General features: G+C 35.7%; 1 protein-coding gene across 3 annotated transcripts; it reads left to right on the top strand.

Moving 5' to 3' along the window:
- Window positions 1–30168: 30168 nt before the first annotated feature.
- LOC114193848 lies at window positions 30169–50506 on the top strand. Of its 3 annotated transcripts, none has more exons than XM_028083798.1 (19): window positions 30169–30265; window positions 31800–31887; window positions 31972–32199; window positions 32545–32631; window positions 32756–32845; window positions 32932–33058; window positions 34475–34575; window positions 34966–35134; window positions 35292–35413; window positions 36498–36626; window positions 36723–36821; window positions 36922–36979; window positions 37061–37136; window positions 37218–37347; window positions 40196–40353; window positions 42108–42180; window positions 46594–46788; window positions 48963–49056; window positions 49436–50319. In XM_028083798.1, exons 2-19 carry the CDS (start codon window positions 31813–31815, stop codon window positions 50317–50319), a joined length of 2895 nt encoding a protein of 964 aa, XP_027939599.1. In that variant the 5' UTR covers window positions 30169–30265; window positions 31800–31812. The 3 variants fall into 3 exon arrangements, with proteins under 3 accessions (XP_027939599.1, XP_027939598.1, XP_027939600.1); XM_028083797.1 differs by lacking the exon at window positions 30169–30265 and adding an exon at window positions 30274–30501 and having other exon boundaries at window positions 49436–50506; XM_028083799.1 differs by lacking the exon at window positions 30169–30265 and adding an exon at window positions 31412–31432.
- The last annotated feature ends 21583 nt before the right edge of the window (window positions 50507–72089 follow it).

The raw sequence follows: 72089 nt of genomic DNA, 5'->3' as shown, positions 1-72089 counted from the left end.
GACGGAGCAAGCGCGAGTTACAGTGATGACCGTGGAGGGTAGCGGTTGCGGCATGGTGATGGTGAGAGAGAAGAAAAATTAGGCTTAGGGTTTCTGAGTGTGTGGAGAAGAGAAGGTGATGAGGTGTCATTCTATGATTGGATATTTTAGTGAGTGAAGGATTGATGACGTGGCAAGTTTTAAGTGGTTATTTTAGTAAGTGGAGGATTGAGGACGTGGCAAGCTTTAATTAGTTATTTTAGTGAGTGAAGGATTGCCTCGTGGTGTAATCTGGTGGAGTGGAGTTTAAGTGATATTAGGGGTGCAAATTAGTAAAAAGAAGGAGTGCAGAACAGAGTTAGAAGACCCAATTTCAGGAGGGGTGTAGAAAATAAAAATTGGAGGTACATTTAGCTCCAGAAATATTCCTTTTCAGAATTAGAAGGCCAATTGCAGAACGGGGGTGTAAAAATGAAAATTGGGGGTGCATTTAGCTCCTGAATGATTCCTCTCTGGAATTCTGATTTTTTGGACTCATTTTATGACTTGAAATATTCCCAATTTACACTCTTAAGGACCTAAATTAAATTCCAGTTACATTATTAAACTTAAGAATATCCAATAATATACTATGCAACTAAAATCAATTCTTAAGAGCAAAAAGAATATTAAATCCCTAAAAATTTAAACACTTAATCAGGGCAAAGGTTCGAACTCATCATAACTATGAGGCGGTCTAGAGTGGAAAGTGCTTGGTGCGTCGTGAGCAGCACCAGGCGATATTGCTGCAGCAAAATTATATTTTGCTCGTTTGATTTTCGTGGTTTACAAGGCTTCTAGGATATCTTAAAGGTCGGCTTGCTAGTGTTCCTTGAGTTGTGGCTCGAAATGTATCCCTTGAGTTGTGGCTTGGGATAGGGGTTAAGCACGTGGTATTCCTTGAGTTGTGGCTCAGTATGACGGATGAACACGAGGAACTCTTGAGTTGTGGCTCGAGTTGGCGAGTGTTGCCGGTGTGAGTGTGCACGTAGCGGCGTGTACGGATGGGTCCAGCTAGATTGTCCTCCTTAGTAATTAACTGACGAGTTTGATAGTCTTGGGACGTTACGAATGTAATTCGTATTGGGAACTCCACTTGGCGTTACGGTGTGTGATCCGTACCATGGTTTCCCACACGTGCTCTATCAGTTGTGGCTGATAGGTGTGGCAGCAAGACATCTTGAGGTACTTACCAGAAGATGTAGAACACCTTTGACATGGTAGTGGCCATGTGTGTGAAATCAAAGGATGGATTTCCTTTGGTTTGGTTGTGATATATGTATCTGTTGTATATATATGTTATTATATTAGCTCACCCTATCTGCTTGTGTTTGTCGATGATCGTGTACGCGGTACATGGGACAAATGATATTACACGTGAATCTGGTGAGGCCTAGAGATGGAGCGGGGCTAGTATTGCGAGAAGATTTTATCAGAGTTTTACTAATTATGTATTTTAAGGATTTTGTAAACATTTGGAGTATTTGAGTATGGTTTTTCTATATTTTGGAATTTTATGAATTATGAAATGTGAGTTACATTATATCGTAATAAAGTTTTAATTTTCCCGTGTTTTTGGGAATCTAAGTTATAATAAATGAAGTTTTATTATTTATTTCTTTATTATATTAATTAAATCTGTAACATTTGGTTGGGATGTTACACCTTTAATTATCTGGTCCACCTATATTTATAGAGCATTAATTATATTTTACTGTGCTTATGGGTTGGGTTCTTATTGGGCTCATATGGGCCTAACCTAAGCCCATGCTTCATGTTTGTTATTTGACTCGAGGATTCAACATGTTATATTCTAAGTTTTGGATAAGCGGCTTTTACCGATATGTCTTTATCGGCTATGTACACCTTGTTCTTTTGTAAAGTTTTCTGTCTAAGCTTGTTCATAGTAATGATATAAGTTAGTGTTAGGTCCTAAGTTAGTGGTTAGGTCCAAGTGTTTTGCCTTAGCGGCTAAGGCTGGGTACTGAGTTCATGTCGGTCTTATCCGCCTTATAGTACAACTATAGTTATCGTCAAAGGTGTGGTACTTAGTTTTGATTGATAACAAAGGATTAAAACAAATTCACGACACAAGCAAAACTAAAATTGTGGTGACTTAGAGTTACACTTATAACCCAAATAGTTAGATTTGTGAAAACAAAGGCAACAATGACATAATAAACAGTACAAGTCTGACAAGTTACAATGTGCCATTTAATTGAAATGAGTACAACCCAAAATAGACATATTGAACCGTATGCACATATACACAACAAAATGAAATGAGTATCAAGGTATCCCAACCAGTCAAATATAGCCTACTTCATTGTAATTTAGCAAGGAACACGTTACTCACTTGTGCAAAACCATCTTGACCTCACCAGAAAGTGTATACATTCATCCACTTGATATTAAACTGCACTTCCATAGGCTTGTAAATTCTCTAACATCCACTAATTCACCTTGAACAGTTTTAGAATCAATAGGTCTTGAAATTAAACTTGTAATGTGGCTGGGCTAAGGATGGGACAAAAGTGGTTGCAAATTTTGAGTCCATGAACAATGAAACAATGGTGAACTAGATGTGTGACTCAAGTCTGGTTTGGCCTTTTAACAATACACCATCATCACTAGCTTTATTGCTTTCCTTTTCCAAATTTTCACTTTTTCTTAACACGTATCTTTTTATGATTCTTTTCTCTTTTCACAATTTCCAGCACCTATTTCTTTTTTTTTTGCTTTTGTTTGATGTTATAGCTTTTACACATCAAATTACCACTTTGAAACACCTTAGCACCCCGACACTTGAATCACACACCCTTTCTCACTTTAGGTCATTGTTTTCACAACTCTTAGAAGGGTATTTTTCTTGTTTTTCTCTTTGGTCAGGGTGGTTCAATAGGTTAGTATATTCAAGAATGGGTAAAAGGCTCAAATTTGGGTTCAATGGTGTATAGATGTGCAAATTGGTTGTATGTGGTTAGTGGCTGAGTTCATAAGATGGCCTATATCATATTCCAAGTATGCTTAAGCAATTGGCATCAACAAGAATATCCACAAGTTTTAAAGTGCAATATATACAAGTGAATCACACATGAATCAACATTTAGGCTCAAACCTCTCAAGGTGTAAAATGTGTCAAACTAGTGCACAAAGTTTCTAGCATGTTCACTACTTAATAATCAATGAAAAAAATGCATCAACCAGCTAGAAAGCCAATCTACATAAATAAGAAATTTCTACATGTTTACACATCATAAAATTGACCATAATGAGTGAGTGGAAAATGAAAATCTATGAAAAACACTTAAAAAAAAACCTAAATTGTCTACACAAGTTCTAATGGATTAAGAATGACCAAAACTTTATTCAAAAATTAACTCCTAACAAGACTTTTAAAATTCACCAGTTAAACCACGAAAACTCTACTAGAATGGCTAAGAAATTGCAATTGCACAAAACTAACCTAAGAAACTGTAAAGAGACTATCCTAACAAGTTTAAATAGTAAAATCTAGCTAAGAAACAACTCAATTTACAAAAACTACCTAAAACTCAAAATATGACTTCCTAAGATTTAAAATAAGCAACTAAAATGGGATAGAAATGCCAAAACTAAAAATTGCACCAATCTAGTATTTAAAATTGCTAAGAGACTATCCATACAACTTTTGAATGATAAAAGAAACATAAAAACCAAACCACAATTCAAAAATAATAAGAAAATCAAAATGTAACAGAGAACTCATGTTCTAAAATGCTAATACTATGGTATAATGACTAAAATTGAGTGCCTAATCTATCTAAACAGAGAACTCGTGTTCTAAACAGTTTCTAAAAGATGAAAGAATGTTAAAAACTAGTCTAACTACTACCAATAACAAGAAATGAAAAAAATCACTTATACAAACCTAAGAAATGCATGTTAGACTAAGTAAAAACTATGAACTGCATTAAACAGAAAATAAAACTAGAAAGTAACAGTCAAAGCAAGTACTAAATACTAAAAGATTAACCAAAACTGAACTGAACCACAATCTGAGCCTAAGCTTGAGCCATAACAACATAATTCAAATAGCAACACCAATATTGATGCTAGTGGATAAGAGAATGTGGAAGGCAGCAAGGTGAGCATCAAAAGAAAACCTCCATGACAGGGAAACCTCTATTGCTGATTATCAAGGTGGTTACCCAAGCTTTGGAGAAAACCCACTCATGAAGGAAACCTCCATGGCTAATCTTTAAGAATGGAAGCTAGAGCAACACTTAATTTTCTATAAATATAGGACATGTCCCTATGATTCATATGTTGATTTTGTAAATCAATTTTCGACAGAGAAACTCACTAGTTAGCTTTAGACATTAATGTATATCTTTATAAAGCTATGGAAGGAGGAAAGCTACTCCATATTCTCATTATATGGAAGGAGAAACTATTTCCTTCCTAGTTGGGATTGCATGTAACTTCTAAACGCTCTCTGTACTATACTTGATTATATATTTGTTATGTTCCTGTTTTACGTGTTGGTTACTTTATTTGTATTGATTGCTTTGGTGACTTGGCCAATCATCATACCTCATCAACATTAGATGTAGAAACATCTGGTCTAGTGTTTATATCCAACCAAGTCTCCTAATGCTTGGCATATACCAGACATGTATATGTGGTTTTAGTTGTTTTAAAGAGTCTTGTTCTCTATGCAAGGGTTCCTCTACCTGGATGGGAATATCATGCGTCTAACACACTTAGGTTCTAACTCTCAAACATGAGGTTAGATCTACAAGTGAAGCATACTTCCAGGAACACTAAAATAAAGAACATAATTTATGCATAATTAAGGGTAGTGTAGTAGAGTTAAGAACCCAAGTTCAATCCCAACACCTTAATCAACACCACCTCTCTCAAACTTAGTTTTAATCTATTTTTAAAAATACCAAACCCTTGATTACTATTTTATTGCCAAACTTGGCTTAGATTATAAATTACTAATTTAGTTACCAAATCCATGTGGATAAGACCTTGTTGTACTACAGCTGACCCATTGCACTTGCTAGAAAAGTTATACCCTCAACTGGGGATACACCACATACCACCCCCCAATCTTCTTTCTTCTCCTCTTGTACACACCACCAACTCCAACTACGTAACCTTCACACCACCATCAAAACCCAATAATTATTCCTTTCTTTCTTTGTGATTTTGTTCATCAGAAACCCCTCAACCCCAAATAAGGATTTTGTAGGTAGAAATGTTAAGTTTGAGCAACTAATTAGCATTACAATTATAGTTTTTATGACAATTTAGAACTCAAAGATCATTTGTTTAATACTTGATTTTACAATGTGTTAGAAAATACTTGTTTCTCCTATTTTAATACAATAATTATGCCATTTTCACCTAACATAAAATACATTTGTTCCTTAAATTAAAGGTTCAACGAGCTACTTGCTACAACTTTAGGAAGCCTCGATGAAAATTGCAACAATCGAAGCTAGGGGTGTGTGAGTGTAAACAAAGTGAGAGATTAGAGGTTTTGACTATGATGATGGGTGAACGAATTGTGAAATTAAGAGGGGAAGGAAGATATTTGGAAATGGAAGAGAGATATTTAGGAATGATATTTCTTAGGGGTTGTTTGATGAAGATGAATGATACTGAAACTATTCAAAAATAAAAATTCAAAACATTAAAAAAAAACTTAGAAAAAAAAATAATCAAGATACTGGCACGTGGCATACAACAAACGTGTCTAGTGGATTTTTTTTCACAACCTATGAATTTGGCTTCGAAGATGAAAGAGTAAAAATAAGAACTAAAATTCACCCAAGTATTGACACAACTCATGAATTCTTAGTAAATACATAGAATTTTACTCCACCTGAACCCAAATTAATAGTACACATTGGAACCATACTCACTCCACTAACTTTATCAAATACTCCAAATTTAACCAAATCATACTACTCGAACACAAACCATAATTTCATCATCACAAGGAAACATCTCTAATTGTTATTACACCATGTATTTCCCATATACTCAAGAACAACAACAAAAGAAACAATTTTATTCCATACAACATTTCACCTCAACTTTTCTAAACGACAAATTCAGTCCATTATATACTTTAAACGAAATTTTCAATCAACTTGCCTCTAAACGCCTTGCACTTCACAAAAAGTAATTGTGTCAAGATTCAATGAATCTAGGCAATGTTAAAAATAACAAAAATGATTTTCTACCCACATAATTCACCTTAATCTAGGGAAGGTTCGAACTCACCACCTCCAAGCTCCAACCCAACACTCCAAACCATGTCAATTATCCCATTTTTCTTATCAACCACACGCACAACAACATATGATAACATCCACACCTTTAATGCATTCAACAAAATAAAATTATAAGCATTTCAATTGTATCATGAATAATTTATAAAAATACAAATTACACCAAAGCACACTCAACACCTTCAAAACAAATATATAAAAACAAAATTTACATATAAACACACCAAATGCACATCATCAAGAATCAAACTCTTGACCACTAATCCATGACAAGCTCTAACCAATTGTGCTGCAATTCACTTTTGTCAAATTATTTATTAATTAATTTAAATGATACTCCTCACGTCCAATTACCACCTTAGAAATATATTATTTTTCTTGGGTCTTACATTCTCCCAAACCTGAAAATTTTTCGTCTTCAAAAATTGTACCTACCAAGAAACATATACAAATATGACTTCTTCATATTCTCTTCCAGCTCCCAAGTTGCTTCTTGCGTTCCTTCATCCCAAAGCACCTTCACAATACGAAACTCTTTTTCTCGGAGTTTTTTGACTTGAAAATCTAACACTTGTACTAGGCCAAAATATAAAGACAAATCTTCTCTTATCTAAACCACATTCTCTTTTAGCACATTATGATACCACAAATGTTACACTCTTTCCGAAATGACATGTGTAATTTCATAATTGCCCAAAATTTCAAAATATAAAACTCTAATACCACTTATTAAATAAAAAACTTCACATTTTTTTTTTCAAACAACCACTTGAAAAAAAAAACATCTAAACCAAACTTTATTATTCAAAATAAAGCATTACGAAAATAAACCAAAATGATTTAAATCGTCAAAACCAAAACTTATTACAAGTCATTTCAAGTTCAAAACTTAGTCAAACTAATACATTTTCCTTATGCAAAAGTAAACACTTCCAAATTTTTTTCATAAAACACCTAGAAAGCTTTCCCACGAGCTCTTCACGACTATGCTTCTCCACTAGCATCTGCATCTACATCTGCTCCCATATATGACACACGTCATACGATCATCGCACAAACACAAATAACACACAAAAGTAAGGGTGAGTTAACCAATTAAAACATCATACAACAGTATATAACTATCATGTAACTCATATTGCATTGTCACAACATATGCATAACTTAACCAAGTTAACTACCCATCACATGTTGCCACAACCAAAACATGCAATCAACACATATTATCAGCAAGTAATAACAACAATGCCTTTTGGAAAGGGCCTTTTTCCCTTGCTTTCCATAGACTTACAAGCAATAACTCTACCTGCTTACCAAAGCCTTGGGTAAGAGCACTCTTACTAAGCTCATGCCAAAGACTTATAGTTGAAAGAAAAACTTTTTACCTTGACTCAACAAAGTCCTCTAGGTAAAAGAACCATCCTGGCTTTATAGTTATTAGAGAACTCATATTGTCACCTCACATATGTACACCTATTCATATCACACCTTATCACAAGATCAAACATACATCAACTTATCATGCAATTACATCATAATAAGATTAATCATACAACATCGTCATATCATAACCCAGGCATTATTTACTTACACTTAAGGATTTTAACATACAACTCACTAAAAAATTCTCTACCAAAGAACATAGAAGTAACCACATTTTCAGACCTATAACAGCACCATGTAAAGAAAACCCGCAACAATAAAACAACAAGATCCATAGGTGCCAAGTGAATTTTTCCACAAGTTGTGGATTTAGCTATAGAATACGAAAATGTGAACCAACGAGTTCCACAAATGACTTGTGGATTCTTCCATAATCTGTGGATTTAGTTCTAGAATACATAGAATGCAACTCAACAAGTTCCTCAAATGACCGATGAATTTTTCCACAACTTGTCGATTTAGCTTTGAACATAAAAGAGTAAAAATAAGAAGTTGCACAGATGACTAGTGGATTTTTTTCATAACCTGTGGATTTGGCTTCAAAGATGCAAGAGTCAAAACAAGAACTAAAATTCACCAAGCATTGACACAACTCATGAATTCTTAATAAACACATAGAATTTTACTACACTTGAACCCAAATAAAACAATACACATTGAAACCATACTCACTCCACTAACTTTATCAAAGACCCCAAATTTAACCAAATCATCTACTCCAACACAAACCATAATTTCATCATCACAAGGAAACATCTCTAAGTGCTATTACACCATGGATTTCCCATATGCTCAAGAACAACAACAAAAAAATTTTATTCCATACAACATTTCACCTCAACTTTTTTAAACAAAAAATTATGTCCATCAAATACGTTAAACGAAATTTCCAATCAACTTACCTCCAAACACCCTCAACTTCACGAAAATTTTGCAGCCACAACCAAAACTCCATTATCAAATCATGCTTACTTCAACCATAATTAACATCTTAAAGGAAAAGAAATTCTACTTACAACCATTGCTTTAATATCAAATAAATTCACATGGTAACAAGAAAAAAAAATCACAATCCCTAATTTCCCCATTGGTTCATCGAAACTAAAAATTAAAGTAATTGAATTAAATATCTTAACCCCACCATCAAAACAATTTTTCCATCCATCTCATGTCATATTCACCACAAAAAATGGCAGTAATCATAGACACAAAAATATCTTTCCTTACCCCATACTTAATCCCAAATGATATATTTCACACTACCACCATGAATTCAACCATTAAAGAAACATGTTATCATATCCCATCTCTAAGAACGAAATTTGTAACATCCCTAAGGAATATTACTTAAAATAAATAATAAAAGAAATAAATTATATGAAAAGACGCATTAATAATAATCCCAACGCGGGAAAATTTAAATTTATGAAAAACACGCGCCAAAACTTATAACATAAATAATTAAGCGTTACAAGTTCCCAATATTCGTGTTCATAAATAAAAACATAATGAAATACATGTGAGAAAAATCCTAGCTCTAATCCCAAGCTAGCCCTCACTTCGTCGCCTGGACATCTTCAACACCACCTGTATCAACATCTGCTCCCGTGTAACGAATCACACGATCATCGCCATACACAAACAGAAAGGGTGAGCTGAGAAAAATAAAATAACAGGTATATAAAACACAAGATAAATCATATACCCATCTTATTCATCCTACATAGTTCTTGGCCAAGACCTTAACCCCAAGGCTTTATAGCCTTCAAATCACACAAATGGTTAGCCTTGGACTCGGGAACATGATGCTTACACGAACCTACCCGCTCGTGGTCCTGCCTCTACGAACCTCCCCGCTCGTAGTTCTGCTCTACGAACCTCCCTGCTCGTAGTCCTACTCTACGGACCTGCCCGCCCGTAGTCCAACACATGTGATCCACCAGTCCCGTACCTCCCCGCACGTGGCATCTCTCAACGTGAACACGGAACATACGAACCTACCTCGCTCGTATCCCCACGTAAGAGTAACTGGATATGAACCTCCCCGCTCATATCATCACATGTCAAACACCATCCATGAACCTACCCGCTCATGGCACAACATCTCCCGATCCAAGCAAAACATCATTGTCAGTTAAAAACAACACACACAACTTGTAAGCTGATGCATAGCCGCCTGGCGCATTAATCAGCACCGCTTGGCGAAACAGGCTTAGACCGCCTGGCGGTATCTGCCCGCCGCCAGGCGCCAGTGCTCTTCCAGCGCCACTGTTTTTCCAACACCGCCTGGCGGAGCACTCCCTTGTCGCCAGGCGCCATGCGGTGCAGTGATCCTCCCTGTTGTTCCTATCGCCTGGCGGAATCAGCGATCCGCTAGGCGCCATACCAGAAGCTTTATGCTACAGGTTTTGGCATACAGTTGGGTTGACTTTATGATACAGGTTACTCTATGGTACATTGTTCACTCATGTGTCAGTACCTGATTCTGATTCCCCATCAAATTCAACTGGATTTGGTCTCTCTATAACCCATCACTATCATTTTACCCTTTCCATTGGGGTTCACCTTCACTTATGTAAATTACCTCATGTCTTAGTTTAACAATAGTGAAACCCAATTCCATTCATTTCTGTTACCCAATTAAGCTTATCAATATCAATCCTATATTTACCCAATAATTCGAGCACTCTTCCATTACTCAACAACTCCTTCCAATTTCCATTTGTACAAGCCATTGAAATTCATAATTCCAACTTATCTATCATTCCTGTCTAACACTATTGATCAATACTATCAGTCTTTTCTAACATCAGATTATGAGTTTACCAATACGTTTATTACTTGTTAGACCACCTTGCACCCCATTTGCACACACCCAATACCTTACCCGAGATACAGACATAATCTCCTTCTATTCCCCTGTATTACCCTTATTCAAGCTAACTTCTCTCCGAAACCATCTCACCTATAACTCCTCTCACCGCCACTGCCCCAAACTTCTCACTGTGAAGCCTTCCAGTGGCCATCGCCTGGCGGCCAATAAGATGCCGCCAGGCGACACGTCAGTGTCTGGTAGAATCCCAGAATCCTTGCTCCTGCGAACTCACTTCTTCTTTTCTACTGTTCCATCCATCATCATCCATTACTCTCGCGAAACCCGATCATTTTATACCACCAAACCAACCCATAATCCCATACCAATCAAATAAACGCATCATCGATATCAAACTCTTGATAATTCAAAACCTTTCTCACACTTACTGGAACCCCTAGATCTCGCAATCGCAACCTAAATTCTAACCACTCACAGAGACATCGTATCAGTATAATCGATCATCAAATAAGGCAAACATATCAAATGGAAACACAACCCATGATGAAATTTCCGACAGCACAGCAAAAGGTCAATAAACCTAGTACACCGCCCGACGGAATTCAACTCACCGCCAGGCAACTCGAAATAAAAACCCAGAACTGGCTATACTGATGTGCCGCCTAGCGGCACCTTTATGCCCGCTAGGCGATTTCTGGGCGAGAACCCAGAAATGTTAAACAGATTGCATAATCAGGCAAAGAAACTCATCCAATTCGATTCATTCAATCACAGCACAGTTAGCACGAGTCAAAACAAATAAAAACAACTCCCCTTACCTGGATTCCTTGCTAAATTTGGATTGGTATGCTTATCCCTTCACCAAAAACCTTCCTAGCCTTTGCCTTCCACTCCAACCTTTGTGATTTCAGCCTCACCACTTCTCTCTATCAGCCCCAATACTCTGGAAACCCTTGTCTATGATGAACACAACCCACAATGCTCTTTTTTCTCCTCTTATGACCTTCTCTCTCACGATCACTCTCACTTAATTACTCTTTTAGTGCCTTACACGAATTTTAATAAAAAATTCCACTAAGGCTAGTCCAATGTTTAATTATCCCTCTGTTTTCCTGCTCTTAAGTTACCTCTCCATTGGCTGCTAGGTTTCTAACCCTTTCACATTCATGCCAAAGGAAAATTTGGCAAAAAGAAATTATTTAGTTCTCAACAAGGTTTGAACCCACACTCATGCACATACCAAACCAAGGCCAAACCATTCAACCAACCAGATTTCATGATAACTCCTACAATTCTAGGAATTTATCATCACACCACGCATTCAATATATAAGTACACAAAAACGCATAATTTAAATAACATCCAAGTGACACACATAGGACTCAAACCCAAGTCCTCACACACAATAAAGTTCAGATTGCTAATTAGATCTTAGCAATGTCTTAGAGTCAATTTCCATTGTGTTTCATTGTGTTTCATGATCTTCTTTTGATTCCTTTAAGTTTCCTTCTCCTTTGTACTTTTTGATTCCATTAAAATGCAAATGATCAAGCATAGTGTGGTGGTGATTATGTTTTGTGGTGGAAACTAGCCGTTGTAAGAGCTATAAAAAGAAAGAAAAAAAGCACAAAAAGAATACAAGCAAGTGCCAAAAAGAATCAAAAGAAAAGATCAAAAGAAAGTGGCAAAAGAAGTACACTAGAATCACTACCATCACTTGAGTTTGAGAGCATTATTTTGTTGCATTTTACTACTGTTCCAGTTTCTGTCTGACTGCACATTGTTTGTATTTGATTTATCATAAAACATTTGCCGGTGCAAATCCAAATCTAATTTTTGCCTCTTTTAGCTAAGACATAGACGAAAAAGTGAAAAAAAGAATCATTGAAAAATGTTGAGAAATGAAAAAATGAAAAATATCTGAAGCAGAGGCCTGAATTCACGTTTTTTGGACTGGCAGAGAGTGAAAAATCAAATTTCAGTGCAGTTTTCTAGCTTATTTTGGTTGTTTTTCATCCATTCTAGTGCCATTCATTAGGTAATTCATTGGAGTGCTTATCTTGTTTCTTTACCTTATTTCTAGTTTGTCATTTCTTTGGTGATCCTTTGAGTTTGTCATGGCATTATTCACTTTTGGTTTAGCAATTATAATTTTGTGCTTTTCTTGCTTTATTTTGTGACCTCTTTTGGTTTGGTTTCGATATTTGGTGCATACTTCTTTTTGGAGGTGATCTAATTTTCCTAAGGTAGCATCCTAGGAGGTGGAGTACCTAGTCCCGAAAGAGAATCCTCTTTGGTGAGATCAAGAGGAAGTGCAAGAGTGAAATACTTGTGAGGACCAAGCCAAGAAGACAAAGCCAAGAAGACCTTTTACATTTTGTGCACTTTGATTGTATTCAAATTTAGTTGTAAAATTGTAATGTTTTCCTTCTTGTGTTCATGGCCTAGTTAGGTGTCTTGGGGGAGTCTTAGGTACTCAATCTCATCTCCTAACTAGAACCTCTTCTATACATTAGTGAAGCGCTTTTAGTGGTGAAGTTTGAAGGTTCCAAGTGCCTTCTACTTCTACCAAAACTTAGGCCGCATATAGCTTATAATCTTTCTTGTTTTTAATTTTCTTGTTTGATAGTTTAGTGTGTGTCAACTTAGTCTTTGAATTAATTTCATTTAAGAAGTTTTGTACAAAAGTTTCAAGTTCCCTTGGCTAGGAAAGACTTGGTATGAAAGCAATCCAAGTGATTCACCTCTCTTTCCTGGAGGAGAACTAAAAGCTTTTGCTATCTACTTCTTCTTTGAAATTTTCATTTAAAGACCAAAGTCTTCTAAAAAAAATATCTCAACCTCCTTCTCAATGTATGAGTGCTTCAAATGAAGAAGAAATAAGTTTGAAACAAATTGCCTTTGATTTGAGAGCACTACTACGTTGGAAAGAAGATGAAATAATTGCAAGGGAAAGGGAAAAACAAGAAAGAGATAGGTTTCATCAACTTTTAGATGAAGAGAGGAGGGGAACAAGAAATATGGAAAGGTTGCATGAGAGGATGAGTAATAGGAGTCAACATTTGTACTCCCACACTCCAACACTAGTCACACACTATGAAAAAGATAGTAGAGTAGTTGACAACTTCTATCAACCTCCTCCTCCTCTAAGAAGAGAAAGAAGAGAGCCTAGGGAACCAAGAGCCATTAGAATAGACCTCCCTCACTTTTATGGGAAAGATGATGTTGAAGCTTATCTTGATTAGGAAATGAAGGTTGAGCAACTCTTTGCTTGCCATCAAATAAGTGAGGAGAGGAAAGTACCCTTAGCTACCCTTAGCTTCCAGGGCAATGCTATGTATTGGTGGACTGCCCTCGAAAGAGATAGGAGAATCAATCAAAGTCCCGAGGTCAAATATTGGAATGACCTCAAAGGAGCCCTTAGGAGAAGACATATTCCCTCCTATTATCATAGAGAGCTAATGGATAAGCTCCAAAGACTCCATCAAAATAAAATGAAAGTGGAAGAATATAGACAAAAGATGGAGTTATATATGATGAGGGCTGGGATTAGGGAGTCTGAGGATACCACCATTGCAAGGTTTCTTAGTGGTTTAAGTCTTGAGATAAGAGATAGAGTAGAATTGTTGCCCTACCAAGACTTAAATGACTTGGTTCAACTTTGCATAAAGGTAGAGCAACAAATTCTAAGGAAAAATTTTCGAAATGACTACTCTAACTCTTATACCAAGAAAGAATTCAAGAGGGAGGGTAAACAAGTCAAAGAGGAACCCTCCAAAAGTTTCAAGGAAAAGGAGAAACCAAGGGAAGGCACATCTTCACACACTCGCACTAGTGAATTCAAATGTTTCAAGTGTCTTGGTAGAGGTCATGTTGCATCTCAATGCCCTACCAAAAAGACCATGATCTTAAGGGGTGTTGACCACTATAGTAGCCAAGATGAGCAAGAAAGTGAGAGTGAGACTTCTAGTGAGGAGTCTAATGATGAGGCTAAGGAAATTGCCTATCCTTGTGAAGGAGACCTTCTAATGATTAGAAGACTTCTTAGCAACCAACCCATTCCAAAAGAGCCAACATAAAGAGAGAACATCTTTCATACAAGATGTAAAATTTTAGAAAACACTTGTTCTCTCATTGTTGATAGTGGTTCATGTTGCAATTGTTGTAGTACAAGGTTGGTTGATAAGTTGGCTTTGACTATCATTCCCCATCCAAAACCTTACAAATTGCATTGGCTTAATGAAAGTGGGGATTTGATAGTCCAACATCAAGTGAAGGTCAAGTTATCCATAGGGAAATATGAAGATAGTGTGTTATGTGATGTAGTACCTATGGAAGCTTGCCATGTTTTATTGGGAAGACCTTGGCAATTTGACAAGAAAACCATGTATAATGGTCTTACCAATGAAATCACCTTCACTCACAAGGATAGAAAATTTGTCTTGCATCCTTTATCACCACCATCCCAAGTGGTAGAGGATCAAATCCAAATGAGAAAGAAGTTGGAAAAGGAGAGAAAAGAGGATAAAAAAAAAGTCCTCCCTCTCTCCCAAAAAAGTAACTAAAGATGAATCTGAGGTGGGAGAGATTGGTGTTCCTTCTCCCAAGGTCATTCAACATGAGAACATTTTGACTATAAAATCTTTGAACCAAGTTCTCAATGATGAACAACCTTCATGCCTCTTGTTGTGTAAAGGAACACTCACATGTACTGCCACAGCTCTTGAACTTAAGAATTTACCTCCTAAAATTGAAAAATCTTTTGAAAGAGTTTGAGGATATATTCCCCAAGGAAGGGCCTATTGGGCTTCCTCCCTTTAGAGGAATTGAACATCAAATAGATTTAGTGCCTGGGGCTAGTCTACCAAATAAACCAGCCTATAGGACAAATCCTTAAGAAACAAAGGAGATAGAGTCTCAAGTCCAAGAGTTGTTGGAGAAGGGTTGGGTTCAAAAGAGCCTTAGCCCTTGTGCTGTGCCTGTTTTGTTAGTACCTAAAAAGGATGGGAAATGGAGAATGTGCTGTGATTGTAGAGCCATAAATAACATGACCATTAAATATAGGCATCCAATCCCTAGGCTTGATGACATGCTTGATGAGTTGCATGGGTCCCTCATGTTTTCTAAAATTGATCTAAAGAGTGGTTATCACCAAATAAGAATCAAAGAAGGTGATGAGTGGAAAACCGCTTTTAAGACCAAATTTGGACTATATGAGTGGTTGGTGATGCCCTTTGGGCTTACTAATGCACCTAGCACATTCATGAGGCTAATGAACCATGTCCTTAGAGAGTGCATAGGAAAGTTTGTGGTTGTCTATTTTGATGATATCTTGATTTATAGCAAAAGCTTGCATGAGCACATAGACCATCTAAGGTCTGTCCTTACCATCCTTAGGGTAAATAGTTTGTTTGCTAATAAAGAGAAATGCACTTTCTGTGTAGATAGTGTAGTTTTCTTAGGTTTTGTTGTGAACAAAAATGGGGTCCATGTTGACCCTACAAAAATAAAGGCCATCCAAGAATGGCCTACTCCTAAAAATGTTGGAGAGGTTAGGAGCTTCCATGGTTTGGCAAGCTTTTATAGGAGGTTTGTCCCTAACTTCTCTACTTTGGCTTCACCCCTCAATGAACTTGTCAAAAAAGATGTATCTTTTAATTGGGGTGAAAAACAAGAGTCTGCTTTTCAACAACTCAAGGAAAATCTCACCAATGCACCCATTCTAGCTTTACCAAACTTTTCAAAAACCTTTGAGCTAGAGTGTGATGCATCCGGTGTAGGAATAGGTGCCGTGTTGTTGCAAGGAGGGCACCCAATTGCTTATTTCAGTGAAAAACTTCATGGTGCCTCCCTCAACTATCCCACCTATGATAAGGAATTGCATGCCTTAGTTAGGGCCCTTCAAACTTGGGAACACTACCTTGTGTCCAAAGAGTTTGTCATTCATAGTGACCATGAGTCGCTAAAATATTTGAAGGGCCAACATAAGCTGAATAAAAGACATGCTAAGTGGATGGAATTCTTGGAACAATTTCCTTATGTGATAAAGTACAAGAAGGGCAAAAGTAATATGGTGGCTGATGCCTTGTCTAGAAGGCACACCTTGTTTTCAAAATTGGGAGCCTAAATTCTTGGATTTGATCACATTCCAGAAATGTATAATCAAGATTCTGAGTTTTCCTCTACTTATGCTGAATGTATGGAAAGACCTCAAGGAGGTTTCTATGTGAATGAGGGGTATTTGTTTAAAGAAGGAAAAATTTGTATTCCCCAAGGTTCACAAAGAAAACTCCTTGTTCAAGAAACACATGAAGGGGGATTAATGGGTCATTTTGGGGTAGAAAAAACCCTAGGTCTTTTAAAAGAGAAATTCTTTTGGCCCCATATGAGGAAGGATGTCCAAAGGCATTGTAATAGATGTATTTCATGCTTACAATCTAAGTCTAAAACAATGCCTCATGGATTATACACCCCCTTGCCTGTTGCTTCAGCCCCTTGGGAAGATATAAATATGGATTTTGTCTTAGGACTCCCAAGAACACAAAGGGGTTTTGATTCCATTTTTCTGGTGGTAGATCGTTTTAGCAAAATGACACACTTTATACCCTGCCACAAAGTGGATGATGCTAGCAACATTGCTAGGCTTTTCTTTAGAGATGTGGTCAAGCTTCATGGTATACCCCGCACCATAGTTTCTGATAGAGACACCAAGTTCCTTAGCCACTTTTGGAAAACACTTTGGTCAAGGTTAGGAACTAAGCTTAATTTCTCTACTTCATGTCACCCACAAACTGATGGGCAAACTGAAGTTGTTAATAGGTCTTTGTCTACTATGTTAAGGGCAATTTTGAAAGGGAACCACAAATCTTGGGATGAATGCCTTCCCCATATTGAGTTTGCCTACAATAGAGTAGTTCATAGGACTACTAAAATCTCTCCATTTGAAGTTGTTTATGGCTTTAATCCTCTCACTCCCATGGACTTGCTACCACTTCCTACATCTTTTGATTTTATTCATAAAGAAGGGGTGGCAAAATCTGATTTTGTTAAAAAAATGCATGAAAAGATTAAAAGCCAAATCCAGCAACAAACAGAGAGGTATGCTAAGTACAACAATAAGGGGAAGAGGGAAATGATTTTTGAAGAAGGGGATTGGGTGTGGCTACACCTTAGAAAAGATAGATTTCCTAAGCAAAGGAAGTCTAAACTTAGTCCTCGAGGTGATGGTCCCTTTAAAGTGCTGAAAAGAGTAAATGATAATGCGTATAGGCTAGAGTTGCCTGAAGGCTATGATGTGCATGCCACCTTTAATGTTGCTGACTTAATACCTTTTGCAGGTGGTACAGATGATGAGGCAGAGACTATAGATTTGAGGACAAATCCTTCTCAAGAGGGAGGGGATGATGAGATGCCTCGAGCCAAGGGACCTACAACAAGAGCCATGGCTAGGAGAATACAAGAGGAATGGGCCTTAAATGCGCATGCAAGGCCCAAGATGAACTTCACATGGGCCAAGGAAGATGTGAAGACCTAGCCTAGGACATTTTGCTTGTAAATACTAGATTAGGATTTTATTTTAAGCTTTGTATTTTAGGCCCAGTAGAATAGGGTTTTCTTTGGGCCATTTATTGGGCCTTAGAGGAAATTGGGCTTCAGAAGTAATTTTGGACCGAAAAGGGGAATTGGGCCAAATGGGCCAAGAGTAGTGTGTCTACTCTAGAAAAGCCTAGAAGCTTCTCAAACTTGCTCTCCAAGGATGAGAGTTAGCTTCCCATGGCAAGACAAGTGTGACTTGCTTAGGTGGCAAGTCACACCTCCCACATGCTCCTTTTTGGCTCCAAAATTCAACTTTCTAGACTCCTTTTTCCCTCCACTTTTTGGAGACCCCTTGGTCTCATTTTAGCCTATAAATAGAAGGCTTAGGAGATGTATTTTTCAGCTTGAAATTGAGTAATGAATTGCTACCCAAATTTGTGCACAAATCTCTTTTGAGCTCACCTTAGAGTAAACTCTTCTCTAGTTTACTCTAGTCTTCTTCCTTAGGAGTTGGCCTCACCTCTCTTAAGAATCCTTTCACCTACACCAAACCAAACACCTTAAGCTTATTTCCTTCATGCTTTCGCATCCAACACCATCCATGGAGCCTCCATTCTTCATGCAAGCTTCAATGGAGACAAGAAGAAGCCATCATTAACTCACCCTTCCTTTAATTCTTTCTACATTTTTCTCTTTCATGCAATCCTTTTATAAGCAAACCATGTGCTACTTCATTAATGCAAAGATTCTCTTCATTAATGAAGAGATAAGCTTCATGATTTCCTTAGTTCTTTTACGTAATCACCCTTTCATCATTTCATTTTTCTCTTTCCTATATCATTCACACATACTTAGGTTCAAAGTAATAATTGCATGCATTAAATGCAATCTTATCACTTCTTATCTTCTTCTTTTTACTTAATTTAATTTTTTATTTCTTTCTTATCTCTTAGATTTAACATTAGAAGATTCATTTATTATTATTTTTATTTTACTTATTCTTAATTTTTTTTAAAAACTACTTAATTTCTTTCTTAATGTTCAAGCAATATCTAGATATAATACAAAACACTAATAAAAACGCAGGATTTTCTAACTCTTATATTTAGAGTAAAGATAAAGTAAATAATATAATTTATTAAAGGTAGGGATGTTACATTTCTCCCCTCCTTTTAGGAATTTTGTCCCCGAAATTCACGTGGTTGTAAAAAGATAGGGATACATCTCTCTCATATTACTTTCTAATTCCCAAGTTGCATCACCTTCATCTTGTTGATTCCACAATACTTTTACCAAAGGTATGCCCTTTCCCCTGAGTTGTTTAATCCTTCGATCTCAAATCCTTACAAGAAGCACATCATAGGTAAGGTTTTCTCGTATTTGTACTATATCAGGTTTTATCACATGAAAATGGTCATGAATATATTTACGAAGTTGAGACACATGAAAAACATTGTGAAGTTTCGAAAGGTTTGGGGGTAAAGCAATTTGGTATCGACAAAACCAATTCTTTTAAGGATTTGATAAGGACCTATGAATTTGGGTGTAAGTTTTCTAGATTTGAGAGCTCTACCAACCCCAGTTATAGGTGTAACTTTCAAGAAAACATGATCTCCTTCTTCAAACTCAAGGGGTTTCCTTCGTTTGTCATAATAACTTTTCTGCCTATCTTGAGAAGTTTTCATCTTTTCCCTGATCATTTTAATCTTCTCAGTTGCTTGTTGAATTACCTCTGGACCCAAAACTAAGGAATTTCCATTCTCATACCAACACAACGGGGTTCTACATCTTCTCCCATATAAAGCCTCATATGGAGTCATTCCTATGCTTGAGTGGAAATTGTTGTTATAAGTGAACTCTATAAGTGGTAGAAATTGCTCCCAACTTTCAGTTTGTTCTAAAACACAAGCTCTCAACAAGTCTTCTAAAGATTGGATAGTCCTTTCCGATTGCCCATCAGTTTGGGGGTGATAAGTTGAATTGAGCCTAACTTTTGTTCCCAAGGCTTTTTGTAAGCTATCCCAAAATCTAGATGTGAAACGAGGGTCTCTATCAGAAATTATACTAGAAGGTACTCCATATAGCTTGATAATTTCTTTTATGTACAGATGAGCTAACTTTTCTAAGGAAAATCCAATGTTAATAGGTAGAAAGTGAACAAATTTTGTTAATCTATCCACAATTACCCAAATTACATCATAACCAAACACAGTCTTTGGTAAACCTGTCACAAAATCCATGGATATGCTTTTCCATTTCCATTCTAGAACATCTAAGGATTGTAATTCCCCATAAGGCTTTCTATGTTCAACTTTTGTTTTCTGACACACTAGACAACGTGCGACGAACCCCATCACTTCTTTCATCCCAGACCACCAAAACATTTTCTTCGAGTCTTGATACATCTTTGTAGCACTCGAATGAATACTTAAGCTACTCTTATGAGCTTCCTCTATTATCATATTTCTCAACTCTTCTTTTGCAGGTATGCAAATTCTATCTCTAAACTTGATGATTCTGTTTGAATCCTTGTGGAATTCATATTCCTTTCCTTCAACTTTTGCTATCAACTTTTCTTGCAAAAATTGATCTCTTTCTTGAGCTCTCTTTATTTCTTCTAAGAATTCACTTGATATTTTTAACATTCCTAAGCATATGCTATTGGGTCTAAGCTTTACAGCTAAGTTCAAGTCTTTGAATGATTCTATCAGATCCAATTCCTTCACCATCATCATGGATGCATGTATAGACTTTCGACTCAAAGCATCGGCAACAACATTTGCTTTCCCAGGGTGATATTGCAGCTCAAAGTCGTAATCCTTAAGAAATTTCATCCATCTACGTTGTCTCATGTTTAACTCTTTTTGATCAAAAAGGTATTTTAAACTTTTATGGTCACTGAAAACTTCAAACCTTGCTTCATACAAGTAATGTCTCCATATTTTCAATGCAAACACTACTGCAGCTAATTCCAAATCATGTGTAGGATAATTAAGTTCATGTTGCTTGAGTTGCCATGAAGCATAAGCTGCAACTTTTCTTTCTTGCATCAACACACAACCTAATCCTTGTCCACATGCATCACAATATACCTCAAAATTTTTTGTAGGGTCAGGAAGGATTAAAACATGTGCAGATGTTAATTTTTTCTTCAACTTCTGAAAACTAAACTCACATGCTTCATTCCATTCGAAAGGTTGTCCCTTGCGTGTTAACTTAGTCAAAGGCAATGCTAATTTAGAAAATCCTTCAATGAATTTTCTATAGTAGCCTGCCAATCCTAAGAAACTACGTATTTCTGTGATATTCTTTGGTTGTTTCCAAAGCAATACCGTTTGAACCTTTAAGGGGTCAACTGCAATGCCATTTTGTGATATCACATGTCCCAAAAATTGAACTTCTTTCAACCAGAATTCACACTTTGACCATTTTCCATACAATTGTCTCTCTCTGAGAATTTGTAACACAATCCTCAAATGTCTCTCATGTTCTTCATGATTTTTGGAATAAATTAAAATGTCGTCAATGAAAACAACCACAAATTTATCCAAAAATTCATGAAAAATATGATTCATATAATCCATAAAAATGGCAGGAGCATTGGTCACACCAAAAGGCATTACCAAGTACTCATAATGATCATATCTTATCCTAAATGTTGTCTTTTGAAAATTTTCCGCCTTAACTCGAATCTGATGATAGCCAGATTTTAAGTCAATTTTGGAATATACCACAGTTCCTCTCAATTGATCCATCAAATCATCAATCCTTGGTAGAGGGTATTTGTTCTTAATGGTGATTTTGTTAAGCTGACGATAATCCACACACAACCTCATAGTGTCATCCTTCTTCTTGACTAACAAAACTGGCGCACCCCAGGGAGAAACACTAGGTCTAATGAATTGTTTATCCAACAATTCTTCTATTTATTTTTTCAACTCTGCTAACTCTAGAGGTGACATCCTGTAAGGGGCTATAGACACAGGTCTTGATCCTGGTACCAAGTCTATAGTGAATTTTATTTCTCTTTGTGGAGGTAACCCAGGAACATCCTCAGGGAAAACATCAAGATACTCTCAAACAACAAGATACTCTCAAATAATAAGAAACTTATTAATGTATGGAATTTCCTTGGCTTTTAAAGAAGTTAAGATCATGTATACTTGAGATCCTTTTGAGATTTCATTGTGGTTGGTAGTACTCTCTTTTAATTCTTTTGAATCAAAAACTTCACCTATGTGTGATTCAAAAATTAAAGTCTTATCGTGACAATTTAAGAGAACATGGTTGGAAGATAACGAGTCCATTCCAAGAACAATATCCAAATGAGACAAGGGTAGAGATATAAGATTTACAGAAAAAATTTTATTGCCTATACAAATATGACAATTTGTGCATGCAAGTGAAGTTGTGACTGGAACATTGGTAGGAGTAGACATAGTTAAATCATATGGCAATAAGGAGATAGGTAACTTTAAATGTTTGACACATTCATGTGATATGAAAGAATGAGTAGCACCTAAATCATATAGTACATTAACGAGGTGACCATTTATGATGCATTTACCTTGGATTAGATCTTCAGATTGAACAACTTCAGTACCATTCATCGTGAAGACTCTTTCGGTTGTCTTTGGTCTTCCAAGTTAATTCTTTCCTCTGTTGTTGCTTCCCCCACTTCCTTGCTCCTTAATTAACTCTTTGTGTTCATTACGATAATGACCCAACTTCCCACAATTAAAGCAAGTTATAGTCCTTGTGGTGCAGTTTCTTGACAGATGAGGTCCTCCACAGTGGAAACATTTGATAGGGTTGGTTATGCCTAAATTATTGGCAAGGGAGGAATGTTTTTGTCCTGAAGAGTTCCATGAAGCATGAGATGGACGTTGGTAGGGTTTCTTATTATTAAAATCATTTCTTTTGTGCCTCAAAGGCCCTCCTTGCCTCCATTGAGTTTGCCTTGCCTTAGTATCATCCTCATAAATCCTACAACGGTTTACAAGAGTAGGAAAGGAAGAAATCTCTAAATAACCAACGGTTTACAAGAGTCCTACATCCAAATAGAAGATTTATCTATATTTTTAATATCTCATAAAGATATTAATAAAAATTATCCATGAGTCAATCTTCAGAAGATCCACCAATAATATCCCGAACAACTCTCACTGAGCAGGTTCCTCTTCTGCTCATGCAACAAGTACATATGAAAGAAAAATATGAAAGAAGCGAGGTCTTTATAAGCCTTAAATATCAATCTTAATAAACTCAACAAACAATACAGACACTGGGGGCCTATATTTCGACCTACAATCACAAAACTTGATCTTATTTTACCAGACATATGAATCCATATTCCACTTCTGATGATCCATTATGAACATCAAAAATTACTTTGGAAAGTGATTAGGTAGTTGATTATTTCTCATAAAACATTGGTACAATCATAATTATTTCTTTCTCGAGAATATTAGCCATTTATCGGCCCATAAAAGAGATATATACTCACTACCTAACCTTGGCGATGCCGAGCAGGTATCGGATAGTCCCAAGTTTGGCCTATGAATATCCTAGTCCAGTGCGCTATTCTGAACTATCCAGATATTCACCTACTTGGTAAAACTTCCTTAGACCCCACCATGGTCCCTGCCTTTCATCCCGCAGTGTACCAAACTGTGACTTTCCAAATACAAACACTTTGACACTAGTTTAATCTCAACTTATTGAAACCAGACTTAACTCTTACTTAACTAATATACTCTTGGATATTTTCAAAGGTCATAAAATGTGATGACTATCAATTCATGTCGTTGTATAAACTATACACAAAGAATATAAAACAACGATAAAATGTACATGCAATTTTCTTCTATCCAAACTCACTGAATAAAATAGTATTTACTTTCACTTCACATTTATTTTCCTTTTTTAAATATAAAATAATGATAAAATAAGAACCAAAGCAAGAACTTTAAATAAATAATTAGATAAGGATTAAAACATTATAAATAAATAAAATAACAAAAATATAAATTAGACAGGACCGATGCGTAACTGGAGATATATTAATTGAAATAAATAAATAGGACCAATGCATAACTAGAGATAAATAAAATAAAATAAATAGGAACAATGCGTAACTGGAGATAAATAAAATAAAATAAGAAAATAGGACCAGTGCATAACTAGAGATAAATTAAATTAAATAAATAAATAAGATTTGAGTATAACTGGAGATAAATTAAATAAAATAAATAAATAGGACCAGTGCATAACTGGAGATTAAATAAAATAAAATAAATAAGGACCAGTGCGTAATTGGAGATAAATAAAATAAATAAATAAATAAGACTAGTACATAACTGGAGATTAAATAAAATAAAATAAATAAATAGGACCAATGCGTAACTAGAGATAAATAAAATAAAATAAATAAATAGGATCAGTACATAATTGGAGATTAAATAAAATAAAATAAATAAATAGGACCAATGCGTAACTAGAGATAAATAAAATAAAATAAATAAATAGGATCAGTACATAATTGGAGATTAAATAAAATAAAATAAATAAATAGGACCAATGTGTAACTAGAGATAAATAAAATAAAATAAATAAATAGGACCAGTACATAACTGAAGATAAATAAAATAAAATAAATAAATAGGTACAATGCATAACTGTAGATTAAATAAAATAAATAAACAAAATCAATGCATAACTAGAGATAAATTGATAAATAAACATGATCAATGCATAATTGGAGATTAAATAAAATAAATAAATAAACAGGATCAATACATAATTGGAGATTAAATAAAATAAATATAAGAGGATAATAAATGAAAATAAGTTAAATGAAAGTAATAGAATAATATATGAGTCAAAATAAATAAAAGATTAATATAAAACCCATGAGTTTATCAAGATTAATATAAGAAGAGCTTAACCTCACTCTCCCTTACCTTATTAGTTGGAGGGACACAATAGTAATACTTCTAGAAGATCAAGATCTATTTCAAATCTTTTGCTCCAACTTTTTCTCTCTATTTATTTCTCTCTCTTCCCTTCTTTCTTTCTCACTTAACTCACCCTTCCTTTAATTCTTTCTACATTTTTCTCTTTCATGTCATCCTTTTATAAGCAAACCATGTGCTACTTCATTAATGCAAAGATTCTCTTCATTAATGAAGAGATAAGCTTCATGCTTTCCTTAGTTCTCTTATTTCATCATTTCATTTTTCTCTTTCTTATATCATTCACACATACTTAGGTTCAAAGTGATAATTGCATGCATTAAATGCAATCTTATCGCTTCTTATCTTCTTCTTTTTACTTAATTTAATTTTTTTTCTTTCTTATCTCTTAGATTTAACATTAGAAGATTCATTTATTCTTATTTTTATTTTACTTATTCTTAATTTTTTTTAAAAACTACTCAATTTCTTTCTCAATGTTCAAACAATATCTAAATATAATACAAAACACTAATAAAAACGCAGAATTTTCTAACTCTTATATTTAGAGTAAAGATAAAGTAAATAATATAATTTATTAAATGTAGGGATGTTACACATTTCACTTTTAAGTTATACGTATAATATTTTGAAAGTTCAACTCCATATGTTAGAAAATATTCCCATATATATATATATATATATATATATATATATATTAACGAAGACTAAAATTTTTACATCATCTACTTTGGTAATGTACACATTGCCGAAATTGATAAAACTATCTCCTCTGCCAAAAACCCTGACTCACCAACTATTCTTCTTTATTATAAACGATATCTAAATAAGAAAAACATAACACCTATTCCTATAATTATTATTTATCCAGGTAAACCACTTCCAAATACATACCACTCAATCATTTAAATAAAAAATTACATATATATATATATATATATATATATATATATAATATAAAGGATTTCATCCTTGTTAGTAACTTTTTTCACAACAATCCCATGTTTTTTTTAAAACCTCACGTCCTGAACTATATACATAATATCTCGAAATTTATTCACTTAATAACTCAAGATAAAACAATGCATATCTGCATTGGCTTACATTTATCGTAATTTCCCTGCTCATACTCAAATTGCTTTTACCGATTCTAATATAATCTAAATTTCTCCACGATTTCCCTTTATAAAATAATATATAGCAACTTCATATAAAAAAAATACACTAACGTAGTAAAATACCTAACTAAAATCAATTGTTTAACCTTTTTTTTTCTATAATATGCCTAACACAACACCCCAATTACGAAGAGAATTTAATAAAAAAATCATTTCCAACTCTGATTATCCCACGTAAAACATTAGTGTAAACAACTACAATTGCCTACAACTAATTCTACTTTATCCAATTAAAACATTTATACAAATAATTCAAATAAACTAATTCAAACAATCTGTTATTTGTAACCAAACTGCAACTTCATATTTGCCTCCCGTACCCGAGAATTCAAATGACCCCAATATAAAGTCTAGATATTTATGAACAAGAATTATTGGAATCACATAATAAGAGAAAGGTTAGTTCCTCTTACATGAAATTTCCTGTTCTTAAAACAATTCTAGTGATCTTTTTTCCCCAAGAATTACTTTAGCCTCTGCATTTACCACTTGGAATCCTTTCTAGTCGTCTATGCTCACCTTAGGTCCTCTTTTGGTGCTCTAATAATTCTACCCTATATTATTACTAATCCTAACTCCCTGCATTAAATGTCATAAATATTTCATTACCCGCATTTATTTTAAATAATTATTTAATTAATTATTTAATTTTTTCGGATCTTACACATTTCACCATTCCATATATCAATTTACAATCATTTCTCTACACACAATCACGTAAAGAGGATTCCCTCTTTTGTGTCCACATTTCATAATGTTATTTCTACCCTGTACAATATAATTATTTATTAAATATTTTAAAATTAATGGTTATTTTTATCTATTTTCTATAAATTTGTTCATGTTTTTCTCTTTTTTTTTATTCATCAACAATTAATTTCTCTATTCATTTCACTTTATTTTTAATAAATATAAATTTAGTTTATATATTAACTTAATAACATTACACTATTATCACCTACTAACATACTATCATTCATATTGAAAAAATGCATACACACAGGCATTGTCATGCTTGTGTGTAGCTAGTATCAAGAAAATGGTTTAACACCAACTTAACCCCAATTTTACAAATCATCATCCCATAAATCCATAAATAAAGTAATATTAAGCAAATTTTCACCTTCCTAGGCGCACCACAAAACTACCAAAAAGAAAACACCACCTCCAAGCTCCACCTCAACACTCCAAACCATGTCAACTATCCCATTTTTCTTATCAACCACATATGATAACATCCATACCTTTAATGCATTCGAGAAAACAAAATTATACAATGCCAATTGTATTATGAATAATGTATAGAAATACAAATTATATCAAAGCACACTCAAAACCTCCAAAACAAATCTATAAAAATAATATTTAAATATAAACACACCAAATACACACATAAAGAAAGGAACCCTTAACCACCAACCTATGACAAGCTTTAACCAATTATGCTACAATCACTTCTATCAAATTATTTATGAATGAATTTAAATACTACTCCTCACGTCCAATTACCATCTTAGAAATATATTATTTTTTCTTGGTCTTACAATTAGCTGTGATCATAACTATTATAAATTTAGATGTGTGTGTGTGTTTTTTTTTTCTATCTTTTTCCTCTTTTATTACTATTTTGATTCTTGTGTGTGTTAGTTTAGGGTTTAAGAAAAGTGCATTTTGAATTTTTAAAATCCTAAAAAAGTTTTAAAACCAATTCACCCCTCATAGTTTAACAAAATCCTGCATCATTTTCTAACAAATGGATCATACTTGCACAATCTATTTAAATAAATAGAAACTGATTTAAATCAACAAAAAATTTTGAAGACTAGAACAAACATTGCTTGTAATTAACACACCACAATCACAAATTTCCATCAAGTTTCCATTTCAAAAGCAAAATGGACTAAGTATACACAAACATTTGCTAAAAATTTACTACCTATAGCAATTGCTTATTGATTGGAATTTGAATGTAGGGTGGTACTTAAAAAGAATAATAATTAAGTAGTTTGTGGTTAATCTAAATTTATTTAATGGTGCGGTTAGTACAAAGAATAAGAATGGTCCAAAATATGACACGTGTATGGCGCTTACGAAAACGCGCGGTATAGTCCAATTCCGCGGGCTAAAGGATGGAAAAGGGAAAGGACGTTGGCTTTTCCACGGTTCGGTGAGGAAGCCTCGTACACTTTTCCTGGTGGGCAAGCAAACGGTTACGAAAATTCTAATCTCCTTCACACAGACATTGACATATCCGTCGTTTCTCTCTTAATTGCCTCCTTCTTTTGTAATTCTAGCTTAAACATAGGCTTTGTGATATTTACGTTTTTTTTAATATGTATGATATAATATTAGTAATTAATAATATTATAATGTTATTAAATTAATAAAATAAATAAATTTATATTTATAAAAATAAAATAAAATGTATGAAAAAATATGAGAAAATAACTGTTTGATGAATAGAAAAGAAAAGAAGAAGGAGATAAATAAATAATTTTATAAAAATTTGTAAAAATAACAGTTAATTTTAAAAAATTTAACAAATAATTACATTATAAAGTTAGAATTATAAAATGTGGACATAAAAGACGAAATCCTCTTTATATATATAGTTATAGACTAATTTTTAACCATTAACAAAAGCATTTGTTTTTATGGTATCTTCAGTTTCTATAATTTTAATTAAACTCATTTTGGTTGTTTTAAACTCAAGATGAATATTTACAACTTCGTGCTGAGTGACATGCTCATTCCTTGATATAATTGAAACATTCGAATACAATTTACTCAACGAAACATTGGTCTAAGTGACATCTCTACTATTGGCATAATGGAAACCATTGAGTATAATCTAATTAATAACATGTAGAGTCTCATTGACATCCACATAATTGAAACGTCTAAATACAATCTACTTGACATGTATCTAAAAATATTTTAAAGATATTTCAAAATATATTGGAAGCATGTACGACTTTGTTTTGAACAAAATTAATTTACTTATTGATAATATCAAAATAAATATTTTAAAAAATTAAAATGCTAAGATATACTAAAAATACAATATCACGTAGACCGTGGTATAAATAATTTATATTTGCAATTATATGAAACATATTAAATATTTAAAATAAGCATTTTCAAATTAAAAAAAATAAAATTTTAAATGTTTTAGCTCAATTTAAGAATACTAAGAAACATTTATTTCGGGTTATCATGATAGGTTTTCAAGAATCATATTTCTAATTTAAAATGCTTCTCATTCATATATATATATATATATATATATATATATATATATATATATGTATGTATAGAATTATTTTTTGGTGAACTAATATTTTTTTAACTCTGGTCTGATCCACTTGGTAGGTTAGTAGGTTTCTTTAATGAATGTTTTTCTTTTTACAGTTTATTTCATAAATTTTTTTCAATTTAATTTTTTATAATAAAAGAATTAAATTTGGTGGATTAATTTAGATAAATTACTTGATTAATCTATGAGTTAAATAAATTGGGTTCAATTCAATTTATTTAAAAAAAATGAATTTTATTTTATCTAATCTGACTCATACCCACAACTCACATGTTAAAAATCTATTTTGACATCTTTATATTTAAATGTATAGATTAACTTTTGATATTATTATTAAGAAAGAATTTTAAATATAAAACTAGAAGTTAAAGTGAGACTATGTGAAATGAATTTCCCAGTTTCTTCCATTATAGTAAAATAGAATTTTCCTACGCCTTTTATAAAAGAATAATAATTAATTATTGTTTTCTAAAATAAATGTTTCTAAAATTCAATAATCTGTTAATAAATATTCCAATCTTCGTACTTTTCAAACATGCAAAAGATTGGAGACTTCTTTAAATAAATATTTAAACAATATTTATTTAGTTTCCAAAACTCATACCTCCTTAACTCACATCACACAACACAAAACCACAGTTTCTCAAGTGCTCTCTTCTTCCTTTCTTCTTTCGAAGGTAAATAACCTCACTACCGCACTTCTCCCCGTTTTCCCCAAAACTGCATCTCAACCCTTCATCTACTCTGTTTCCGTTCTCTTTTTGATGCGTTTCAGTTCTCACTCATCCATTGAATTATATCTATTTAAATCCCTCCGTTAACGGTGATGGATGTTCCCAATTTCGCTTGAATTTCGATATGTTCCACAATTTTTAATCATCGATGATGCATTGGTACACGGTTTATTGAATATGTAAGAGTGACATGTCGGTTCTTCCTTGAACGAGATTGTTTTATTATTATTGTTATTATTATTATTATTATTATTGTTATTATTATTATTATTATTATTATTATTATTATTATTATTATTATTATTATTTAATCATTGTTGGATGGGGTTGTTCAATTTCGGGATGAACACTTCATTCTGGGTTTAAGAAATGAACCAAAATTTTGGGATCAAAAGTTTACTTTGGGTTTAAGAAATGACCGTCTTCTTGCAGGAGAGATATTTTTGACAACAAGTTAAATTTCGATGGTACTTTTGAAAATTTTCCGGGAAGAAGAACTTGCATAGCAGTGGCAGTAGCTGAAAAGATCATACATTAAAATTTCCAATTACACTGTGATTTTCTTCTTGTTTTTCTCAATATATCCAATTTATTTTTAATATATCCAATTTATTGTTAGGACGAACATTATATGCTCTAGGACATTGACTTCTAATTTCTAACTATTTGGATATTTAATACTGGAAATACCAATTTCAATAAATTTGAGCTATGGAGTATTTTATTTAGATGTTAAATGATATCAAAGTTGTTTTGTTCTATATGTTTATTAGTTATTTGTTCTATTTGCATAGCAGTGGCAGTAGCTGAAAAGATCATACATTAAAATTTCCAATTACACTGTGATTTTCTTCTTGTTTTTCTCAGTATATCCAATTTACTGTTAGGACGAACATTATATGCTCTAGGACATTGACTTCTAATTTCTAACTATTTGGATATTTAATACTGGAAATACTAATTTCAATAAATTTGAGCTATTGGGTATTTTATTTAGATGTTAAATGATATCAAAGTTGTTTTGTTCTATATGTTTATTAGTTATTTGTTCTATTTGCATAGCAGTGGCAGTAGCTGAAAAGATCATACATTAAAATTTCCAATTACACTGTGATTTTCTTCTTGTTTTTCTCAATATATCCAATTTACTGTAGGACGAACATTATATGCTCTAGGACATTGACTTCTAATTTCTAACTATTTGGATATTTAATACTGGAAATACTAATTTCAATAAATTTGAGCTATGGGGTATTTTATTTAGATGTTAAATGATATCAAAGTTGTTTTGTTCTATATGTTTACTAGTTATTTGCATCGCACTGCTCTACATGCTCTTTCTGTATTCTACACGAATATTTCATTCAACAATCAAGTTGTCCTAACTTTATTTGTTAAAATGCTTAAGGGGAAATTTTACTCTGTTTTCTTTTGTTTAACTCTCTTGGTTCTTGATTTGCTTGATTATGTGTTGTAGCTTGCCTGCGAGAATGGGGTGGGGAGATATTTACAGAAGACGGATTAGGGTATTTACAATGGCAATAGTAATTTACGTAGATTATAAGGTGAGTTTTGTTGATTACGCCAGTTGTTGTATTTTAAATAAGTAGGTCTATTGAACTTTTGCTCTCTTCAATGGATCTCCATAGGGTGTACAACAACGTGACAAATGGACTAGCAAATCTAGACAAGCTGCATTGTGGGAGAAGGCTCACGAGCGTAATGCTAAGCGTGTTCTAAAACTGATAATAGAGATGGAAGGCTTATGGGTTAAACTTGGGCAATATATGTCAACTCGCGCAGATGTGCTTCCTGCTGCTTATATACGTCTTTTGAAGCAGTTACAAGACTCTCTTCCTCCTAGACCCTTGGAAGAGGTTTTTCTTCAAATATTTTATTTAAAAATTGTTTTAGTTTATGCTATGGAGGAAAAAAATGCATTTAGGAAAACATATACATTCTGTGATTTTAATAAAAATATCCTGCATATTTTGAGCATTGGAGATGACATTATTCATTAAGTGGGTATTATAAGAATTGAATTTTTTGTACTTTTGTTGGCTGTGAAATTATCACTTTGCTGTTGAAAATGAAACTTAGTTGGGCGTAGACAATCTTTGAACAAGAATAAGGGCCTCATTTGCTAACCTACTTGAGAATTTCAGTTTATTTCTTGAGTCACTACTGCTTCTAGACTTCTGAATTTAGTTTATATATGCAAGGTCTATGGCACCATACAGAAAGAGTTGGGGAAATCAATGGATGAGTTATTTGCTGATTTTGTCAACGAACCTTTGGCAACAGCATCAGTAAGATTTTAAGGATATTTTTTCTTCTAGAGGATGATTATATAACAGATAAAAAATATTTTTAAGTTCACTGTTTTCCTTAATTTAGTTGAGTGAATTGTATCCGTGTGACACATTTATGCAGATAGCACAAGTGCACCGAGCGACTCTGCTCAACGGACAGGAAGTGGTAGTTAAAGTTCAACATGATGGTATCAAGACAGTTATACTGGAGGTTTGTTTCTTATTCTTTGAATATATAGATAAAGAGGTCAAATGGAGCCTTTCAAAAGATTTTTGTGCCTACATTTTTCTTTTCAGGACTTAAAAAATGCAAAGTCAATTGTTGATTGGATTGCATGGGCTGAGCCACAATATAACTTTAACCCTATGATTGATGAATGGTGCAAAGAAGCTCCTAAGGAACTTGACTTCAATCATGAAGCTGGTATTTTCAGATCTTTTCCAAAGTTTGAATTTGAAGCTGTAGATCTAAATTTATGCTTGAGAATATCTTTGGTCTATTTTGTCTCGGGGTTTAGCACAAACTTTCTTAAGGGCATTATTTGGCCAATATGTTTAGAAATTTATGATTTATAGTCATTGATGGCTAATGACAAAGTATTATATTTTGAAACCCCCCTTTATTGTGGTATTTCCTACCAGAATTAGTTATGGTTAGTTTAGGAAATTTCTTAATTGCAGTCTCAAAGGTGGTACTTGGTTTCACGAGGATTAGAGATATGCTTGGGGTCATAACCCATTATGTTTTTCGTTATAATTTCATAAAGGATTTTTGGGGTCTCCAATATTTTTCGATATCGATAACAATGATATGTTATGACCCCTAAAGACGGCCTTTCTCTATCACACATTCCACTCTCATTATTTCCTTACCTAACAGATACAAATATCCTAATTTCTCGGTGGTAATTAAAATAAAATATCCTTAGAATCCTTACATTCATTCTAATGGATTTAATTTCCTTTGTTTAATGTGATTGTTACTATTTATAATATAGAAATTAGGAGCTAATCTTATGTAATCAAGAATATAGTAATAATTATAGAAATAGGGAGGTTGATGATATCAAATCTTCTCTATTTATTGTATTGATTTCTTTTTCTGAATATAAATAAAGCACCCTTGTTTGAGAAATACACAGTTTTAGCCCAATGTTTCTGTCTTCCTTAGAGTTTTTTTAACAATTACAAATAGAGGAGCTCAAAATGTAATGAGGTTGATTGAAATTAATAATATATTTTTTTTCCCTCATTATTCAAGTGTATTCTTAGGTGCGCTCCTACTCCACTTTAGTTGTGTCTTCTTTTTGGTCTACCTTAATTGTAGCGTCAATGGTAGTGTTTAGTCTTGCATTGAATTGAGATGTGATTTAAATGACCTATCAAGCTCAGGCAATTTTCACCTTAGAAATCGATTTGGTGTGACTGAGTTTGGTCCTTGGTCCAAGTTCTCAGAGAAAATCATGTATTTTTTTTTTATATTTATCAATTGTACAACACAACTTCTGCTTACATTTTTATACTTTTAGAGCAGAACCTTGGAACCTATAAGATGCCTACTGTTATAGTTATAACTGTCATTGAGATATTTGTCCTACAACAAATTAATATAATTAAAGACAAGAGAGGACTGGCAAAAACCGATATGGCCCAAGTTGGGCAAGGTCCTTTAGCTCAAATTCCAAGAGATTTGAAAACTAACTTATTGCGAGAGGGGGTGTCTTAATCTGGTGATTTTTGCATTCCCTTGTTTAGTCATCTCAGTAAGCAGGCTTTATTTGTTTACATTTCCCAAGCATCACTTAAAGTGTGTTTCTTACTAGCACATTTGTTTCTGTAGAAAACACTAGAACAGTGGCTACAAATCTTGGCTGCAGAAAGCAATATGATGGAATTATGAGTGCTAATAGAGTGGATGTTTTGATCCCAGATGTAATTCAGGTATATTCAATTTTTATCTGTAAAATGTTTGATTGAAATATTCAAAATGCAATGAAGATGTTAGAAATCAGGCATCATAGAGAATAGATGTACCCTGAATTAGACGTTTGCATATTTCTATTTGAGAATAGATGTACCCTGAATTTTACATATTTCCCTATAAGGTCCCTTTCTGAAGTAATTTTTGTTTGTTTTTTTACTTCATTATAGGTTGATTAGCTTATACGTTCCTATATCATGGTTAGTGCAAACTTCTAGTGGGTGGTTAAGTGTTGGTACCTTTAGTTTGCGAGGGGTTCAAAATGAAATGTTCTTCATGTTTATTCTTATGCTTTTATCTTTTTTCCATAAGTTTTCCTATTTTTAAAACCTGGTTGCTTGGAATGATAGTCTACAGAAAAAGTCCTTGTTTTGGAATACATGGATGGCATTCGGTTGAATGATCTAGAATCACTAGAAGCTTTTGGAGTAAATAAACAAAAGATTGTCGAGGAGATTACTCGTGCCTATGCCCACCAAATATATGTTGATGGGTTTTTCAATGGTGATCCGCATCCAGGTACTCTCTCTCTCTCCCTCTATGTTTGTGCTCCATGTGCTGGTGCAAATGATGTACACATGTATGGTATTTTAATTTTTTTGTTGAAACTTTACGAGAACATTCTGTACACTTATAATTTTTCCATTTGATAGTGAATTTTTTCGTTCTACTACAGGAAATTTTCTTGTGAGCAAAGAATCTCCTCATCGTCCCATTTTACTTGACTTTGGGCTTACGAAGAGACTATCAAGCACCATTAAGCAAGCACTTGCAAAGATGTTTTTGGCCTCTGCAGAGGTTGGTTCACACTTTAGTGCTGTTCATGTGTATAATACTAATATCATATATAGTCTGTCTAGTGGTTATAACTTCCATTTTCTGGTGAAGGTGGACTTCCTTGGATCCTAGCTTACTCTTTCCCATCTCACCCCATTTTTTATTGTAAAGTTACTTGAGCTGCTAGCCGATCCCATCTTTGGTTTTAGAGGGGAGTGCGATAAATCAAGCCAAAGTTTAGATGAATGTGTCTTGTTGAAGATTTTTTGTGGTTTAATTCAGTTATATTGTATTAAGTGATAATGATTTCAGATAAGCTTAATTGGTTTTAATCTGTTATAATTAGTTGTAATTCTCAAGTTAAGGAATAATGTTATATTTTATTTGATGAGATACATACATCATATTTATGTATACAGGAGCCCAGTGACAATTTAAGGAAATAGGGAAAACTTATTCTAGGGGACAAGTTCCTGTGATTATGGGAATTCTTCTACATATACGTCCTAGAATTAATAGTAAGGTAGTATAACGATGTAGAATAAAACTTTTGAGAATGTGTTAGCAACAATCACAGTTTTTACAGTAATAGCTTCACAATTTTGGTTGATATATTTGACATGGTGTTAAGGCCACTCTTTCACAAATTGACTGCACTTTGATTTTCATGTCATTCATTTTCTGTATTTTTCCAATGATAATTTGAGGACAACAAAACGGAGGCTTTTAAATGGCAATGAGTTCGTTGCAACATGTTGGCTTCTAAAGGAACTATTAGAGGCACAAAGGCCATTTTCCCAACCTCACCTGAGTACCTAGCAAAACAAGCTAATTGATTGGGTATGGGTGGTTTTGTACTAGTGCACTCATGGCAAAAGGCTCACAATCATGTGTTTGTAAGATTCAGGAACAAAAGCTTTTAATGTCTAGTTCATCTTTACTTTAGTAACACTTTTTCTTTTCTTTTTTTTTTTTACATTTTTTATTACAGTTTTTATTGAATTGTTAGCATTTGTACAAGCTTCCCTTAACTGCTCCAGAAGATCTTTCTAAACAATGACTGAGTTCTAAACAATGACTGAGTATGCAAACCCTTTTGTTAAAGGGGGACCATGTGGCCCTTCTGTCTGCCTTTGCAGAAATGGGGCTTAAGTTGCGTCTGGACATACCAGAACAGGCAATGGAAGTAACAACCGTATTTTTTCGTTCGACAACACCCGCAAATGAATACCATGTAAGTGTGCCTTTAGCTCCTGATGTATACTGTGGTTTCTTCAGTTTTCTGAGATTTAGCTTCTCCCTAATTGTGGTGTATTCTTCCATTACTAAGAAAACAATGAAATCTCTAGCTGAACAAAGGGACAAAAATATGAAGGTTATACAGGAGAAAATGAACCTTGACAAAAAGGAAATGAAACGCTTTAATCCTGTGAGTTCAGATATAAACTTGCATTTTCCAATTGTTCCAAAATTATGTTACTGACTGTATTTTAGGTACAATGTAAATTGTTTTGAAAATATTTTGTCAGGTTGATGCATTTCCTGGTGATATTGTAATATTTGGAAGGGTTCTTAATCTTCTAAGAGGTCTGCTGTTTTCCACTGTGATACCATGGTAATGCTTATTTGCTCCCCACGTCTTATTTTACTTACCTGATGTGGATGTAGGTCTTTCATCCTCCATGAATGTTCGAATAGTATATATGGACATTATGAGGCCATTTGCGGAGTCAGTTTTGAGTGGGTGAGCCTTTTGAAATTTTTTCTGATTGGTATTTATTACATGCTTGTTTCATTTGTGGCTGAACTTTGGCACATTTGTCAGATACATTAGTAGAGGACCATCAGTAAATGACAAATGGATTTTTGATTCACCAGTTCATTCTGAAGTAGAATCCAAACTGAGGCAGCTTTTAATTGATTTGGGAAACAATGATAAAATACTTGGAATCCAGGTGCACGTTGTTATCCTTAATTGATTTTTAGAAATAATTTCTTTATTGATTCTAGTGGTAACAGCTGGCAAGTACAATTTAAATAAGAAAAACAGAGGGAGACTATCTGAAGCAGAGCATATTGGATTTTAGAGATGCTGAAAACTGTGTGTATGGACCACACAATAGAGTTCATTTTAATAGGCTGCTGGCAATAAATTCAAATAATTATACAATATTTTTCTACTATATACATCATATGATATGCCTATAAGTCATATTCTAATGACATATTCCTAAAATTATAAAGATCCTAATTAAATAAGTAAATAAATAAAAATATAAAAGATAGAAAAAAGAATCCTAAGATCATATAAGATACCCCAATATTTTCTAAAGATAATGTCTTAATTTATTTATGACAGGCAAATTCCTTAATCATATGTTGTTATAATTATAGAAAAAAAAAAGGAGATGATCCTATTAAAGGCCTTATTTATAAGGGAAATATTAAAATTTTGGGTATTTTGATGCTACATGAGCAAGGTCACTAAGCGAATGATGCTCCACTTCAGGGTACTATGTTCCTATTAGAAGTAATTGTGGAAAAGTAAGACAAAATGTTGTAGGAAGATAAGTGTAGAAGTAGAATTCAGGGAGGGCAAGGACATGAGTTCACATGGCTTAAACAACTCAAAATTTTTTTTTGAAGAAAGTTCCCAAATGCACCTTGTATGTAACAATCGGGCAACATTAAACAGTGTCTCTAATCCTGTCTTCTATGAAAGGACAAAAAGTATATAGGTGGATTGTCATTTTATCAGAGAAAACTATAGTCTAGAGATATCATCACTAGATTTATCAACTCTAATAAACAATTGACTAACATATTCACCAAGTCTCTAGGAGGATTGAGGATCAATTATATTTGTAACAAGCTGAGTACATATGACTAGGAGTGTTAAAATTGTAGAAATAAAGAGCTAATCCTATATAATAAATATTTAATTTAAATATGTTTTATTGAATTCCTAACATTCCAAGTGCTTTTATTTATACCCGTATTATATCTTTGTTATTGGAGGATATCAAATCTCTTCTATTTATTGAATTGATTCCTTTTTCTTATTATAAATAAAGCATCTATGTTGCCTTAGAAACACAGAATTTCAGATCAATTTTTCTCTTGTATCTAGAGTTTAACAGTAGGGAATTAGAATCCTATAAAATAGAAAAAAGATAAAGAGGAAGGCAAATCGCTTGACTCAAGATTAACTAAGAATTTCCTTAATTTTAGGATTTGATCTTCCTAGTTTATTTAGAACCATAAAATCCTAACGTTCTTAGTTTATCCACATGATTAAGGCTCCACTATAGTCCTTGAGAGTTTGAGATTGTAATTTTAATTGCGAGTTACTTTAGTCTTATACTTAGTAAAGCTTGCACTGGGATCTTTATAACTATAGCAATATCTAATAATTAGGATCAGAATTATTAGAACATATTTTATAAACATTTCATATCATGTATTTATTATCATCAGTTTATATGGAAGGAACTCTTTTGTGTAGTCCATACTGCAGGTAGCTTATCTGCACGAGATCAGAGACTGGAGTGTACTGAACTTTTTTGAAATCAATAATTAAAGAATATTTTAGGCTTCTAGATTTATGTTAGAATTGTAGAGAAAGAAACTAAGAAAATTGAAAATATGTTTTATTGAACTTAGAAGAATACAAAGGAACTCTTGATGTAGATAATTGAACAAAGGGATAAGATATGAGATCATATCTAACTAGATTACTGAATATGATCCAACTATATAACAAAACTAGAATTGGACGACTTCACAAGTTGAACTCTCTATACGGTACTATAGTGTATGAAAATAACGAGCAATTTTTGGGCTTCTAATCAGTAACTCAAGCTTTTGGGATAGTTTCTCTTGACTATGTATTAGAGTCTCTATGATCGTCTGATTAGGATTTCAATCCTTGTAGTTCCTGTTCTTCTAGAGAAACTTGAATTTCAGCATTTAGAGTGGGCTTGGACATTTTCCACCCTTCAAGCCCAAAGGATTCGTGTATGAGGGGGCATGTTTCATCTAACTAGTTAAGCTTTTATGATTGTTGCCATATTGAAAGAGATTTTATTTATTCTGGGCTTTCTCTTTTTCAGATGTACATATTGTGAGGATTATTTATACTCAGATTAGTATTTATTTTAGAAATAGAAGACATCTATTAGTTTCGGTCCCTATCGACTTTACCATTTTTTGTCTTTACTTTTTACAAATCTTTGTTTAGTCACTAACTATCACATCAAGAGCGACTAAAAGCTGATTATTTTGTACTTTTAAATAAGGGACTAAAACAAAGAAGAAGCCATATTTGTAAAGCACTGAATTTAGACTGTATCTGAGCCTTAGTGGTGTTGGCAGTTGGGACCACACGAAAATAATAGTTCTTCTACTTTCCAAAAGCATACATTGCTGCTTAAGAAATGTAATTACCATAATTATTTTCTCTGGTAAATTGCATTCTTATCAATTCCTTTGTAATAATCCTGCATATACATTCCCTTGGCTGAGAGCTTTTCACTCAAGCAATCTCATTCAATCATCCTTTTAAATTTTGTATACTAATTATATATTGATGAGTCCATGGTTAACAGAATCTTTGCATTCCCCTGTATTAGTATCTCGGTCTACTACTGTTGTTGAGCCAAATGTTCCATTTTGTTTTAAATATAATTGAGGGTTCACATTTTTTACTCTTATTGTTGGTGTTGTGCATATGATGTCAAGAGTCAAACAAATAGGTTATGTATTTTTCAATTGTTTTACTAAATTCTGAATAATCTGTTAAAGGTATGTGCATACAAAGATGAAGAGGTCATAATTGACACTGCTGCAGGAGTACTTGGTAAATATGATCCACGTCCAGTTAAGCCTGATAGCCTTTTTCCAGTGTTCTCTGTTACAAAGGGTATCACAGCAGGAATGGTACATTGGATGGTTGACAATGGGTATGTTGTAAAATTCTTTGACCATATAGTTTGTGTACCTCTTTTTGTTGCTATAATTTCTTGTTTGTTAAAATATAAAGTTTTAATTTCACATAGAAAAGGGACCGGGCTGTGCTGAATTACTTGTTGACAATAAAACTTACATTTGTCTAATGGTTCATGCCAAGATAGGTTTATCTTATTCGTAGTGTTACGCTGATATTTACCTTCAAATGATATCTCCCAACTAATATAATCTCAGAATTTAAAAAGAATACTTATTTCTTCTATATTACAATAATGAGGTCATTGGACCTATAAATGCATGAGCCTGCTATTTATTTTAGGAAATATAGAGAGCTAATTCTAAGGAAACAAATCCCTGTAATTATGAGACTGTTTTTAAATACATAATCCTAGTGTTAATAGTAAGATTGATGAGAGCCCCTAACTCCTACCAAAGATGAAGGAAGGAGTTCAAGGAAAATAAGCTTGATTAGGAGGGAGGGTTGCTAGTGGGACCTCCTTGTTGAGTATGTCACCTTCGAGAAGAATCTTAGAAATAAGGAGACCCTTGGAAGTGCAAAAGGAGAGCATCTTGGAGTGGGGGTCACCATGCCCACATGGAGGAGAGAGAATGCACCTTTATGATGATTTTGTAATTTGGAGAATATTTTGTCTCCTTCATCATTAGGATTTTCTAGAAGACACTTTTTGTATTTGCTAGGTAGTCCTTCTCCTTTTGCTAGATAGCCCTCCCCATCTTTATAGTTCTTCTAGGAGTCCCTTCCCATTGCTTATTTAAGAAGGTCTCCCCATCACTTGTAAAGAGTTGAATATTTTGAGTAGTAAAGTTATTATGTTCAACCATTTCTAGAGGGATTTGAGAGAGTTTCTTGAGTGTTCTTGAGCTCCCCTTACTCTCATCTTAAGCTATAAGGTTCAAGTGGCAGCACAACCACTCATCTTGGATGGCTTAGTACCCCCAATTGGCGTGACCACCTTTCTTCCCTTTCCCCTTCTTTTCTTTCCATCTTTTGTTCCATTTATTTTCATGTTTTTATGTTCTTTTTTTCCTTTATGCTTCCACCTATAATTGTTCTTTTCTAGTTGTATTGATTTCTTAGTTCCAATTGAATCTTCTACTCCCCTCTTTGAGCTCCTTTGAAGTGCACCTTCATATCTAGATAACCTTTTGGTTATCTTAATGTTCAGCGGGAATACCTATAACATTAAAGTCATATATATAAACAAGGGCTTGGAACAGTAAACTCACTCTTTACATTCCTCACGATTTATTGATTCACACACATCTGAGCATATGCTAATTTTTTATTCCAGAATTAATTCGGCCTTTATGCTGATGATTACAATGATCGCTTCACTAAGCTTTGATATTTGTATGATTACGCTTAAGATAAATCTTATAAGTGTAGAAATAAGGAATTGATCACGTTTGTCTCTTTCCTAGAGTTAAAAATATTTTTTTTTTCCATATTGTTTGACTGCCTTTTTGTATGCTTTAATTATTTAAGAAAGATTACCTATGCAATCTAGTTGTTGTATGTAATTACTCAGTTTTAAATACTATCAAAGTTCCTATGTTAGCGCCATTTCTGTTACTCAGGAATGATTTCTTTGATTTAATTAAGATTCGTGTTTGTAAATTGTTATCGAAAGTTTAAAATCATACTTCATACTTTATTTAACTTTGTAACGTCATGTACTCTCTCTGCTTTTAACTTGAAATAAGTGTCTGCTTGCTTATCTTACAGACAACTAAACCTTGAAGACAATGTAGCAAATATATGGCCTGGATTTGGATCAAATGGGAAGGATGTCATTAAGGTCTGATATTGAATTTTCTCCCTACTGAAGTTTTGTTATTTTTAATGATAATAATGAGAGATGAATGCTGAACTGAGAGAGATGCTGTAAAAAAAGTATTATCTAATTTTCTAATGAGAAAGGAATGCTGAAGTGAGAGAGATGCTGTAAAAAAAGTATTATCTAATTTTCTAATGAGAAAGGAATGCTGAAGTGAGAGAGATGCTGTAAAAAATGTATTATCTAAAAAATGTATTATCTTTGCATTTCCCTTAAGATTGAGCATAAAACTTATATGCACCAGCCTCATTACGTACAAACTTAGAAGGCCGGACTACCAATACAAATTATATGCTCCAACCGCAACACAAGTGAACATTGAATGCAGGACCCCCAAGAGACTTTAGTGAGAACGGAAATTCTAAATCCTCCTTCTTACTTTTATGGCAAGTTTTAAATGTATTTTCTATTTCTAAGACGAGAAATGCATTTACTTTTCATTTACTACGTTCTTTATATGATAGTAAGAGCATTTGTTGGAGGATAATATGACATCAGTCATATCATCCAGAGAGAGAAGTTAGAATTGCAGAAGAATTGATAAGCGGGAGAGTTAACTTCACTTGCATATGAAGAAGAAAAGGGAATTTAAGGGTTTCTAATAACCGGGTCAAAGGAGGATCAGGCCTGCAAATCTAGATCTGCTTCATATGAAAATTGCCACTACTCAACAGTTGATCTTCCAGACCTAGACCCATTTGCCACTTCTCAACTGCTTTGGACCGTGATACATGTTAGAGATATATGTTGAGTTTAAGAGCGGGGTTAAATTGAATTATGAAAGCTTAAAAAATGAATGACTAATTTTTATTGAATCTGAATGTATCCTAACAAGGGCAGCAATGGATACAGGCCATATATGATGACTAGAAGTTTTTCTTGAGATATGGGAAATCCAATTACAACCATTAACTATAGTATAGGAAAAGGGGAAACAACAAAAATAACTAATAGCTTGAACAGTAATAGGGAGGGAATCGAAAAAGTGGGGCTACTTTCAGGAAATTATCTGACAAAGAGATGCAAGATAAGATCAAGAAAGAATTATGTTTCAGACGTGATGAGAAGTTTGGGTCTAACCATGTTTGCAGAAACAATTACATGCTCCTTATAACTGAGGAAGACATAATTAGATATGACAATATCTATTAAATATAGAGAAAATATGGTTTGAGATTAATATCTCTTGTGTAGAAAATACACATACGGGCTGTATTTATAATAAAGAACATATGGGCGCCCAAAATACATAGAAAGAATAATAACAATAGAAACAGAAAATAAGATATTAAAGATATCTTAACACTCCCTCTTAAGTTGGTGCATACAAATAGTATGTACCAAGCTTGTTACAAATATAACTAATTCTCGGTTCCCGTAAAGATTTAGTGAAAATATTTGCTAACTGATCACTTGAGTTAACAAACTCAGTCTTGATGTCTCCAGACATAATCTTTTCTCGAATGAAATGACCGTCAATTTCAATGTGTTTAGTCCTCTCATGAAAGACAGGATTAGAACCGATATGAAGAGCAGCTTGATTGTCACATATAAGTGTCATTTGATTAACGTCTCCAAACTATAACTCTTTGAGCAATTGCTTAAGCCAAAAAATCTCACAAGTGGCTGAAGCCATGGCTCTATATTCTGTTTCTGCACTAGACCTTGCCACAACACTTTGTTTCTTGCTTTTCCAAGAGATTAAGTAACCTCCAATGGAGACACAATATCCAGATGTAGACCTTTTATCAGAAGGAGATTCTGTCCAATCAACATCTGAATAACAAACAACTTTTGTATGGTTTTTAGAACCATATAACAACCCTTTACCAGGAGATCCTTTAATATACTTCAATATACGAATGATTGCATTCCAATGATCTTCGCACGGAGAATTAAGAAATTGGCTTACCACACTGACTGCAAAGGAAATGTCGGGACGAGTAACTGTAAGATAATTCAATTTCCCAACTAATCTTCTATACTGTTCGGGATCTGACATAGACTTCCCCTGATTTGGTAGAAGTTTAGTATTGGGATCCATGAGTGTGTCAACAAATTTTGAATTCATCAACCTAGTTTCTTCCAAAATATCCAGTGCATACTTTCGTTGAGAAATAACAATACCATCTTTGTCGGACTATGCCACCTCAATACCCAAGAAATATCTGAGTTTTCTGAGATCTTTGGTCTGAAAATGATCACAAAGATGTTGTTTCATCTGAGAGATGCCATGGTTATCACTTCCGGTGTCATCAACATACACTATCAAGTAGACACATCTAACACTTGAGTGACGATAAAAAACTGAATGATCAGCCTCATACCGAGTCATACCAAATTGTTGAACAACATTGCTAAATTTTTCAAACAGGCCCTTGGAGACTGTTTTAGGCCATATAAAGATTTGCGAAGACGACATACCAACCCAGAAGACTCCCCCTGAGCAACAAACCCAGGAGGTTGCTCCATATAAATCTCTTCTTTCAAATCGCCATTGAGGAAAGCGTTTTTAACGTCCAATTGATAAAGAGGCCACTTTTGAAGAGCCGCCATGGCAATAAATAAACAAACAGAAGCCATCTTTGTCACTGGAGAAAAAGTATCACCATAATCCAACCCAAAGATTTGCGTGTAACCTTTGGCCACAAGACGTGCTTTGAGACGATCAATAGTACCATTAGGTCCAACTTTAATAGCAAAAACCTACCTATAACCAACAACAAATTTTCCATACGGTAATGGGACAAGCTCCCAAGTTCCACTATTATGAAGCGCACTCAAGTCATCGAGCATGGTCTGATGCCAACCAGGATGGGCTAATGCACCACGAACAGATTTTTTTCGAATGGTCACTTGGTGGAAAGGGAGATTTAGTTGTCGGACCTGGAGGAGACATAGTAGTTGGCACTTGAGGTGAGTCACTCGCTGGTTGTTGAGGACGATGGCGGTGACTATAAACTTGAAGAGGTGGTGGAACAGAAACTGACGGCATACAAGGCACACCTGGAATATCACAGATCATAAGAATATTGATAGGATTAGGAAAATCGACGGTATTAGATGGAGACTCAGTGGAATGAGAAGAACTTTTATAGTAAAATGAAGACTCATTGAAGGTGACATCTGCTGAAACAAAATAGCAGTTAAGAGAAGGAAAAAACACTTGTATCCTTTTTGGGATCGCGTAAACCCCAAAGCACACATTTGTGTGATCGAGAAAATATGGTTTGAGATTAATCTCCCTTGTGTAGAAAATACACATAGGGGCTTTATTTATAATAAAGAACATATGTGCTAAGCCCAAAATACATAGAAAGAATAATAATAATAGAAACAGAAAATAAGATATTAAAGATATCTTAACAATATCCAAACTTAATGATGTCCATAATCCCAATAGAAAAAGTCATAAAATTTACAATACTCCATTCTTAATATATCAACATTTTCTTGGATAAAATATTCAAATTTATATAATATTATAATATGAATTGTGATTATTAAACATGTAAGCACTTTAAAGTAAGTTAAAACATGTTTTATGGTCAATAGGTCCTGATATTTGAGTATTGTTAGAGATATCATTTAATTATGTTAAAGATATGATTTGATAGGGAAATGTATACTTTTCATTGTCAGATATTCATTCTTGCTTCTTATTATTGTATCTCTTCTTTATAATAAATAAGAATACAAATATTTGGACATCAACACACAAACTCATTATATTCCTTCTTGGTTCCTTTCTTCTGGTTTGAGAGCGGTACCATATACTCATTTTATCATTGATCCTTTCAAAACGGTATCCAGAGCAAGTAACTCTAATTTGTGCTTTCCCTGTGCGGACACTGCCCATAGGAGTAAATTTTCTAGAAACAGTATACACTTTTCAGTTTTCGATTTTTTTTTCTCTGCTGTCACAGCTCACCGCCTTCATTATATTCCTTCTTGGATACTTTTTTTTTCTGGTAACAGGGAATACCATCTCCCATAACCTATTTTATCACTAATCCTTTCAACTTATCTCAAGAGCCTAAAGTAAAAACTCATATTATGTGCCTTCCCCCAGGGACCACTGCCCATAGGAGTAAATTTTCAGAAACATTGTACAGTTTCGTTTGTTTGTTTTTTTTTTCTCTGCTATCATAGCTCCCCGCCCAATAAAATATTAGCTGGTAAAATAATTGTTAATAGTTATGGTCCATATATAAAACACCTGGTAAAATAACTGTCATCCACACGCTTTACAGCTCCTCTAAACTAACTTCTTTCAGTTACGCTTTTTTTTTTTTTTTTTTTCCTTCTGGCTTACTTTCTAAGGCTTGGTGCAATGCCTTTTACTGGCTCATCAGTTTTAATATTCTGTTTCAGGTTCATCATGTACTTAACCATACATCTGGTTTGCATAATGCCATGGGAGACATAACTCAAGAAAACCCTCTTCTAATGCTTGATTGGGATGAATGTTTAAATTGCATTAGTCAGTCAGTACCTGAGACTGAACCAGGCAAGGAGCAGTTTTATCATTATTTATCATTTGGCTGGTTGTGTGGTGGAATCATTGAGGTATGAGATGCTTTCCCTTTGCCTTCCCCTTGTCAATCGCAATTTTTAATTCATATATAATTCTTATTCCTGCTCAAAACATATTCTCCAGTTTTATGCTTCACTGTCTGAGCAATTAAGGTTAAAAGCAGAGGACGATATTAGACATGAAAAATATTTGTTTTTAAAAGAAAGTAATACAACTTTGTTTCTAAAATAGACTGTAAGAGCGTGATATTTTGTAATACTCTTGCCATGCTTGTAATGGTGGAATAAGCTATATGGTGATTGATTGGTGGGTATGAGTGTGGACATAGGAACTTACACGGGTTTTTTACACAAATGGTGTAATTTGACATCCAATTTTTGGAAATGGATAAATTTTCAAAAATTTATGTATGTGGGTAAGCCGTATTTGGAAGCACGATTTTAAAACAAAGAAATCATGCTTCCAAGCATAAATTCGAGTCAAATAATAAGAAACCATATTTCAAAACAAAATTTCTTTGATACCTAATTTTCTTAAAAATCTCTTTTATTGAAGTCCTGTTTCAAACATATTTCTATTTTATTTATTTATTTTTTCAAGGTATAGGCCTTATTTTTTTATTGTATGGAAATTGTGTTTCCATAAACTATTTCCTTTTTATAGTTTTGGGAACAATATTGTTTTCTATGTGAGACTCTTGCAGAATAAGATTGCTAGAAATTTGTTGGATGTATTGGATTGCTAGGACAACATGCAAGAACTGAACTCACAATTGAAAGTCAAATGAATTTTGTGACCCAAAAAAAGCGTTGTCACTTGTCATAGTTACGATAACTCATGATAAGCCTCCAAACTCCATGATTACAAGCGTAGTGCACTCTCACCTATGTGTTTGGTTATGTTATGAGATTTTTCATTGCACATGTTTAAATCAGATAAACTCCGAGTTCTATACATCTTTTACGTTGCAATTAACTAAAAACAAAAGCAGAAAAAGGACTTCACATATATGTTGCTATTAATTAAAAAAGCAGAAAAAATAAAGTCTATCAAAGCACGACTTCCATACACTACATGAAATAAAATAAATAAATCTCATGTACAGTTTACAAAAATAAAATACAAATTGGGGCTTAAAATACGGTTTCAGTGAAAAAGAAAGGAAAAAAAGTTCGCAAGGAAGATGTATTAATAAATCTCATGTACAGTTTAAAAATAAAATACAAATTGTGACTTAAAACACGATTTCAATGGAAATATATGGAACTCATGCTTTGATAGGGGACTTTCTTCTCTTTCTATTTTTTCTGCTTTTTTAATTTATACCAACACCAATAATGTGTATGGAGTTTCTTTTTATTTTTTATGCTTAATTTTTTAGTTAATAGTAACACATAACATGTATTTGGACAGAGAGCAGTGGTAAAATTTGGAGTTTACCAATTTTAAATATGTGCAATGAAAAGTCTCACATACCTTATCCCGAAAGAAGCCGCAAATAGTGTTGTATGTTCTCATCATGGACTTTGGAGGCTTATTATTAGGAGTTACCATAACTATAACAAGTGTCAACTCTATTTCTTTCGGCTCAGAATTCATGTGACTTTCACTTCTGGTTGCCTTTATTTGTTAAGTTCATGCTTCTTGTCCTTACAACCCAATTCAATCAAAAGTTTCTTAGTCTTATCCAACCATGAAAACAATAGTGTTCAATACTAAAAAAAAAAGGAAATCGTGCATGGAGGACAGTTTGCATAGAATAAAAAAATAATTCTTATACCTTTCACCAGATTTAAAATAAAATAAAAGTCCTATTTTAAATTACAACAACAAAAAACAAAAATAAATTAGGTAACAAATGAATTTTGTTTCGAAACTCAATTTCTAATTATTGGACCCAAATTCATACTTCCAAACACAACCTGTCCACATAAATCCTTTAAGGTTTACCCATTTTATTAAGTTCAAGGTGAAGTTACACCATTTGTTTAAAATAGCCACCTTACACGCGTATAGATTATGTGTTTATGCTTATGGCATGTCTCTCCAATTTGTTTGTTGGTGTAGAACATATTTGATGTTGCCTGTGTATATGAAATAGTTATTTTGGCATGGTTGCAGTAGGTTTAAGTTATTATTTTTTCACAATGTTGCTTAACCAGTTGGGTTTCTATCATGTTCTAATAATTTATTTGGATAAAAACAGCATGCATCTGGCAAGAAATTTCAGGAGATTCTTGAAGAAGCAATAATTCGCCCCCTTCATATTGAAGGGGAGCTATATGTAGGGATTCCACCAGGTAACTTTTGATGAGTAATATTTGTTATTTTATTTTGTTTTTGTGTAGCCCATAGTAGTTGGAGGTAACGAAATTCGGAACCTGTTTAGTACCAGATTTTTCTATCATTTTTTTATTTCTACAAATAATTACAAAATGTCACCTTGTTTTATTTTGTTTTCAAATATTTGTACAGTTAACATGGAAGCAACATGTTATTTTCATTGATTATGGTTTTCATTGTCATGTACAAATCTTTTAAATCATGAATCAATTTAAAAACAAAGTGGCTTTCAATTTTTGTGAAAATATATTTTTTTTCTTATCGAATGTCTCTAATAGTATTTCTCTTTTGATTTCTTTGTAAATTGTAACCATGGTTCATTGCTTACATTTTTAGGTGTGGAATCACGTCTTGCTGCCCTGACTGTAGATACAGATGATTTAAGCAAGCTATCAGCACTAAATAATCGTTCTGACCTTCCCTCCACCTTCCAACCTCAGCAAATTGCTCAAGTGGCAACCACTTTACCTGTTGTTTTCAATACACTGAATGCTCGCCGTGCAATCATACCAGCAGGCAATGGACATGTATCAGCCCGGGCACTTGCACGTTATTATGCAGCCCTAGCTGATGGTGGTAAGATACCACCACCTCATTCTTCTGCTTCTAAGCCATTACTTGGAAGCCATCCTCATATCCCCAAATTAAATTCTTCCCAGAAAGCCCCCAAAAAGCAAAAATGCATTGGACGGAAGCAAACAACTATGCCTACTGTTAGTACTAACAGAACTTATGAAAAAGTTTCAAGTTATGATGATTTAGAGGCTGATGAGGGCAGCAATATTAACAGAGAAAGTAGCAGTAGCGACGATACAAGTAGCAGCATAATTGGTAGTAATCTTAGAAACCATGTTGCTGGAAAAGTCTACCGGAATCCTAGGATTATTGATGAATTCTTGGGTACAGGAGACTACGAGAATTTAACTTTGCCAAATGGAGGTTTTGGCCTAGGATTTAAGAGGTTTACGTCTAAGGATGGATCATCAATTGCATTTGGTCACTCGGGAATGGGTGGGTCCACAGGTTTTTGTGATGTTACCAATAAGTTCTCTATTGCTGTGACACTGAACAAAATGTCCTTTGGAGGTGTCACCGGAAAAATTGTCCAACTCGTATGTTCAGAGTTAAATATTCCTGTTCCGGATGATTTCTTGAGATTTGCTGTTGAGCAAAGGGGAGAGGATGCGCAATTACAAATGGGAAGGCCTATGATTAATTGATGGTGAAAGGTTCATATAAACCCTTTTCACCACAATTTATTGTATAACTTTCTCTTTTACTTAACGCTTTGATGATAATATGTACCGTGAATCTTTTGGTCCTCTTTATTGGCACTTTGTAGCGACACATTCACGTGTATTCGCGAAGGTATAATTTTAATAAGATTACACTTAGATGCAGTTACGACTTCTGTTGTTTCTAATTAAATTTAAGATTTTACTTGAAGAATTTGTATTTTATTAAATATGTTGTATATTATGACAATAAAATTTTAAATATGATTCAATGTCCGTTTAAAGTGTTCACCGAGCACACAATTCCAACTGAACATGTAATTTCAACTGGTTGAGACACAAAAATCTCAAACCCTTCTTTCCCCTACGTGATGCAATTTCTTAATGTTGATAGATGGTGGAAGGTGAGGACGCACTAAGTCTGAATATACCTTGTAGACCATCTTATTAGATATGTGTATGAATGGTGGTGGTATAATCATGATCTTCTTTAGCTGTTGTAGAAAGATGTTCCCGAATCTTTCTTGTATGTCCTTCCGTGACACGTCAAAGTGCGGTGTGTTGGAGGTAACACCTTAGAACTTCAGGATTGAGGTCTAGATTTTCCCACTCTTGTTCATACCACGCTTGATCTCTTTGATGGTATCGTTTAAGCTAGCTTCAACATCGAGCCCCGATGTTGCAGCTAATGTTATTTTTTATTTTCCTTTCCTCGTCTCTATCCTTCCTCGGCTTTGATTCTGACCCATGAGTTGGGGTCAAAAAGTTTACAGGAGTCATAAAACCCATATAAGAAAAAGTTCATGGAGCCAAAATGCCAACAAACACCCATGAAACATTTTTAAAGTAAAAGGCTTATTGAAAAATTAAAAAGAAAAAAAAGTTACTTAAAATCTTTATACCATGAAAAGCATTTCCTCAATCCAAATTCAAACTCAATATGAATTTGACACTAGGTTTATTTCATACTCCCAAGTCAAGTTGGATAGGATTGGATCAGGTCCAAGTTAAGTAGGTCAGTCGGATTGGGTTTGGACAGACGAGGTTTAGGTCAAACCATGGTGGATAAGGTCCACATTGGATTGAGTTGAATTGAGTCTATGCTAGGTCGAGTCAAGCTAGGTCTACGACAAGTTGGAAAATCACCAAGTTGAGTCGAGTTGGACACATCTCAAATCAAATTGAGTCGGATGCACCTTAGGCTGAGTCAAGTTAGACGCACCTCATACCAAGTCGAGTAGGATCTACCTCAAGCAAGTAAAGTTGACCCACCTCGAGCTAAGTCAAGTCGAGCCCACTTTAGGATAAGTCAAGTTAGGTCCACTAGGCCAAGTAGTGTAGGGTCCATTTTAGACTCATATAAGACTGAGTCAAGTCACCCACCTCAGGTTAAGTTAAATGACTTCCACTCAGGTTAAGTTGATTTGGGCCCACCTTGGGCTTAATTAAGTTGGGAGTTAGTTAAGTTGAGCTTACCTTAGACCAAGCCAAGTTGAGTCCATATCAAGCAGAGTTGAGTTGACCCAAATTGGATCGTGTCAAGTCGAGCTTGTGTCAATCTAAGTTTATTTGCACCCACGCCCGATTAAATTGTGTCGAGTTGAATGGAGTTAAACCGTCTTAGGTTTAAGTAAAGTCAAACCTGCATCAACTCAAGTAGCGTAAGGCCTTTGTTGGGCCAAGTATAGTTATGTCCATGTTAGCTTGAGTAGAGTGGCACCCATATCAAATCGATTCATGTTAGGCCCACATTAAATAAACTCAAGTTAGACTCATGTCAAATAGAGTCAAGTTAGGCCCATGTCAGATAGAGTCTAGTCAGATCCATGTTAGGCCAAGTTTCGTTAGGCTTACATATGGCCAAGTTAAGTTGAGCCCACCTTGTCACATCCTAGCCGGATATTACATATTTAGAATTAAAATAATAGAAATATTAATAAACTACATTTATTAATGAAACACTTTCCCAAAATCGCGAGAAAATTAAAACTTTAGTTTATCTACGCCAAAAGATAAAATTCATAAATACGTTCAACGCTTACAAATATAAAATGATTCATAGTAACTGTTTACAAAAATTAATTCATAAAATCCATAAAGATAATCCCAGGTAAAAAAATTCCCATGCTGACCCCATTCCAGCTCTAAGTATCCACATGCTCACCTACATCAACATCTGCTCCCATGTAACGAGTTACATGATCATCGCTAAACACACAAAGATATGGTGAGCTCAAAATAAAAATACATTACAAGGTACATTGTAATAACAATTTAACCCCTAACACTTATGATACACTTCAAACCTCAGGCCCAAACATTCGTATCTTCCTCTGGACGCCTCTTGATCCTACACCCTTTGATGATTACATTAATCGATCCTTACTATCATGAGTGTCTACTCGCCCCTCCGACTACAGGCCACCACCTATAGTCCACACATGGGAATGATCTTGTCACAGTCACAATCTACACAATCAAGTGGAGTTCCCTAATACAAACCGCAGTCCATATTTGTCCCAAGACTACAAAACTCGTCAGATAACACCGAGGAGGAAAAATTTTTGAACTCATTAATACGATCCACGATCTCGCACACTCTATTGGACTTCCAAAACCACCTGGCTACAACCTCGAGTGGCCACGTGTTAGCCCAATATAAGTTACACTCATAACTGAGCCCCCAAAAAAGCATTGCCTCAAGACCTCCATCCAAAGCTGTGTAGAATCTTCCTCACAATCCATTTTTGCACCTGGAACCGTCTGGCGCCTCCCTCGCATCGCTCGGCAAGAACTGAATCCAGACCGCCTGGCAGAACCCACACGCTGCCAAGCACCATACACCTTCTAGTGCCTCTGCCCCTTCTGCCAGGCACCACATGAGTTTAGTGGCCACTGCCACTATTTTGGGTCTCTATCGCCTGGCAGCTCATCCCGCGTCGCCATGTGCCATACCAGTAGCGCAAGTACTACTAGTTTTGGCATTTTGGACAGGTCCTAAAGGACCTCAAACACTCAACATTCAATTTATAGCACAATTTCAATTATCTAGTCATAATCCTATGACTCAATCCCAATTCAACTTACTCATGGTTTTACAATTTAGGTCATGTGATTATTCAATTATCAAGGTGATTCACTCACACATGATCTTTTACCAAGTAAACATACCACACTGAATTAAATCCCATTGCACATAATTAAAGATGTCAAACAAACATTGTACCACATCACAGTCTAGAAAACATCACCTTTAACCTCTTTTAATCCCAATCATCACACAATCATGCATATATTTAATTTAATTACATACTTATGTTTTCTTCTCACATCCTATGCCCAATTTCACAATATTATGCACATAATTTAAGGATAACCACACAAAGACACCAAACACTAAAACAGAAATAGATTGCCCCACTACCCTGATGTGTCGCCTGGCGGCAGTTCATGTACTACCAGGCGATGCATACTATTATGCAAACTTCCAGATTTTCTGCACCTACGCGAACCCTAAAATCCCCAATCACCAATTTCAATACATATTTTGACATAATTTTAATGTTCAACATCATAAAGAGGTCATGCTTGTTTAATTTAAGATCATTTTCATGAAACATATCATAAATCATAATCAAAAATCATGTTTATTCATCCCCAATCCCAACATGAACCCTAACCCCCGTTCACTCTTCATACCAATTTCATGTAAAACATAATTCCATGCCCTTAATCACATCAAAATTCCACACAATTGTGCATGTATAGTCAATTTAAGCCGCGTAGACATCAAAGAACCACTAAAACCAACTGGTAACCTAGTTTGCGTTGCCTGGCGGGAAGAACATAGCCGCCAGGTGGTTCATCCCCAAAACCTAGAAAATTGGGTTCAGGCACATGTATCGCCTAGCGGGTCTTCAAGACAGTTGGCGGTTTCTGAAAAATTTTCAAAAACATGCACAATGACAAAATTTGACAGAAAGAGAGGTACACACAATGATCATACAACATCAAATCATATAAAAATTGAATTTAAACACATAAGGTTGCTCCCTAACCTGGATTCATCGCTCCAAACGTGTTTCTAGCTTTCTCCTTGATCTAAGTTGCCTTCCCTTTGATCTCCCACTATCTCCACCTCCTTGACACCCCTTTCCTTTTCCAGCCCTAAACTAATTTAATTATATTAAAATAAAATTCAATTCCAATCATAACCTCTCAATTACCAAGTACATGCACAATCATCAAGCCAATTTGTGTTTCTTGGTAATTTATACTTATATATACTCTGAACCATTTGAACTAGTACTATTCAACATCATAAGTTCTAGCATTATATGCCATAAAGGTTTCCACTACCCATATTTATTAAATAATTATTTAAAATTCTCGGATTTACACACCTTAAGCCAAATCTAGTCGTGCCACCTTAAGATGAGTTGAGTTAGGCTTTTCGCAAGCTATGTCGAGTCAAGCTCACCGAAGGTAGACTCAACTCGGGCTTACCTCAGGCCAAGTTGATTGGATCCCACGTGAAGCCAATTGAGTCGGGTCATAACAAACCGAGTCAAGTTGAGAAACATTGGACTAAGTCGAGTCAGGTGCTCCTCAACACGAGTCAAGTTAGGCCCATGTTAAACTTAGTTTAGATCAAACGATGCTAATTCAAGCTTAAATATGGTTGGCTAAGATCGAACCCACATCTAACAATGTCAGGTTCGGCTAAACCCGTGTTAGGTAAGGTTGACCTTCTCGAGCAAAAAATGGTTGGGCCCTAACCTTCCAATTAAGTTGTTAAGAGTAAAAATCAATTAAGGACTTATTAATATAAAATATTTAGGGATTAATTTACAATTTATAATACTTTAAGGATTTGTTCTCGCAGAAGAGTGCCCGAGATGCATAGTGGGTACAGTTCGTCCTCTTCACCAGATACTCAATAATATTTCTCTTTCTCTCTTTTTTCTCTTCGAAAATGTCTACCTTTTCTTTGGAGTATGGTGCCTGCTTTATATCGGTCCTTCCTCGTCCTCTGTTCGGTTACCCTATGGTGGTGGAATGTTGTTGGGAATGCCGAAACGGATGGGAACGTGGTCATGTACCCCCTACCAAGAGGGAAAGTGGTGCAGTTTTGAGAACAAATATCCCTCCTAAATCGGTCGTAGATCGGCCCTGAACATAAGTTCTCTTGAAATCGACCTAGTTTGTGGATCGGTTCTAGATCGGCCCATAGATAGTTTGGTCACGTATTGGTCCAGGTCGCGTATTGACCTAGCTTATAGATTGGTCGTCTGCTAGCCCAACGTCAAGGTCGGTCTCAAATCGGCCCGAGATAGGATGACTTTATGACCTATCTGGCCCATATCGACACAATGAATGGCATCAGCTAGGTCGGGCGAAGCCTGGTCTCTAGGGCGTACACTAACCCTCAGACCTCGAGCACCTTTTTAGACAATGGAGCGAAGAGGTCGTTCAGACTTCCCTGGCGTGTGTCTGAAGTAGCGTGCAGCGCGTGGCTAATGGGTTTGTGCCATGTGGGTTGACGTTTTAATTTCCCTATGCAAGAAAACTGCCATGCGTCTTTTCAACATTTAAGACAGCTTCTCTCACACGCTTCTCTTATGTTTTCTCTGGAGATTTTTTGAATCTCTTCCCATTTCGTTTTTTGGTGCTCTTACTTCATTTTCTCTTGCGCTTCTCCTCGCGATGGTCGCAATTCCAGGCATCTCCGACAACAGGTGTTCTTTTTTGTTTCTCGCTTTTACTTTTGATTAATTTTCACACTTCTTCTATTGTGCTCCTTTGGTTTTCTGGTGTTCTTTGCCGTTTGTCGCATGTCTAGGGTTTTTAGTGTTGGTTTTATGAATGTTGATTCGAAGCTGTAGTTTTTTCGAGCTTTTTTGGGGAGAGTGATGTTTAGTTGCAATCGTCGATGGTTATTGTTTAATTATTTTCTTGGTGGTTTTGCAGTTTCGTCGCTGAACTTAGGTTGAGGGAGAGGTTTGTTTGTGCCGTGATTTGGTTAAGAGGTATTTTGTTTTATCTGTACTATGATGACGTCTTATGATGATTTCTATCCCTGGGCGCCGTTACCCCTTCGTAGAGAGACGTCCAGCTTCACTTCGGACAACTTTATAGCTTGGTTCCGCCGTGGACAACCCTTGTGTTAGAGTGACGAAGAGGATGTTCTTGTAGTTCGATGTGAATTAGACGAGCCGGTTTGTGCAAATGAGTCTAGCGATCGGTTAGGGCCGTTTTGTTTCTTTTATTCGACCTTGTTCTCTAAGGTTGGTCTTCGTCTTCCTCTAAGTTCTTTTGAGAAGGGTGTGTTGTCTATCCTGAATGTCGCCCCGAATCAACTCCACCCGAATAGCTGGGCTTTTATTAGGGGTTTCCACATTCTATGTACTCATTTTGGAGTTGTACCGACGCCAAATACCTTCCTGTATTTTTTTGAGATGAAGAAAAATCTGAGACAAATGTGGCTATCGGTGAATAATGTTGGAGGTAGGGGTTTATTAACGCTGTTCCAGTCTTCTTACAAGGGATTCAAGGGTGCTTTCCTTAAAGTTAGGGCTTCCCCACGTAAGGCCGACCTCCTGACTGGATTTCCTTTGTACTGGACCCAAAATCCAGCAACTTGGGAGCTCGGCAATTAGCCGACCTTACTCCTTCTGAGAGGGAATATTGCCTCATGTTGGGAGAACTAGGGGTGACTTTTGACACTAAACAACTGATTCTCTTGGAGTTCCAGCCGGGCAACCTCAAACTTCACATTAGTACATGCATAATATCTAGACTTTCAAGGAAATTACTTTTTGATACATTCTAACCTTGTGTATATTTTTGTAGAGGCGCGAATGGGAATGACCAAGCAAGACCTGGCTCGTCGTTTGAGGAGTATGAAGGCTATCTCCTATGATCCTCCCACTCCGGAGGTATTGCCAGTGCTTTCAGATGTAGAGGAGACCTTGTCTAGACCGAGTTTGAAGCGGCGACGTCCAGTGGGGATTTCACGAACTCCAAGTGAGGATGCGGTCACAGCTTCTGTCAAGTTAGAGCATACGCTCTCTTCCAAGGGGACGATGCTTGTTGAAGGTTCAAGCAACGTTTGTCACAGTTTCTAGGACTCGAACTTTAACCATACTGCTCACAACCTTTCTCATAACATTTTCGAAAGGGATTTACAATGTTTGTTGAACCAAGAAACTTCCTTCCTTCAGGAGGATGCTCACGCATTTCTTCACAAGGCTGGTGTATTGATAGTTGCTCTTTGCGGTAAGATGAACCGCTTAAGTGTGGTCGATGATCAATGTAGCAAGGAGATGACTCTTATTCGGTCTAAGTTGACATTGGCAAAAGAGGAGGTAGCTCGTCTTGTGGCTGAGTGGATAAACTCCAAGCGTTTAAGCAGAAGTTGGAGGAGAGCGGTAAGCGAGTGACTGACTTGGAAGCGACTATACGTCGGATGGAAGAGGAGGTTGCTGAGAAAGAGCGATCTTGGAGGGCTTTGGAGAAGAAGCTCGCTAATGAAGCCGCTTCTACTTACGGTCTTGGTTTTGAAGCTGCTTTGGAGCAGATGCAACTCTTGTGCCCTTCTGCTGAACTTTGAACTTTATGAATTATGTGTAATTGTGTTTACCGTTATACCGCTTCGTGAAGTAATTTGATCTAACTGGTGTATCTAAGACAATTTTCCTGGAAATAGGTTTAGTAGACATACCTTTTCGGCTGACTTATATGCGAGATTTTCCAAGCTTGGTGGAGTTGGATGTTGCAGGTCCTTTGGTGTAAGCATCAACCGAGTTCTTACTGATGGTGTAACCCTCAGCCGAGGGCCTTCCGAGGTGATGTGGGGGGGGGGTTCATGTACCCTCATTCCGATCTGCCTAACCCTCAGCCGAGGACCCTTCGAGGTGATGCGGGAGGTGATGAGTCCATCTTCAAGAGTAAGGAAGCCAAAGAGAAGCCATGCGGAATTGATGAGGCTTCCATGAAGAATGATGAAGGTGCGGAAGCTAGAAGATGAGAGGAGAAATGAAGCGGCAATGGTGTTTGGAGAAGCTCTCAAGTGAGGTTGGGCCAACACTAAAGGAAGGGGGCTAGAGGAAACCAAGAAGGAGGACTCTAGCCTAAGTTGATTCACAAAAGGAGAGGAGTCTGGAGTCATCTCAACAGAATTTCTTAGTATTTTCATGAATGAAAATACAAGGGTCCTAAGCTCTCTATTTATAGGCTAAAATGAGACCAAGGAGTCTCCCAAAAGTGGAGGGAAAAAGGAGTCTAGGAAGTTGAATTTTGGAGCCAAAAAGGAGCATGTGGGAGGTGTGACTTGCCACCTAAGCAAGTCACACTTGTCTTGCCATGGGAAGCTAACTCTCATCCTTGGAGATCAAGTTTGAGAAGCTTCTAGGCTTTTCTAGAGTAGACACACTACTCTTGGCCCATTTGGCCCAATTCCCCTTTTTGGTCCAAAATTACTTCTAAAGCCCAATTTCCTCTAAGGCCCAATACATGGCCCAAAGAAAACCCTATTCTACTAGACCCAAAATACAAAGCCCAAAATAAAATCCTAATCTAGTATTTACAAGCAAAGTGTCCTAGGCTAGGTCTTCACATCTTCCTTGGCCCATGTGAAGTTCATCTTGGGCCTTGCATGCGCATTTAAGGCCCATTCCTCTTGTATTCTCCTAACCATAAAAAGAATCAAGACAATTAAAGATAGCATAAAAGAATGGCCCAATAAAAGTATAAGGCCCAAAATGATTATTTATTTAATGACAAAGAAAAACTAAATTGGCCAGGCCATTGGCCCAAGCTGAAAAGCCTTGTAGGGTGATATTCATCATCCCCTCCCTTTTGAAGAGGATCTATCCTTAGATCTAGAGGATTCTTTAAGGCCCACAGCTTTGAAAGCTTGATTCCTCCAGGACAAAAAACACATCTACAAAAATCATCAAATAAATTCTCATTAAAATTCTGGACATGATGTAGACTATGTTTTCCGAAGACACAACAATGGGATTTTATGTTTGGAAATATTTTCAATGAAACCCACTTCACTAAAACATTGATTTTCACTTTGACCTAATTGAGTCCAAAAAGGTAATTCTAAGTCAGAGATTGACTTTTGCAAATCGTTTGAGGAATATGGAATGATTGGTGAAGATGGAAAAACAATTTTAGGGAGAGTTAAGACAAAAGTATTAATGACTAATAAAGAAAAGTTGAAAGATGGAATTACTCCCTTGAAGTCTATGCAAGGAACTGTAGGATGTTGTATCTCTACTTCCCTAAGCATTATTTCTTTCCTCTCAATCTCTTCCTCTTTTCTTTTAAACTCTGCCTCTTGTCTTACTCTTTTTTCCTCTTCATATTCTATTCTCTTTTCTTCCTCCTTTTGTTTTCTCAACTTTTCCTCTTCTTCTCTCAATTCTTGCTCAAATTTCTCTCTTTCTTTTTGCTCTCTTTTCTGAATTCTTATTTTTTTCTTTTTCTTCCAACTCCCTCATCTCTCTTAAGAGTATTGTGAGTTTTTCCTCCTTCCTTCTTGCTATCTCAATTTTCTTTTTCTCTATCTCACGATCAAAATCAAAGGAAGGTGGTATGAATGTTCTTCTCATGCATGCTCTTAACTCACTCCAATTTTGAATGGGAGATTTTCTTCCTTTTTCCACTCTAAACTGCCTATAATCCCACCACTCTCTTGCATGTCCTACAAAACTTGAAATGCACAAAGTAAGAAAGTAGTATTTACTATGTCTAAGATGGAATGATTGCACCAAATCATCTATTTCCCTCTCCCAAGATATGTATGATAATGCACTTATGTCCTCACCAAAGAAAGGGAATGTACTCTCATGTGTATGATGCATTTTATCTTCACTATGACTACCTAAATGCAATCTATTGTACAAACGATAACTCATTTTGGAAAACACTTTTGAAACACTTATCTAAACAACTTTTCACAAAGAAACTTTAGGAATTTTAAAGAGAATATAAAGGAAAAGATTTCTAGAGATGTTCCCAGGAAAGGGAGGTGAGTCTCATGGACAGGCTTAGAAACCAAACCTTTCCTAGCCAGAAATCTCTAAATTTCTTTCACAAAAATTCTCAATAAAATTTCCCAACAAGGCAGATCTTAATTGTGAAAAACAACTTCAAAAGTGTGTGAAATCTTATGACCAAAGAAAGGTCAACTAAGTGTTTAAAGATTTGCACCTAGATATCACAGTGACCTAAAACATAGAACCAATCATACAAATTACACAAAACCTTGACATTTAAAACATAAAGGCAGTAAACATAAAAACTGAAAACATAAACTAGACGAAAATCCTAAGTGAAAATTCAAGTGGCCTTTGGAACCCCTTGAACCTCACACTACACCTAAAACTATTACAATTAAATGCTAAGGATGGGATTGCTCTAAAGCATTTTCCCACCTAAGCTAAATAAAAGGAGAAAACTGAAAGAAAGAAAATTACACAATCCGTGACATCAAAACAGCAAAAACCAAAATAAAACTATGCTATGCCAAGCTATGTCTCTCAAGCTCTCGGTCCAGCCTCCAAAGTGTGTCTCCCTCAAGTGTTTGCTTTGAATTTTCTCCTTTGTGAACTTGACTTGTAGCTTGGAGTTCCACTTTGGTTTCCACCTCCTAGGATGCTACCTTGAGTATTTGGTTACCTCCAAAGAAATCTTCCACCAAGAATGTAACACCAAACCAAAGAAGCCAATAAGGAAAAACAAGAAAAGCTTAAATGAAAGAAGAGCTAAACTCAAGTGGAATATAGTTGAAACATACTCAAAGATTTAACAAAGAAAGACAAACTAGAAATAAGGCAAACAAACAAGTTAAGCACTCAAATGAATTACCTAAAGAATGGCACTAGAATTGAAGAGAAAATCTGAAAAAGAAGTGCTCAAACATGAAGCTTATAGTACTCATTGCAATAGTGCCAAATGAAGGGAAGAATCCACTTGAAATTAAGGCAACTCAAGGCAATATAGAGCACACACCTAAGCCAAGAATTATATCAACAAAGAGCACTTAAAACACAGCAAAACGCACATAAAACAACACTGAAAATGAATTTTCCAGAAACTAGCAGTGCAGAAAACGCTGATTGATGCCTCAACTTCACAGATTTTTCATATTTTTTGTACTCAACATTTTTTAGTGATTCTTTTTTTTTCGTCTATCTCTCTTCTTTAAGAGGCAAAAATCAGAAAAAACTTTTGTCGAACCATGTGTTCAGGATAAATCACAAACAGTAGGTTTGCGTGCAGTGAAAACTGAAAATAGAGATGGTAGCATAGTTGCTCACGAAAATTGAGAAAATGTTCTATGAAATTCAAGTAGAATGAACTTGATTATGATATAGAATCAAGCATGAATCATAGAAGAACATTTAGAACACACAAAAGCAAGAATCCAATCGGTGAAATGGATCAAAAAAGTGAGAACATGCCTTACACATCCACAAGCATCACTTTAATGTTCATTGCTCTTTTGTGTGATGTAGGACTTGGTTCTCCTCAAGAAAATGTAGAAAATAGCAAATGAAACAAAAATGGAGATGAAACAAAACACTTAAACATGAATTAAGACAAAACACAAGATGATAAACTGAAAATAAATGGAAACCACCGAATGAAAATGAAGAACACACTAGGAAGCAAAGAAAATGTTGTTAGAAAAATAAATGGAACTTAAGAACAAATGTGAACCAAAAATCATGGAGATCTACCATTTGAATCCATAGAATTCATGTAGACTCATAGATGTTCGGTTGATTTGAAGGAAACTTGAAGAAAACTCAAAGAAAATGGAAGAACAACACAAAAAGTGAAAGAACACAAAGAAAAATGGATGAACAACACCAAAATTGAAAGAAAAACCACAAGGAAGATGAACTTATCTCTTGACGTCAAAATTGATAAACCAAGGCTCTAGATACCACATGATGAGTCCATCTTCCAGAGTAAGGAAGCCAAGGAGAAGCCATGCGGAATTGATGAGGCTTCCATGGAGAAGGATGAAGGTGCGGAAGCTAGAAGATGAGAGGAGAAATGATGCGGCAATGGTGTTTGGAGAAGCTCTCAAGTGAGGTTGGGCCAACACTCAAGGAAGGGGGCTAGAGGAAACCAAGAAGGAGAACTCTAGCCTAAGTTGATTCACAAAAAGAGAGGAGTCTGGAGTCATCTCAACAAAATTTCTCTAGTATTTTCATGAATGAAAATACAAGGGTCCTAAGCTCTCTATTTATAGGTTAAAATGAGACCAAGGAGTCTCCAAAAAGTGGAGGGAAAAAGGAGTCTAGAAAGTTGAATTTTAGAGCCAAAAAGGAGCATGTGGGAGGTGTGACTTGCCACCTAAGCAAGTCACACTTGTCTTGCCATGGGAAGCTAAATCTCATCCTTGGAGAGCAAGTTTGAGAAGCTTCTAGGCTTTTCTAGAGTAGACACACTACTCTTGGCCCATTTGGCCCAATTTCCCTTTTTGGTCCAGAATTACTTCTAAAGCCCAATTTCCTCTAAGGCCCAATACATGACCCAAAGAAAACCCTATTCTACTAGACCCAAAATACAAAGCCCAAAATAAAATCCTAATCTAGTATTTACAAGCAAAGTGTCTTAGATTAGGTCTTCACATCTTCCTTGGCCCATGTGAAGTTCATCTTGGGCCTTGCATGCGCATTTAAGGCCCATTCCTCTTGTATTCTCCTAGCCATAAAAAGAATCAAGACAATTAAAGATAGCACAAAAGAATGGCCCAATAAAAGTATAAGGCCCAAAATGATTATTTATTTAATGACAAAGAAAAACTAAATTGGCCAGGCCATTGGCCCAAGCTGAAAAGCCCTGTAGGGTGATATTCATCAGGAGGTTTATGTAACCCTCAGCCAAACATTCCGATCTTCAGCCGAGGACCTTCCGAGGTGATGTGGGAGGTTTATGTAACCCTCAGCCAAACATTCCGATCTGCCTAACCCTCGCCTGAGGACCTTCCGAGGTGATGTGGGAGGTTCATGTAAGCCTCAGTCGAACATTCCGATCTGCCTAACCCTCAATCGAGGACCTTCTGAGGTGACGTGGGAGGTTTATGTAACCCTCAACTGATGAAGGATTATCTTGTTTCCTTTTAGAGTTATGAATATGGTGAAGTTGTTTAAGAAAACTTTTTGAAAATTCCCACTGGACATTAAGATAACATGCTATCTAGATGTGAAGGTTCATTTCTCAAGCTCATGAAAGGAAGAAGAGAGTTGGATTCAAGCTTAAACACACACGGCAATAACAACACTAAAGAGCAAAATGAAAGAAGAAACAATAAAAATGGAAAGCATAGAAGATGAAGAATGGAAGAAGTACGCCACTCATAGGGGGCGATCTAAGCCAACCAAGCCCTAGAGATGAGTGATGGTGCCGCCACTTGCAAGCAAGATAAGGCAAAGGTGAGTTCACTTCTAGGAAGGAGAGCTCACGAAAATTGATGGTTGAATGCACAAAGTTTATAACAAAATGATCAACCCTTTTACAAGACAAGGAACAGCCTTTAAATAGGAGTTCATAGGGGTCCTTTAGCAAATACAAAAACATGGAAAAGGATTAACTAGCAAACCCTAAACCTAATGTGAGAGTGAGTCTTGGCCAAGTGAAGGGAGATGATTGGTGGAGGCATTCCCATGAGGATTCTAGGCCAAAAGAGGAAGGAGACCAAGTGACCTTCTAAGGCATAAACCACAAAGGCAAAAGAAAACAAGGTACATGTCTACTTTTGCTTTTGCTTTATGCTTTTTGCTTTCCTCTCTCTTCCACTTCATCCAAGTGCTCCAATCACCAAGTGCCACCTAGCCATGCTCTACTTTCTCTTAATTACCTACAAAACAAGACAAACAAGGATTAACATGTTGGTTTAAGTTAATCTAATCTTGGTCAAAGGTCAACTTTGGATCAAAGTCAACAAGTCAACCAAAATAAATCAACTAGAAACCAACTTAGGGAATTCAAACTAAAGTAATGCAAAACAAAGATAAAGGTGATGGAATAGAAGACTCCCCTCTAGACATGCTTCTAGTGATCCTTCTTGAGGGAGCTTCTAAGGAGGTGGTCATGCCTTCATCATCCTCCCCTTCTTGGAGAGAATTCAACCACGAATTCTTAAACCCTACATCAAAAGGAGAAAGGTCACAAACATTAAATGAGTTACTTATGTTGTAGCTTGGGGGTAAGTCTAACTCATAAGCATTGTTGTTAATTCTCCTAATGACTTGAAAGGGGCCATCCCCTCTAGGGAGGAGCTTAGACTTCCTTTGAGTAGGGAATCTCTCCTTTCTCAAGTGAATCCAAACCCAATCTCCCTCTTGGAAGATGACTTCCTTTCTTCCCTTATTACCATCCTCTTGTTGTTTCTTAACTCTCCTCTCAATGGTTTCCTTGACTTGTGAATGCAAGTCTTGGATGTACTTGGCTTTGGCCTCACCATCTTGGCAAGTCCATGTCTCATGAGTGGGTAGGAGAAAGAGGTCTAAGGGAGTTAGGGGATTGAACCCATACACAACCTCAAAAGGGGAATGAGAAGTAGTGGAGTGCACAACCCTATTGTAGGCAAACTCTATATGGGGAAGAAGTTCCTCCCACTCTCTAATGTTTTGCACTATCATACATCTTAGCATTTGACCTAGGGTTCTATTAACCACCTCGGTTTGGCCATCACTTTGGGGATGACAAGTGGTGGAGAAAAGAAGCTTGGTGCCAAGTTTACCCCACAAGGTTCTCCAAAAATGGCTTAGGAACTTGGAGTCCCTATCACTTACAATGGACCTAGGTAGGCCATGTAGTCTTACCACTTCCTTGAAGAAAAGATTTGCAATATAAGTTGCATCATCAATCTTATGGCAAGGAATGAAATGGGCCATCTTAGAGAACCTATCCGCCACTACAAAAATGGAATCCCTACCTTTTTTGGTCCTTGGGAGGCCAAAGACAAAATTCATAGAAATGTCAACCCAAGGCTTGGAAGGGATAGGCAAGAGGGTGTAAAGACCATGGGGTTGGACTCTAGACGTGGCTTTCATGCATGCTATGCAACCTTTGCAATGCCTATCTACATGCTTCCTCATGTGAGGCCAATAGAAGTGTTCTTTCAAGACTTCCAAAGTCTTGTTTGGCCCAAAATGCCCCATTAATCCTCCCTCATGTACCTCTCTAATGAATGAGGCTCTTAAGGAACCTTGGGGAATGCAAAGTCTCTTACCTTTGAAAAGATATTGATTGAGAAGGTAAAAGTCTTTGTAAGCCCCTTGGTGGCACTCACTAAGAATGGGGGAGAAATCAACATCCTTTGGATACAATTCCTTAATATGATCAAAACTAAGAAATTTAGTTTCAAGAATGGAAAGGAGGGAATGCCTTCTTGAAAGTGCATCTGCCACAATGTTAGCCTTTCCTTGCTTATGTTTGATCACATATGGGAATTGTTCTAAGAACTCTACCCACCTAGCATGTCTCTTGTTTAACTTACCTTGGCTTTTCAAAAATTTGAGTGACTCATGGTCACTATGTATCACAAACTCCTTTGAAAGAAGATAGTGTTGCCAAGTTTGCAAAGTTCTCACAAGGGCATAAAGCTCTTTGTCATAGGTGGAGTAGTTGATGTGACTCCCCTTGAGTTTCTCACTAAAATAAGCTATGGGGTGCCCTTCTTGGAGAAGCACGACCCCAATGCCTACATTGGATGCATCACACTCAATTTCAAAAGTTTTGGAGAAGTTAGGGAGGGCTAAGAGTGGTGCATTGATCAATTTTTGTTTTGAAGTTTCAAAAGCCTTTTCTTGATCTTTGCCACACTTATAGGCCACACCTTTCTTGACTAATTTTCATTGAGAGGGGCGGCTATGGTGCTAAAGTTTGGCACAAACCTCCTATAGAAACTAGCTAACCCATGGAAAAACCTAAGCTCACTTACATTCTTTGGGGGAGGCCAATCCTTGATGGCCATCACTTTTTCTTGGTCCACATGGACCCCATGTTGATTTATTTTGAAACCTAGGAAGATCACATGATCCATCCCAAACACACATTTCTCCATGTTAGCATACAAGGATGCCTTCCTTAAGGTTTCTAACACACTCCTTAAATGATGCAAGTGGTCATCTTGAGACATACTATAAATGAGAATGTCATCAAAGTACACCACAACAAACTTCCCTAAGAACTCTCTAAGAACATGGTGCATGAGTCTCATGAATGTACTAGGTGCATTGGTCAAGCCAAAAGGCATAACTAACCACTCATATAATCCAAACTTAGTCTTGAAAGAGGTTTTCCATTCATCACCTTCTTTGATTCTAATTTGATTGTACCCACTCTTCAAGTCTATTTTAGAAAATATGGTTGCACCATGTAACTCATCAATCAAATCATCTAATCTAGGAATAGGATGCCTATACTTGATGGTTATGTTGTTGATAGCCCTACAATCTATGCACATTCTCCATGTTCCATCCTTTTTGGGGACAAGAATCACGGGCATTGCACAAGGACTCATGCTATGTTGCACCCACCCCTTTTCTAACAACTCATTCACTTGTTTTTGAATTTCCTTAGCCTCCTCGGGACTAGTCCTATAGGCTGGCCTATTAGGCAAAGATGAGCCTTGTATGAAATCAATTTGGTGTTCTATACCTCTTAGGGGTGGGAGACCCTTTGGAGGTTCTTGAAAAACATCTTTGAACTCATTTAAGACTAATGACAAGTCCAAGGGACATCTAGAGTGAGAGTTTTGGAAGGAGGGGCAAGATTCACTAGGATAAGCTAGGAAGATGGGTTTTTGGGCAAGCATTACCTTTTTCACCCCTTTGAGGGTGATCATGCTCTTCTTGGACTCATTGCCATGCCCTTGCGCCTTCTTTTGCGCCTTCTCTTCTTTTCTTTTCTTTATCATTTGCAATTGATCCTTATTGACTTCTCTTGGTGAAAGAGGTAGTAATGTGATCTTTTTGCCTTGGAAGCTAAATGTAAACTTGTTGGCATGGCCATCATGAAAAGCTTTCCTATCAAATTGCCATGGCCTTCCTAATAAAATGTGGGTTGCTTCCATGGGCACTAAGTCACATAATACCTCATCTTTGTAGTTTCCAATGGAGAAGTTAATAAGGACTTGTTTGTCCACTTTAATCTCACCTTCCTCACTAAGCCAAGAAAGCTTATAGGGCTTGGCATGAGGGATGGTTTTCAAGCCAAGCTTGTCCACAACTCTTGTGCTAGCCACATTAACACAACTTCCACTATCAATTATGAGGGAGCAAGTTTTGTTGTTGATTTGGCACCTTGAGTGAAAAATATTTTCTCTTTGGTTTTCAAATTCTTTAGGCACTTAGCCTAGCATGCGCCTAACCACCAACAAACCTCCTTCATTAGGTTTGGTTTCATCCTCACTTGAAGATTGGGAAGAAGTGTGGGAGGAAGAACCTTTAGGGGAGGGGGGAGAAGAATGTTCACTTTCAACCTCTCCTTTAGGGTTCAAGATCATGTTCCTCTTTGTTGGGCAATTTGAAGCAATGTGACCATAGCCCAAACACTTAAAACATTTGATGGAACTAGTTCTTGAACTTTGAGAAGAGTTTGCACTTTCATGGGAGGTTTTAGACGAATTAGTCCTAGGTGGGTGGTCTTTGGAAGGTGGTTTCTCATCCTTTCTTTCTTTTCCTTTCCAAGTTCTAGAGTAGTATTCATTGTATGAAGTATTCCTCTTGGCCTCTTATTTCTTTTTCAATTGACTTTCAACTTTTAAGGCCAAGTGTAAAATTTTGTCAAGAGTGGAATACTCATACAACTCAACTACATCTTGAACTTCTCTTCTAAGACCACTCACAAATCTAGCTACCTTTTCTTCTTCACTTTCAAATTGGAGTTCTACTTTGAGAAGCATGGACTCCATCATTTTAAAATATTCATTCACACACATAGACCCTTATTGAAGCCTTTGGAGCTTCAAAAGAGTCTCCCTCCTATAGTAGGAAGGAACAAATCTAGCGCGCATCAAAGTTTTAATGTCCATCGAAGAGGCCGCGGGTGGCTCTTGGTTAATATTGTCCATACACAATTGATGCCACCATGTCATGGCATAATCTTCAAATTCTAAAACTACTAAATCTACTTGTTCTTGATCACCAACTAAATGAATGTTGAAGATTTGGTCCACTTTTTGCTCCCACTCTATGTAGAGGTTTGGGTCATTCTCCCCCTTGAACTTTGGAATCTTGATTGGTGGAGGTTGTCTTTGTGGGAGTTGATTGCGCCTTCCACCACCATCATAGCCGTGCCTTCTTCTTCTTCCACCATGGCTAGAGTTCTCGGAAGAGGACCTCCTCCTTCTCCTCTCATCTTCCCTAAGCTCAAGTCTTTGGATGTGCTCTTGTAGGAAGATCTCACTTTGCCTCCTATCCACCCTCAATTGGTCAAAAGTTTCTCTCCTACTAACTTCCATCTCACGTAAGATGTTGGCAAGGGTCATTTGTTCACTTTCTTGGGCCATAGGAGTCACCATGGGAGGGGAATAAGGTGAGACCGACTCCTCCTCTTCTTCTACCTCTAAGATTGGATCCATATTCATGTTCCTACACCAAATACTCACCAAAAACCGAGACAATGAAGAGGTTAGCTAACAAAAAATTCCAAACCCGAGACCAAGTGTGGTCTTCTCAAGCACCCAAGTGTTTTTGATCACACTCCCAAAGCACACAAGCAAGGCTAGCACTCAAAAACCTTCCAAACAAGTGAAAATACCTTTAAAGAGATGAAAACCTTTTAAAAGCTCAAACAAGTGGCTCGGCCACAACACTCTAGGAAGACAAGGAAAAGAAAACTACTAAGACAAAACAAAGATTACCTAAAGACAAGCAAGCAAAGCTCAAAAAACAAGAAAGTTTAACTTCTAAGGAAACTTGTTTTTTGAAGACAAAACTTGAACAAGACTAAAGCAATGAAAAGCACTTTCAAAGACTCTATGGAAAGCATTTGAACAAGCCAAGATTATATATGCATACACCAAGAAAGATCATAACCAAGTTAAAGCATGGAACTAATTTGCCAATATCACCCAAAATCCAAGTATAAAATTTGGTAGCATAACACCTAGTAAAAATGGCCAAATGGATTCACCAAGCAACACATTAGCTCTCGGCCAAACTGTTTTTGGTCATGAAAATAATTTTTCTTTTCAAAACTAGGTACTTAAGATGATGAGAAGGATATTTTAGGGTGTCTTGAACACTTAGTTCCCAAAAAAATTAGGTCAAAATCAATTTCAAGGAGCATACAACAACAAAAGACATAGATTTCATGCAATAGCTCAAATACTTAGAAACAAGAACAAGAAAACTCAAAGAAGCATATGACAAGAGACTCAAGCATCCAAAGACATGTTATCTAACCACATTTAGGAGCAAAAGAGTCACAAAACCGAAGCCAAAATTGCCACAACATAACCTAAAAACGTTGTTTTTCGTATTCTCGGCAACTCTGACCTTTGCTCACTCATTTGATAATAACTCTCTCCACAGAACTCCAAATGCGTTAATTCTTTTTTTGTTGGAAACTAGACCCACAGAGCTTTCTTTTGATATAAAGAATGTTACTTTTGGACCACTGAGCTAGCTGCAGTTTAATCTTTTAAAATCATGAACAGTTTCTACCAGCATTGTTTTTATGTGGACCATTCAAAGATAGCTACACAAGACAAGGTTAAAACATGAAAACACCATATTCCCGGACAACCAGGCTCTGATACCAAATGATGAAGGATTATCTTGTTTCCTTTTAGAGTTATGAATATGGTGAAGTTGTTTAAGAAAGCTTTTTGAAAATTCCCACTGGACATTAAGATAACATACTATCTCATGAAAGGAAGAAGAGAGTTGGATTCAAGCTTAAACACACACGGCAATAACAACACTAAAGAGCAAAATGAAAGAAGAAACAATAAAAAGGGAAAGCATAGAAGATGAAGAATGGAAGAAGCACGCCACTCATAGGGGGCGATCTAAGCCAACCAAGCCCTAGAGATGAGTGATGGTGCCGCCACTTACAAGCAAGATAAGGCAAAGGTGAGTTCACTTCTAGGAAGGAGAGCTCACGAAAATTGGTGGTTGAATGCACAAAGTTTATAACAAAATGATCAACCCTTTTACAAGATAAGGAGCACCCTTTAAATAGGAGTTCATAGGGGTCCTTTAGCAAATACGAAAACATGAAAAAGGATTAACTAGCAAACCCTAAACCTAATGTGAGAGTGAGTCTTGGCCAAGTGAAGGGAGATGATTGGTGGAGGCATTCCCATGAGGATTCTAGGCCAAAAGAGGAAGGAGACCAAATGACCTTCTAAGGCATAAACCACAAAGACAAAAGAAAACAAGGTACATGTCTACTTTTGCTTTTGCTTTATGCTTTTTGCTTTCCTCTCTCTTCCACTTCATCCAAGTGCTCCAATCACCAAGTGCCACCTAGCCATGCTCTACTTTCTCTTAATTACCTACAAAATAAGACAAACAAGGATTAACATGTTGGTTTAAGTTAATCTAATCTTGGTCAAAGGTCAACTTTGGATCAAAGTCAACAAGTCAACCAAAATAAATCAACTAGAAACCAACTTAGGGAATTCAAACTAAAGTAATGCAAAACAAAGATAAAGGTGATGGAATAGAAGACTCCCCTCTAGACATGCTTCTAGTGATCCTTCTTGAGGGAGCTTCTAAGGAGGTGGTCATGCCTTCATCATCCACCAAACATTCTGATCTGCCTAACCCTTAGCCGAGGACCTTCTGAGGTGATGTGGGAGGTTCATGTCACCCTAAGTCAGACATTCGAATCTGCCTAACCCTCAGCCGAGTACCTTCCGAGGTGATGTGGGAGGTTTATGTAACCCTCAGCCAAACAATTCGATCTGCCTAACCCTTAGCCGAGGACCTTCCGAGGTGACGCCTGGGTTGAGATCCCAGTTCGTGCCCGACCCAAGTCCGATCTGAGGGGTTTTTGTCGATTCACGAGGTTTTCCCGACTTTTAGTCGAGCTGAAAGATTTGTCGATTACGGGTTTTTCCCAACCTTTAGTTGCGCTAAAGGATCTGTCGATTACGAGTTTTACTCGACCCTTAAACGAGCTAAAGGATTTGTCGATTGTGGGTTTTTCCCGACCTTTAGCCGAGCTAGAGGATTTGTCGATTGTGGGTTTTACCCGACCTTTAGCCGAGCTAAAGGATCTGTCGATTGCAGGTTTTTCCCGACCTTTAGCCGAATAAAAGGATTTGTCAATTGCGGGGTTTTCCCAACCTTTAGCTGAGCTAGAGGATTTGTCCATTGCGGGTTTTTCCCGACCTTTAGCTGAGCTAGAGGATTTTTCGATTGCGGGTTTTTCCCGACCTTTAGCCGAGCTAAAGGATTTGTCAATTGCGGGTTTTTCCTGACCTTTGGCCGAGCTAAAGGATTTGTCGATTGCGGGTTTTTCTCGACCTTTAGCCAAGCTAAAGGATTTATTGATACTTCTGGTTGGAACAAAGAGATCATATTAACATTCATCTGACCTCGTTAAAAAACCCTTATGTTCTTGTAAGGGAAAAAGAGTGTCGGGTTATTACATAATATTCAAAAAATCAACTAAAATAAAAACGAAGTACTGTTGCGTTCCATGTGCGAGGAATCGCTTTTCCGTCTAGGGTTTCTAGCTCTTAGGCACCCTGTCCTAGTGCT

This window comes from Vigna unguiculata, chromosome 8 (assembly GCF_004118075.2).
Source record: "Vigna unguiculata cultivar IT97K-499-35 chromosome 8, ASM411807v1, whole genome shotgun sequence".
Classification (NCBI taxonomy): domain Eukaryota; kingdom Viridiplantae; phylum Streptophyta; class Magnoliopsida; order Fabales; family Fabaceae; genus Vigna; species Vigna unguiculata.
This window is presented reverse-complemented; position numbering and strand designations above follow the sequence as displayed.

What these genes read in the sequence shown, in the direction of transcription:
- LOC114193848 (XM_028083797.1), top strand. Translation starts at nt 30,419, where the DNA reads ATGTTCCCAATTTCGCTTGAATTTCGATATGTTCCACAATTTTTAATC. An exon ending in CAATGGTGATCCGCATCCAG is followed by an intron (nt 35,135 to 35,291) that starts GTACTCTCTCTC and finishes GTTCTACTACAG; the next exon opens with GAAATTTTCTTGTGAGCAAA. An exon ending in GCGGAGTCAGTTTTGAGTGG is followed by an intron (nt 37,137 to 37,217) that starts GTGAGCCTTTTG and finishes CACATTTGTCAG; the next exon opens with ATACATTAGTAGAGGACCAT.